The 62,994-nt window shown below is 33.4% G+C and overlaps 5 protein-coding genes, 1 long non-coding RNA gene and 1 pseudogene across 7 annotated transcripts; 6 read left to right on the plus strand and 1 right to left on the minus strand.

The window, feature by feature from the left end:
• Positions 1–12,414: 12,414 nt before the first annotated feature.
• LOC117908260 lies at positions 12,415–14,840 on the plus strand. Its single transcript, XM_034821880.1, has 4 exons — positions 12,415–12,620; positions 13,871–14,476; positions 14,575–14,701; positions 14,815–14,840. Exons 2-4 carry the CDS (start codon positions 14,051–14,053, stop codon positions 14,838–14,840), a joined length of 579 nt encoding a protein of 192 aa, XP_034677771.1. The 5' UTR covers positions 12,415–12,620; positions 13,871–14,050.
• On the plus strand, positions 12,858–13,559 carry LOC117909480. The gene is made up of 3 exons (XR_004650380.1): positions 12,858–12,995; positions 13,358–13,426; positions 13,518–13,559. It is a non-coding gene; the product is annotated as an uncharacterized LOC117909480 (long non-coding RNA).
• Positions 14,841–15,421: 581 nt separating the features above from the next.
• On the plus strand, positions 15,422–16,143 carry LOC117909602. Its single transcript, XM_034823670.1, has 4 exons — positions 15,422–15,451; positions 15,546–15,683; positions 15,770–15,873; positions 15,973–16,143. The coding sequence occupies exons 2-4, from the start codon at positions 15,585–15,587 to the stop codon at positions 16,097–16,099; spliced, it is 330 nt and encodes a 109-aa protein (XP_034679561.1). The 5' UTR covers positions 15,422–15,451; positions 15,546–15,584; the 3' UTR covers positions 16,100–16,143.
• A 15,962-nt stretch (positions 16,144–32,105) lies between these two features.
• Positions 32,106–39,166, plus strand: LOC117908374 (annotated as a pseudogene).
• Positions 34,554–36,922, plus strand: LOC117908261 (disease resistance protein RPV1-like). Its single transcript, XM_034821881.1, has 2 exons — positions 34,554–35,682; positions 36,507–36,922. Exons 1-2 carry the CDS (start codon positions 34,554–34,556, stop codon positions 36,920–36,922), a joined length of 1,545 nt encoding a protein of 514 aa, XP_034677772.1.
• LOC117908375 (protein PARTING DANCERS homolog) lies at positions 36,208–49,105 on the plus strand. 2 transcript variants are annotated; one of them, XM_034821956.1, is made up of 10 exons: positions 36,208–36,301; positions 36,386–37,010; positions 38,331–38,386; positions 47,063–47,187; positions 47,265–47,353; positions 47,804–47,899; positions 47,975–48,069; positions 48,147–48,187; positions 48,290–48,373; positions 48,823–49,105. In XM_034821956.1, the coding sequence occupies exons 4-10, from the start codon at positions 47,080–47,082 to the stop codon at positions 48,970–48,972; spliced, it is 663 nt and encodes a 220-aa protein (XP_034677847.1). In that variant the 5' UTR covers positions 36,208–36,301; positions 36,386–37,010; positions 38,331–38,386; positions 47,063–47,079; the 3' UTR covers positions 48,973–49,105. The 2 variants fall into 2 exon arrangements, with proteins under 2 accessions (XP_034677847.1, XP_034677846.1); XM_034821955.1 differs by lacking the exons at positions 36,208–36,301; positions 36,386–37,010; positions 38,331–38,386 and adding an exon at positions 45,460–45,642.
• Positions 40,717–45,329, minus strand: LOC117908378. Its single transcript, XM_034821957.1, has 4 exons — positions 45,204–45,329; positions 45,061–45,114; positions 44,765–44,816; positions 40,717–41,273 (listed from the first exon to the last, which is right to left on the minus strand). The coding sequence occupies exons 1-4, from the start codon at positions 45,302–45,304 to the stop codon at positions 41,043–41,045; spliced, it is 438 nt and encodes a 145-aa protein (XP_034677848.1). The 5' UTR covers positions 45,305–45,329; the 3' UTR covers positions 40,717–41,042.
• Positions 49,106–62,994: the final 13,889 nt, after the last annotated feature.

Here is a 62,994-nt window from a genome sequence, read left to right on the forward strand (position 1 = left end):
TTAAGTTTTTACTACTTTATTTATTTATTTAGTTTGATTTGTTTTTTTATTGGCAACTAGAAATCCTAATACCAAAAGGATTTGAAATAAAAAATTTAGTTTGACCCAAAAAAAATTTAAGCCAATGAGCAAATTTTTGAAAAAAAAATTAATAATTAGAAATCCTAATGCCAAAAGGATTTGATGTGTGAAATTTTATTGAAACCAATAAATTTAATTAGACATAAATCTTAAATTTCTCAAGTCTCTAAAAGCAATCAATTTGATTGGTGTTATTTATTTTTTATTTTCACCTTATATATTTTAAGATATTTTCTAATTTTTTTTCCTCGTCCAAGTTAAAATTTTTGTATATTTGGAAATATGAATAAAAAAATTAGATGTTATTTGAAATATACTATGAGAAAGCTTAGTTTAAAGCTTCTGTTGTTGTGAGGTATTTGTTTCTTCCTTTCCCCCCCTTTTTTTGTTTTTTGTAACATATACCTTCTTCATTAATGGTGTTTTTTTTTTTTTCATAGTCATTCTTATGCAAGGAAATTATATTCCTTCTTGTTCAAGATCGTTAAAGGGGAAGTGAAAATATAAATTTTTTATTTCTTTAATTTTGTTCTTTTTTCATTAGTGAAATTTAAGGATTTATTTCTTCTTTTTGTGATTAAGGAAGAAGAATTACAGAAAAGCAAGTGAGCATGAAATTGATTCCTTTTGATTTCATAGTGATATTATCAAATAAAGGGAGACCGAACAACTAAGATATCTTCTCATAAATTTTTCTAAGAAATAAATACTTTCTAATAATGTACAAAAAATTTGAAATAAGTTGCTCTCTCTTCTCTTATCCTAATTAGGAAAAAAAATGGTTTAATAATTAAGGTAAACTCTATCTAGTGATCATTTGAAAAATGTAAATTTGTGTTTTAGCATGATTAATTCAAATACTATTTTCCTAATTGGATTAATTCAAAATTACTCTTAAGCTTCAAATACCATTTCAATAAAAACATTATAGAAAATTTAAAACTCAGATGAACAATATCTACAATATCAAAAACTATTATCATAATATATATATTAAAAATTCTTTTAAATTACAAGAGATGGTAAAAAGTATCAAAATTAAAAATTTGCAATGAAGAATTTGTTTTCGGAATTACAACAATATAAAAAGTGCAATTTTTATTCAAAAATAATAATGAAAGGCTGTTATTATTATTGAGAGGTTATTATTGCGAAGAAATTTTTATACCTGAACAAGATAATTCTCTAGATTTGCCTTTAACTTTCCAACAATACAAATGGGAGTAGACTATGAACTCAAAAGCAACATGACCAAGAACACACCACCTAGTGGTTTGGGTGCACCACCACCTAGTCATCCTAATGCACCACCACCTAGTCATATGTCTAGACCTCCACCTAGACCATAAACTAGGGGAAAGTCTATGCCACCACCATATCATCCATTGATGAATCCTAGACCACTTTCTTTCTTATTTTCCATATAACTTTAAGTTATATTTGGCTCCCAAAAATTAAGAAATAAGAAAAGAAATATTTTTTGAGGTTTGATTTTACTATAAAAAAAAAGTAAAAAAATAAAAATAATTAAAATTAGTAAAAAAAATTATATAATTTTAAATTATTTAGTGTTTATGTAGAAGACTTAAAAAAGTGAAATAAGTTTGATGTAGAATATAAAAATATATTTTCCCTCAAGCTTTATGTGAACCGGATAAGCCTAAACGAAATGAGGAATTGTTTTCCTACACAGAAAAGGAGGATAATATGGTGGTGGCTTTCCCCCAGTGTATGGTGTTGCTGCAGGTTTAGACATACCAATAATAGGATAAGGAGGATGAACAGATGGAGGTGCTGGTGGAAGACCTGGTACAGTGGTGTTGCTCCAGGACTTGTACTACCGGATTGGCTATGTTTGGATATGTTGTTTTTGAACTCATGGCCACCTCCCCTTCGTACTTTGCCGCTAGCTCCTTCATGCATTGAAGTCGACCCTCTTGCGATGTCCATTTGGTTGCTGAGAAACGAAAATAAATAAAAGAAAATTACAGGGTATATTTTCTTGGTTTGCAATCAAGCTGTCAACGAACATTGCAACACGGTTTCAGATGAATATATGGCCATTGAAAACCGGGTGAATCGCAAATTTCCAACTTGATGATCTTCACGTTCATTAACCTATAAGAAGAACAATCTTTACTCTTCTCGTTTTTTCTTTTCTTTTTTAATAATCTTTTTAATTCTGATCACATGCATTTACGTCTCAAACCATCTAGCTTTCCCTGTACAAAGAAGTGGAAGAACATCAAAAATCAAACAAGAACATTACTAAGAACAGCAATTTTCTCACTCCTCTATTTGGTTCCATACAAAACCAAGAAAAAACAGAACCAGACAAGTTATCTTATTCTTGAAGAACCCCAAAATTTGAGACCATGCAGTGTTCAAAGATTTTGGTTCCTTCCATTTCCCTACACTTTCTCCCCAACCAAACAAGATCCTTTAGCCTTGTAACATACTGGGTGGAGTGTCAACCGTCCACATGAAGCTATCATAGTTATTCATGGCAAGATACCGCACAAATGGGCTGTTTTTCTCGTAATTTGAGGGTTGGATGAATAAAGCAGTATGCAAAGAAACCAAGAAACCAAAAGATGCATGTCAGAATCTTTGTGATTATTAAGAACGAAAAGAAAAAACCTTTATGATTGCATGGACGTGAAGGGAATCAAGCTGGAAATTCCGATTCTCCCAGTGGTTTTCAATCGCCATGCATTCATCTGGCACCAGGTTGAAGCACTCGTCGAGAGCTTGATCTTTTTGTGGCAGTGACTGGTGCAAGTCCAGTTGGGTATGCGGAAGCATTCGTGGTCAACATGTAATTCCAGTAGGAGGACGACCTAAACCTTGAGGTCCTGCTCTATCGCTGAATATATGCAATAAAGAAGAAAATTAGGTTATAGTTAGTTGAAGATAAGATAGGATAAAGAAGAAAATTAGGTTATAGTTAGTTGAAGATAAAGATAGGATAGGATATATATCCATACCTATCCTATTAATATAATATTTTAAAGTAGCATAGATAATGAGATATTTTAAGTTATATTGTACTTATATGTAATTTATAAAATAAACAAAAAATAATATGAAATATATATTATTTTAAATGTTTAAATTAAAATTTTCTATCACATTATGATATTTTCTATTTTTAAAAACTACAAATTTTGTTGTATTTAATAATATTCATGATTAAAACATTTAAATTTTATAAATAACTTTTTTATATTATGCTATTCAATATGTAAAAATAATTTATATATCATATATTAATATCATTTTATAAATATTTTTTTTAGCTTTTTTGTTTTACATAAATTAATATCATTTTACATAAAGAGTTAATTGCATAATGCCTACTCTTTATGAATTGTGACTAGGCAAATTATTTGATAGCTCCTATTGAAGTTTGAGTTTTATTTCTTTAATGTTCCATGTGAGAGTTAGATCAGTCATGCCACTTAAACATTTTTTGAAGTGATCAGCATGATGTTGTAATTATGGTACTTTTATTTTATTTTTCTCTCCTTCATTGCTAAGGGACTAGCAATATGTTGGTTGGGGGGAGTGATTACTACTCAAAAAGTGCTATTTTATAGCTTGTAATTAACTCTTTTAAACACTCTTGAGTAGTAATTATTATCTCTTAACTCAATTGGCATGTTAAGGAACCTTGCAATCAATTCTAATCAAATTGTGTAAGTTTTGGTGTTTTTGTTAGTAATTTGACCACCAAAGCAATCCAAGATTGAGGAGAGTTATTTGGAATCCATGGCAAAGCAATGAAGAGGTCAAATTCATTAAGAAACCAAGCTTTGGAGCTCCAGCCCTTTGCCAAAGTCGTTAAAAGTATGCAAGGAGAGAAGCAAAGAGGAGAAAAGCAAAGAAGAAAACAGAGGACAGCAGCTTCAGTCTTCGTTTGCACTTTTGGAGCACTTCCCGAAGTCCATTTTCTACATGCTATATACCATTTCAAAGCTCAGGAAGTCAACAATCCAATGCTTCAAACGGTATGCAATTCGGAGTTGAAATGAAGGAGTTACAGCCGTTGGAAGCCGATCACTCCAAGCTGAAGGAAGAATTTTGCACAGCGCTGCGAAATCACCCTTTTGTTGCGAAATGATTTTGCAGCCTTTTTGCACAGTGCTATGGAATTCCTCCTAAAGTTTCACGACACGATGGAAGGCGACCACCGCAAGCTGAAAGACCATTTCACAGCGATGCGAAATCAGCTGGTTGCTGCGAAGAAATTTCGCAACCCTTTTTGTACATCTGCGAAATCTCGCAGACCTCATTTTCACCTGCGAAATGGTCCTTAGTGCTTCCCGATATTTGTGACCGACACTTGGAGATATTTTTCTTCAAATTTTTGATGTCTAAATCCCCATTTTCTCCTTGTAACCCACCTATCATAGGATTCCTTAGTTATTAAGTTTGGAAAAGGGGTGAATAACCTTAGATATTTTGTAATTTTCTTTATATATATCTCTCGAGAGCTTGTTCTTGAGGACGGAGGTAGTTAGGACGAGCATCCTTTGTACAAATTTGCAAGGAAGTAAAATACAGAGCACTTGCTCTGCTTTTCATATATATTTTTGTTTTCTCATTCTTTTTCTTTCTAGCCAATCAAACTCTGAGGATTTTTCCTTAGAGGATGAGAGGCTAGGCTCTTTGTCTCTTGGAGTGAAGAAAGCCGGGTAAGTTCCCTCATGCATAAATTGGAAGTTTTGTTGTTTTAGTTTTTAATGAAGAGAAAGTGTGACCCGTTAATGGTTTTTATCTTTTTAGTTAACTTAAAACGCTTTTAAATCACCTGGGCCAACACTTGGTAAGGCAAGTGATCTTCGTCCATGGAGATTCACTAGTTTACCCCTTGCGAGCCTCTGGGAGGTGACTTGAAGGTAGGATTTTCTAGAATTGCCAACACTTGGTAAGCTTTTGGACTCCAAGGAGACATCCATTAGTTATCTCTTGCGAGCTTTTGACGAGTAATCCAAGGTTAAAGATCACCTTGAATGGCAAGTGCTAGGTGAGAGGTATGAGCCATTGCAAGATGCATCAGTGAGAGAGATTTAGTGTTTAAACCCATTAATGGGAAGCATCTGTACAACACCGGTTGGAGAAGGAACTATATGTTAATTCTCTAATGCGAGGAAAAGAAACAAGTGACCGGAACTCCCTTTTTGTACAAGGAATTTGAGCCTAGTGATCTAAACTCCAAGAAACACTTTTAGTTGTAATTAAAATCAGTTACTATTATTTTTGGTTAGCTTAAAACCAATCATTTTTCATTCAAACATCTTTATGTTTTCTTTTAAAGCTAACCTTGAAATGAAAAGGCACCAATTCAGCTTTGAATTAATATTATTTGCAAAGTGAAAACCCATCCCAGTGAACGATCCTAGAGCCACTATGCTATAGTAGCTTTGTCTTTGCTACCCTAGTATATGGTGTAATAGGTTATAAATTTTGTTGATTACTTCCTCAATCAAGGAGCACCAACTGGACACGAATCAGCTGAGACACCAATTAGGCACGAATCAACATTTATCTGAATAAAATCTTATGATTATTATGAACTCAACGGGGACCTTCCCTCTCGAATCAGACAAACTTGGCCAAAGAGGGGGTGGATCAACTGGTAGCAAGAGAAGGGATCACTTGTTCTTTGAACAGTTCTTTCAAAAAATGAATCTATCTGATTGATGAGTCATTAGACAATTCACGGTTTAGGTGCTTATTAAGAATAGGAATAATCCAATTGAGTTCATGGATTTACCTAGACACCAACCAGGACACTGGTTGTCAACATTTATGCAATATTTGGCCCCACTATACAATATACTCTTTCAATTGATAAACCTACAAAAAAATTGGTCAAATCTGGAGTCAGACATAAACAAGTTACAGGTACAAAAATTTTCATGAATAGCATTCCGGCTCTTTTTAAGTTGTTATTCCCACGAGGTAATTAAAAAAGAATTCAGAAATTGTCATAAGCCAAAGAAAAACATGACTGTATATTTCCAGAGCACCGCATTTGGAGAAACTCACAACTACTGCAAAGCAAAGGGGAAAAAGTTTTATCACACCACCCGGCCAGTGCTGTCTTCAGTCATTCTACAAGCAACAACCATCAGCAAGTACCACTGAGATTCCAGAAATTCACAGCATCTTGAAAATGTCGAATATTTCATGTCATTCAACTGTTGAGTCTCTCAAAGAAATGTAAATATCCCATATCCTTGGGGCTTAATAGAAGACCCAACCTTGTCAAGGAAATCCGAATAGATAGAAGCTACATGCAGCTGCATTATCGTGTAGTGGTAATCATCAAAAGAATGTAAATGTATAAAACAAAACAATAACAGAAGGGTATATAAGAAACTAACTTCCTCAATCAGGCAATCCAGCATCGGCAGTAGGAGTACTACTTGTTGTAGCATCCATATCTGATGAACTAGCAGCAGCGGGATTGCTAAATATCCAATCAGTTGCTTTCTCAATATCGCCACCCTGCCAATCCCAATAAGTAAGAGAAATCCCATGACCATATCTGTATATGTTTTGCACTGTCTAGGCCTTTGCCTAGTTTGTACTTTGGGCTCAAGTCCATGGACCTGTCTCTCAAGTAGGGATGGCAACGGGGTGGGTTCAAGACGGGTCGCCTCCATCCCAACCCCGCCCCATTTATTCAAAACAAATTCCATCCCCGTTCCATTTAAAAAATTAAACGGGGTGGGGGCGGTATGATAAATTCCCGTACTCGCCCCGCTTCGCCCCACCCCGTTTAACTTTTTTTAATTTTTTTTTTAAATTACTTTAAAAAATTTTAATTACATTAAAATAAATATATTTTATAAATAATTAAATTATTATATTTTTATAACTTATTTTATTAAAAATATTTATTATTTTTCTATATATTAAAAATAGTAAAATAAAAATTAAATTAAATTAATTTTATATATAATCGGGACGGGGCCTGTCTCGGGTTTTAAAAAAATTTTCTAAACTTGTCCCTAACCCGTTTATTAAAATTGAACCCCTTCCCATTAGGGGAAGGTACCCGAAAGCATTTGACAATAATTTTTAAAAGTGTTCCTAATCTTTAAAAAAAACTTAAAAACGTTTTTAAAATGAAAAATAGCTATTTGATAATATTTTGAAAGAGATATTTCTTTAAAAAAACTCATATATTCCTAAAATATCATTTCCCGTTATTCTCCATTTTTCTTTCACTTTCCACTTTCTTCTCACTCTTCTCTTCCTCTTTCACTTCCCTTTCATAAAAAAAAAAAAAATTAAGTTTTTTTTAACAATATATATATATATATATTTTTTTTAATAAAAGTTTTTGGTTTATTATAATATTACTACTATCTATAAAAAATTAAAAAAATTATGTTGAATGCCGACTTTTTTTTTGCATCTAAATATCATTTTAAATACTCAAAAAGAAACTAATTATTTTGATTAGTGAATAATAAGAAGATTTGTATAAGAAACTATAACGTTTAAATGTTTTAATGACAATGTTCTTACTAAAGTGTTTTTGAGAGAATCAAATAGTTTTTTATAAAGCATTATAACTAGTTTTTCAACTTTTTAAAAACATTTTTAAAATTTTATCAAATGTGAAATTTTCACAAAAAATATTGAAACATCCTATCTTGAGGTATGGGCTAAATACAAAGTAGCAAATAGTTATCTACCTATATAAAATAGGAAAAAGAACCATATTAATAGTGCATTTGGTACTAATATTAAAAAATATTTATAATATTTTTAACACTTGAATGATAAAATTTTTTAACTGTTAAAAATATTAGAAAAGTATCATAAAATCACTATGAAACAGACTTGCTTTAAAGTATTAGAAATACTATAAATGCTTTCAAAAATCACTGTCAAACACACTAAAATTAAGTAAAACACCACTTATAGCATTTTATAACATTTTTAATTTACATTTTTGATAACATGTTATGTTATTAACATTAACGAAACTAAACCACTAAATCACTTCACATATGAGAAACCACTAAACCAATTGATAAATTACTCGATCACCTTTTACTCCGTATGAATGTAATTTCTTTTTTTCCCCTAAGAAGCATATTATATATTTTTAACACACTTTGTCATGTACAATTTTGATTTAAAAAATTTGTACACGTGGCAATATTTGTTGGTCACTTCAATCTTCGACAAAAGACTCACGACAGAGAAGCCAAACTCAGGGTCTGAATTTCCTACCGACTATGCCCATATATATATAACCGCCAAACCCCCAACAACCATATTATAACTAGTTAGAGAGAGAGAGATGGTGTTGTAATCACTAATCAAAAGTGATTTTGTGCTGTAATTTTTCTCGAGAACCAAACACACCAAGTTCACCAAGAAGACGGATTTCCATCCTGTGCACCCATCACCACTGCCACGGGAAGAGCAAGATGAAGATCTCCACGAACACTTCGACGTGGTAGCAGATGAATGCATGGCCAATGAAAACCAATTGGAGTTTTTCAATTTCCGACTTCAACCTCTTCACGTCCATGCAATCGTAAAGCGTACGCCAATAAGAAGAACAATTCAATTCCTTGTTTTTTCTTTTCTTTTCTTTTCTTTTTTTTCATAATCTTCCTTACGCTGAATGCATGCATTTCTTGCATTCTTGGTATGAATTACAATGATAGCTTCATGTCAATGCTTAAACCCGGCTGGTCATTATGTTTGTTTGGTGAAGAAATGTAGGAAAGGGAGGGAACCAAAATCATTGAATACTGTATGGTCTCAATTTTGGGGTTCTTCAAGAATAAGATGATTTGTTTAAAGACAATTTCTATACCCGGTAACATTCTTATTTGTTTTTTGATGTTCGTTCATGTCTTTGTACAGAGAAAGGTTGAAGATGTGGAAGAAAATCTCAAACCTCTTTCCATCTACTGTCTAAGAATTGCTTCAAGGATGAGGGCGACACCTTCTTGGTTCATATATAGATTTTTGGTAGGAGTAACTCTAGAGATTCTGAGAAGTCAATCGGAAATCAAACATATCATTTTTCACATACTTAATCGTGTTGTGGTCTGATCGAGCAGATGATAATTATTATTTATTTTAATTATCATAATTAATTATCTACCATAATTATCACAATTAAATTTTCTAGAGATAAATCTTATTTATTATGATAATTATCATAATTAATTAATCATGATAATTATAATATTTATTTGATTTTTTATTAGATTACCTTATATGACATGTTAATATATTATTAGCCAATTATTATGCGGCAATTAATGAGTCAACATAAAATTTGTCCCTCTACAAATCCCTTAAAAAATTTGAAATAATAAATTTTATTTGGCTAGAATTTTAAGCCAAGGAACAAGTTTTCCAAACTTTTATTTTTTTTCACTATTTTTATTTTTCTTATTTTGAATTTTGATTCAAATTTCTTATATATATTTTTTTAAGCTTTGCTTTTACTACTTTATTTATTTATTTAGCTTGATTTGTTTTTTTATTGGCAACTAGAAATCCTAATACCAAAAGGATTTGAAATAAAAAATTTAATTTGACCCAAAAAAATTTTAAGCCAATGAGCAAATTTTTGAAAAAAAAAATTAATAATTAGAAATCCTAATGCCAAAAGGATTTGATGTTTGAAATTTTATTGAAACCAATAAATTTAATTAGACATAAATCTTAAATTTCTCAAGTCTCTAAAAGCAATCAATTTGATTGGTGTTATTTATTTTTTATTTTTTTATTTGCACCTTATATATTTTAAGATATTTTCTAATTTTTTTACTCGTCCAAGTTAAAAATTTTGTATATTTGGCAATATGAATAAAAAAATTAGATGCTATTCGAAATATACTATGAGAAAGCTTAGTTGAAAGCTTATGTTGTTGTGAGGTATTTGTTTCTTCCTTTCTCTTTTTTTTTTTTTTTTGTAACATATACCTTCTTCATTAATGGTGTTTTTTTTTCATAGTCATTCTTATGCAAGGAAATTATATTCCTTCTTGTTCAAGATCATTAAAGGGGAAGTGAAAATATAAATTTTTTATTTCTTTAATTTTGTTCTTTTTTCATTAGTGAAATTTAAGGATTTATTTCTTCTTTTTGTAATTATGGAAGAAGAATTACAGAAAAGCAAGTGAGCATGAAATTGATTCCTTTTGATTTCATAGTGATATTATCAAATAAAGGGAGACCGAACAACTAAGATATCTTCTCATAAATTTTTCTAAGAAATAAATACTTTCTAATAATGTACAAAAAAATTGAAATAAGTTGCTCTCTCTTCTCTTATCCTAATTAGGAAAAAAATGGTTTAATAATTAAGGTAAACTCTATCTAATGATCATTTGAAAAATGTAAATTTGTGTTTTAGCATGATTAATTCAAATACTATTTTCCTAATTGGATTAATTCAAAATTACTCTTAAGCTTCAAATACCATTTCAATAAAAACATTATAGAAAATTTAAAACTTAGATGAACAATATCTACAATATCAAAAACTATTATCATAATATATATATAGATATATATATATCAAAATTAAAAATTCTTTTAAATTACAAGAGATGGTACAAAGTATCAGCTCAAATGCCTAAAAGGTACACCTTGAGCCACTTAGATGACCAAACAAAACTGAATTTGTTTCATATAAGCACCCAAAGGTGAATGCACTTTAGGCAACTAAGCACAAGTTTATTATTTATAATTAAATAGTAAAATTTTGAGAACCTATTATTTTATATTAAATTGAATCATTATTTCTATCAATCTTGAATTTTATCTTGAAAATTAATTTATATTAAATAATTTTAAAATAAGAAATTAAGTTATTTATTTTTATATTTTTGTTCTTTTTACTAAGACATGGTTTTAAATTTTTGAAAGAAACCTTATATTTTAAGATAAAAAATAAACAATTCTTAATTTTAAGTTTATAAATTAATTAAGAACTCCAAACAAAATAAACTTTTTTCATTTTAAAATTTATTTTAAAAGTGATTTAATATATTCAAATAAAATAAAATCCATAATGGTTTTATTTCTAAAAAAATTGAATAAAATTTATACTGGATTTAATATTTTTAGAGTTTTTGAAAATTTTCTAAGTTCATATAGTGTAATTTAATTTTTAATGGAAATTTCAAACTAAAAATGCTAAGAAGTATTTTAAGATGGGAATTTCAGTTTAATGTTACCATTTCCAAATACCTAAATATGCGGTGTAGTTGTATAAAAACTATAAAATGTATTTAGAATGTCACAAGAAGCTTCAACTTCCTACTTTATATATTTAAAAAAAAAAAAAGCGGTTGTACAATAAACCATTTAGTTTTCAATTTTTTTAAAAAAATAATTACTTTCGTATTATTAAGAGAAATACTATTTAAAATACTTTTCTTCATCTCTTATCCGACATTTCGCGTTTCATTATAATATCTAAATACCATACAAAAAACATAAAAAGATTATTTTTTAAAATATCATGATTTATACATTTTTACAATAAGTTAAATGAAATTTAATAATAAGACAATTAAAATAAATTAATTTATTAAAATTTTATGTTTCTAATCATCGTGTTTAAAAAGAAACAATAATATATACATATATTTTTATGTTTAAAAATATTAATAATTTTATGTCCAAGTTAATTGATAAGATTATTATGATATTTTTAAGAATATATTAAATAGAATGAAAAAACTAAAATAATAAAATTAATTTAATATATGTTAAAATATAGAAGGGAGGAATAGACTATGTATTAAGGGAAATTCTACAATACCTCTTACGGTACCATGCCTCCATTTTTTTTCATCCATTGGATGAAAATGATTAAATCTTAGCCATCCAAATGAAAAAGAAAAAAAAAATTTAAATTTCAACTGGGTACCTCCCCCTCCCGTTCTCTCCCCCATCTCTCCTCCTTTTCCCCTTTTCCCCCCCTAATTTGCTCTCTATCTCACGCATCCTCCATAGCCGACTTCCTCAGCTCACCCAAATTTGCTCTCTTCCCCTCCATAGCTGGCTGTCTCACGCATCCTCCATAGCCGACTTCCTCAGCTCACCCATTTCCCGCTCTCATCTTTGTTTGCCGACTTCCTCATCTTTGTTTGCCGACTTCCTCCATAGCTCACCCATTTCCCGCTCTCATCTTCGTTTTCTCTCCCTTTTCCCGTTTTTCTCTCGACTGATTCTCCACAGCTGGGTGAAGACCACGGTCGGCTTCAACCGGGCCAACCTCTTCGAGGCCGACGTCGCAGACCTTATCAAAGACGTCTCCATAGCTAGGTGGAGACCACCTTCGCCGTCAACCGGGATCAAAGACGTCTTCACAGGTGGGTGGAGACCACCATCGCCGTGAACCGGGCCAACCTCCTCCAAGCCGACGTCTTGACCTCATCAAAGAAGTCTCCCTCAAGGACCGCGAGCTCAGGATTGTGGGCGAGGTCGGTGCCAAGATCCGAGTCTTAGACTTCATTTCTCCCGATGTCCAGGTCAGCTATTTTTTCTACTAGATTCATCTTCTCGAAGATTTTATGTAAATTTTCTGAATTTTTGCTTTCTCTCTCTCCTACCCCTGCATTTTGTCACACGGAGAATTTCGGTTCTTTCACACGGAGAATTTTAGTGGAATCTTCATAACCCTTGTGTTTTCTTCATATTTTATATTTTGGTTAAGAGGTGTAAGAGGGTGTTTTCAGGTTATAAATTTAATGGTTTAAAAACCCGAATTGAAGACGTAGCTGGAAGAAGAAGAAGAGGACGTGTAGTACTAAGGAAAAGAAAGCTGAGAAGGACACAATTGTTTGTTACTCAAAAGGCGCTTGTATCCTAATTATTTGGCGAGTTCTATATAAAGGGAAAAAAATGTGAGTAGTAATTATGTGTTTTACAATATTGTGTCCATTATATTTCATGTTTTTTGTTAGATTTATGGATTGATTACATTATAGAAAAAGAGTACGGTTAGATTATCGAACATTGAAAAAAATTTATATGTTAATTTTGTCATCATTTTAAATGTAAAGATATTTAGGGAGGATGTTGTAGTTGTAATGGTATTTGTATTTTAATTGGCATTTGATTGATTGTAGTAAGATATAAAAATAAAATTTATTGAAATGTGAAAAAAACTTATGTTGAGATAATGTGGTGGTGAAAGTATGTTTGATTTATTATATCCGAAATCATATTATAAAAATTGACTTAAATGATTTGATTTAATTTTTAGGAGCGAACGCGATGGTCTTGAAGTTGTTAGAAATCCAAAGAGGCCTATCGGCGCTTGGATACATTACTAGTAAGGGAAAATAGAAATATGTAAAATAATATGTTTTTTAATGTATTTTTTGTGGTTGTTATTGTTAAATTTGTTTGAAATTGTTTTGTAGTAACGATCAATTAGCCATGATGAAAGAGAAGGATAAAGGAGTGAAGATAAATGATGATGTAAGGAGTAATATTGCTATGTCTAATATAATTACATTTTAAAATGAGAATTTAAATTATGTGACCAATTAATGTAGTTGAGGAAAAAATTGGGCAAGAAGTGGAATGCACTTTCAAAAGTAGAAAAAGAAAATTTCATAGCAAAGTCCAAAGAAAGTTCAAAACAATATTCACTTCAAAAGGGTGTGGTTCCAAAGGTAATTTTTTTTTGTAATGAATATTTAATTTCTTTACTTATGTATTTGTTGGAAATTATATTAATGTAAACATGTTTGATGTTTGTGTATCTTTTCAGTTATATCTTCAGACTCGATGCTCCCCCGAGCGAGTGATTAGAGTGATTGAAAAATTAGAACCAAAGCAAAAGGCAGCCATAGAAGAAATAGGATTTGGTAGCCTCTTGCAACTTCGATGTAGGAAAATTGATCATGGGTTATGTCTTTGGTTGATAAATAGTTTTAATCCGAACACTTATATGTTACAGTTGTATAATACTTGTATCAAATTATCCCCCATTGATGTTGAATTTATTATGGGATTGAGGGCAAGAGGGCTCAAGATTGGCATGAACAAAGATGTTGGCCATAAGAATGATTTATGTAAAAAATATTGTGATAAAAAAGGGCGATTGCCATTAGTGATGTTAGAAAATCAAATTAGGGAGGATAAAGAGGGTGGAAACGATTTTAAAGTTCGTTTTGTATTATTTGTGTTGGGTGCATTATTGTGCCCAACAATGAAGCTTTTTGTGAATCGTTCTTTCTTATATCTTGTGGAAGACATCGATTCAATAAAGAAGATGAATTGGGCAGAATTTGTGTTGTCCTATCTTGTGCACGAGATTGAAGAGTTTAAGAAGAAACAACAAAGTGGGGTTTGTGGTTGCTTATTGTTTTTAATGGTAATGTCCTTGTAATTAATTTACATCATAGTGAAATACGATTTTGTTTTAATATAATTTATGAATTAACTATATATCTATGTCAAATATACTCGTAGTTATTCTACCACGAGCATATATCGTTTGAAGAGAAATTTCTACCGCTATATACTCGACCTTCTCCTCGGATTACTGCTTGGGGAGATGATGAAGTATTGGACAGGAATCGAAGATTGAAAAAACTTGGTGGATATGCAAATGAGAATGTAAGTTATAGTTTTGAAAGTCATTTACTATTTATTTAAGTTTTTAGTGATTTAAAATCTGATATGTATTATATTTTGATGAATATATTGTAGCTCAAAATATAGGTGATAGAAAATAAGATAAGGGATTGCGTTGATGGAAATGCAACGACAATGGCGAGTGAGAATGAGGACGATGAGAAATTTGTAATCAATCTAAACAAAGATGTTATTAAACGAGTAAGTGTTTTACAATATTCATCGTGACTATCTATATTAGCATTGAGCCTTTGTATTATGATGTTATTAATCACGTTGTATATATCACTAGGTTGATGGTGGGAACTTAATGGAGATGGATAAAACCTTTCAACAATTAAAGACACGTCTAATTGATATGGCTTATGGTGCAAGTAGTAGTAGTTGTGATCAAATTTTTGCTAAATTTGAGGAGAATTATACTACAGTGAAAGGTCTCTTCCTTAGGTCAAGCGGAAAACCTTTGAGAATGCATGAGGAAGGAACGAAGAATGACATGCTCTCATGCGAGAGAAGTTTGGAAGATACGAACAATATGAATGTGAATGAACATTATCTTCACACTTTGTCAAATGAGAAGTTATGCACCGAGGACTTGAATGAAAAGAATGAAGATGCATGTGCTACATCAATTGAAGTGCATATCATTCCAGACGAAAATCAAAATATTTTACCACTTCCAATCAAAAGGAGTAGAAGAGATTATGGAAAGGTATGTATCATATAAAAGAAAAAATTATTTTCTTTACAACTACTTAACCATTACATAGTAAATAGATGTATATTAATGGCATTTTCCATATTAGGAACCATTACGAGCACTATGTGGTTATCCTAATCATGTCATGAAAACACGTTCATCAAGGGAGAGGAAACCAAGTAAATTCAAGGTCTCCCCGTTTGTACACAAATTAAGGAAGATGGTAAAACGTGAAGCATCAGAGGTATAATACAAATAGTTTAAAATCATTGTTCTTATTTTTTATACTTAACATATATAGTTAATAATTATGTCTTGTTTTCGATTTAGTTAATCCCCATGTCCATTCGTGAAGACGTGGTGGATACTCAATCATTCAATGTACTTCAATCTCTTGTCGCTGATTATGTTTTCAATAGAGCATTGTCAAAAAGGTTTGTCGTGTCTAGAACATTCATAGATGTGTTGTTACAATTTTAGCCTTCATATGCTTCCAATTTATTCAAGTTTGTTTGAACATATTATTATTTTAGTGAGCTTCTTGTTGACTTTGGTCATGAACATGGAGTTCGTGGAGATTTTCAGTGCTTACGTCCTAGACAAAATTTGATGGATGTTGTAAGTACCTACTTCATTTATATCAAATGCGTGCTATATTAGTTAAATAAATTTATTGAAGTTATTGTTCAACAACAGGTAATAAATCTAGAAGCCTCAAAGCTAAATTATTTTGAAAGACAATTCATAGGCATACGAAGTATAAGATGCTATCTTCCCACGACATTTTCAGTAAGCTCATATTTCTCTTGTTGTTTACTTACATATTAAGTACAATATACTAATGTTCGTATTATGTTTTCTTATTAGCAAATGATTTTGTACGGGAGTCCTCATCCTTTTTTGATAGAAAAACATCCATCGTGAGTAAGTACATTAGCGAATTGGATGATTGCGAGAAGGTTAGTAATTATTTGTAATGTTTAATTGCATATATGAAATTTAGAGTAGATATCGTTTTCACCTATAATATACTATATTTTTTGTGGCCCAACTCATATATATTGTTTTCCTACCTTTACAGCTATTTATTCCAATGCATGACGATTGCCCTGGTCATTGGTATCTGTGCGTCATTGACTTCAAAGACTTTGATATCCAAATTTTGGATTCATTACGATCGAAGAGTCAGGACGAGTTCCGGTTTAAGAGTGTGAAAAAGTGGTATGCTTTCTCCTTTTTGTTTTCCTTTTATTTGGTTTTTTTTCTCTTCTATATTTATTAACCACTTTCAAATAAATTAGGTTGAATTTTGTCAAACGTTCTTCAAACTGTATGACATAGGGAAAGATGTCTTCCAATTCTCCATTGATTGGGCTCCTTCGATTCCGACCCAAGATAATGGGTTAGTATGAATACATAACTCACATTAATATTCTTTTTCTAATGTATAATTAGACAACCATTCAATAAGTTGTTTTGCTTTTCTTTTCTCTTTCTTAGGTGGGACTGTGGAGTGCATGTCATTAGACATATGCAGAGATTCAAAAATGGTGATTCGATGACGAGATCCACTTTTGTAATTCTGTTAAAATACGTCAGAAATAGCATGTGATTTAGTTTTACACGAGGGAAATAGAGAAAAACAAACCATTGTGGCTATTGTTTGTACAAAGACGTCGACACGATCAATGAAAAAATTATTATTATGATATTTGTCATTTTTCTTATATTTATCATTTCCATCTCCACATATGGTCATGTTTATTGGGAAGTTGTGAGATTCGATGACCATACATTATTAATGATTAAGTCCATTTTATTTGAATATCCAAATACTCTTCTTTCAATATGGTAGGCAAAATGAAATTGTAATATGTTGGTATCATTCATGTTCGACATGTGTGATTTTGTACGATCTTTAACCTAATCAATTTGTAAATATTCATTTATCTATGCTAAAAATATATAGTTAGTACATTAGTAGACCGGTTGATGAATGACGTTCAGCAGGTAAGAACCAGTCCAACGATTTAGCTAAGTCCACTATTCATAGGCATACGCATTATGCCTACCGGTTGAGAACATTCCTCATATTGATAATGACCGTATGGATGCAGTGTGAACTCGTTCAGGATTTGTCCCAACCACCTCAAACAATTTTGGATGCAGAATGACTCGGTGTCGGCGTTCAATTGAGTGATTGAAGATTTTTCTAAAGGGAGTGAGCAATTTTTTGAGTTGTGGAAAGCGGTTGATCAATGAAGAAATTGTCTCAACCAGTTGACGAATGATTTGACCAGTGGGAACCGGTTGACAAATATAGCAAACTGGTTGACGGATTTTCTCAATCGATTGATGGTTTTTTAACTAGTGGCAACCGGGTGAAGATGGGTATCAACCGGTTGACGTATTTGCTCAACCGGTTGAGGGTATTTTTACCTAGAGGCAACCGATCGACACAACCGGTCGACCGCTTGAAACAAACGGTTGAGGCAATTTTCACCAGTGTCTACCGGTTGAGGAATTGTCTCAACCGGTTGAGACAATTCCTCAATCGGTAGACACTGGTGAAAATTGTCTCAACCGTTTGGTTCAAGCGGTCCACCGGTTGTGTCGACCGATTGCCTCCTGCAATGCTATTGTGCAATTTAGGAGTACGACTACCGTCCACAAAAAGGGTATGAGTTGTACCAATATCTTTTCGCTATGTAAACATTCGACAAGGTACCATTAAGTTCAATTAAAAGGGTTGAAATTGATGGAAACTGGCATTACAAAGTTCCATTTTGAGTAAAATCACTAACTTTACCTATTTCATATGAATTACACATCATATTGATTACTTTCCTATAGTTAACTCATAACCACCTAATTGTCAAACTTTAACCACAATTGAATTTAATTAAATCCGCATAATTAACCGTTTTATTCGACATGATATAAATGAATCGGTTTCTCCATTTACCAATCATTTTATCACTTGTTATCAATTAAATTATAAATGTAGAGGATATTGCATTCTATCAATCAACTTGACTCTTGATCAAAATTCAAACTCAATCAACTTGACTCTTGATCAAAATTCAAACTTTTCATTAAATAGTTAAGTTAAAAGTACACATTACTGGAAGTGATAACGTCAACTAATAAAAATACTGATTTAATACCTACCATCCCTTACTCCGTTAAGGAATAAAAAAAAGGTTGCATATCCTTTTCATTTGGATATTTGTTTAGATCCCCACCTTGACATGGTGTTGTCATATTTTGTTCATGTTGCTGAAATCCTGCTATCTACACATGCACATTCCATTGTTTTTTTCAGCTGTCCAATTCCATTCCAATTAATTAAACCTAATCATTAAATAATGCATAGCTCAAATTCATGTCAAAAGTGTTTCTTTATTCCCGATCTTACATTATTAAGTTCACCACAATCTATGTACATGTCAGATCGGTCATTCAACAACTGCTCCCCTAACATTCCCTGCATTTTTCAAAAATTAAGTGTTGTCAATTATTATTGAATTAGATGTTATCAATGTTTGGAAATTATATAACAAGCCTATTGTACATACATGTATGGTTGCAAAAATGTCAACTGATGAATTTGTTGAAGGCATCATTTCCATTTGAATGTCACATTGGGAAGACAAATTAGTTTCCTCCTACGTACTCATAATGCCATGAAAACAATTATGTTAGTCATTTATGTAAGTACAACTACCAAAATTAATCTTAGGGGCAATTTTTTATTGAATATGACATACCATATAACCCGGCTGAGCATTTTGAGGGATTGTAGCTTCTGGACACTTTCGAATTGTGTGACCCACTCTTTTACAACGACTGCATCGTCTTCCCTTTTGAACATTCATTGCCACTTTGCCTGGATTCCCTTTAGTCTTCACAATATTTGGATCACGAACTTGGTTAGTGCCTGTCGCTCCATCTGCTGCTATTTTCTTCCCTTTCAAATTATAGTTATAGAGTTCCTCCATTCTCGCCGTCAAATTTTGTATTTCATTTTTGGCCTCTATAAATGAAGATGACGTATCTGACGCAAAGTAGGAGAGCTTGTTGCACATCGAACTCAATGAACCATATCGTACAAACCGATCCATGTCGTTATCCGTCTCATTCACTGGTACTGATCTTGTATACACCTTTGCTAACTTTGTCCACCTCTTCATAATACATGACTGAGGAATCTCTTCCAAATGCTCCACCTTCATAACCACCACCATGTGGCAACATGGGATGCCAATTGACTCAAACATCATGCATGAGCATTTTAATGTTACAATATCCGGGCAAAATTGTACTTCCCAATTTAAGTTCGGGTGTCTAAACTTAGATAATGTGTATGCCCGCATTGAATGATCACTTACAAGACCTACCACAAAGAATAACTCTGCATTTTTCATCTCCTCACGAAATTTAAGGAAAGATTCTTTCGTGTATACCGTCGCAGCATGATTTTCAATTATGGATAGTTTGGTTGAAAGCACTGGTGAAGAATTGTTCGACTCGAACTCTGCTTTTGCCTCGTTTTGCCGTATTCTCATTATGGCTCTATCAAATTGTTGTACAAACTCATACAGTCGCAAGCGAATTTTTAAGAATCTATTTAGATATGCATTCATACTCTCACACCTTTGTGTGGTTCTCATCCCTCCAAAGAAATTTCCATGTAAATACGCCTCTGCCCATCTTTTACGTTTCCCATATATCTCGGTCACCCAACGATTCTCATTAAGTCCCAAATTTGCAACCATTTCATGCTAAACCTTTTCAAATTTTGCTTCATTCCCACGCATGAACATGCACCTTGCAAATATGCTTGAGAAGTCCTTAATATGCACATTCGTGAATGCATTTCGTTGCAAATGCCATGAACACAATCGATGACACGTATCATGTAATACTTTTTTAATTGCCTTACGCATAGCTTTATCCCCATCGTTACAACAATATGGGTTTCTTATTCATCATTGCCTCAAGAAATGTCTCCAACACCCATTCATATGTCCCAACACTTTCATCTATCAATAACGCACAACCAAATACAACAGTTTGGTGGTGATGATTAACACCAACCAACACTACTAGAGGCTTTTTATAGGCATTTGTCCTATAAGTTGTGTCAAATGCTAGGACATCTCCAAAACACGCATAATCCATTCAAGCAGTTGAATCAGCCCAAAACAAATTTGCTAGTCGACTTTCTTCATCAATGTTGAATTTATATAAAAATGAAGAATCCATTTCTGCTTTTCCACACAAATAAGCCAATACCGCTTCTGCATCACCGTCTTTAATTTCACTTCTACGCATTGCATCAACGTGATTGTATATATCTTTTTGTGTGAAACCGACGTGCTCATGTCCCCCTGATTGTTTGACCATATAGTCCATAATTTGTGTGGTTTTAACACCTACTTTACGCAAAACATCAACTTGTGCCTTATCTGGATTACTTATTGTTCGATGAGACCGAAGGAATTGTGTGTTGATAGCATCGACCAAATTATGATTATGATCTCCTATAAATTCCTTTACAATCCACTTTCCATCTTTCCTATTCAAGCCTACACGAAATGCAGCTTCACATCCAACTCTACTCAATGATCGTGGCTCACGCTGTCGCTTGTCATTTTCAATAAACTTTGTCGCTCGTGTCCTTCTCTATAACACACCCACTTTCGAGATATTATATCTCCATTCTTGTCTCGCTTCAAATCATCTTTTCGAATACTAAATCCGGTACTTTTGCTAACATGTTGTAAAATGTTCCACCTCATCTATGCAATCGAATTGCAATTTGTAGACTTCTTCATCTGAAATACCCTTCAACACCTTCTCTTTCAACCGTTTCCACCCAGGTGGTAAGTGCCACCGATAAATGCATCGTCATTGACGACGTCCTCCTCCTTCACTTCAAACTCCCGCTTGATTGTTTTCTCCTTCACCGATTGCATCATCTACATTACATAAATAACGTAAAAAAGTGCCCCAATAATACTTTAACAAATTATCATATCACTTTTGTATCCATTGAATGCATACTTGAAGATAAACCGAATTCGACAACGTCATCTATTCTCATTTTTTGATAAAAATTGAGAATTTGAGAAATTATAGAACCGGTGTAGACTGCAGACGTGATAATTTCCCCATGATTTTCAATTTAAAAGGTCATATGTTGCAAAATTGATACTTGTCTGCTATACACAATCATAAGCAATACTTTTTAAAATCATTAAATATCACTTAAATCATTATGTTGAGGAAATAACTTGTAAAAATGCAAATGCGACGCCAATACCCTAAAAATATGGCGTTAGACAATGATCGACGTCTGACATCTATACAGAAACGCACCATAATTTATATTGACCTTAGACAACCAAGTGAAGTAATAGTTAAATTCAACTTCCTACACATGGTTCTGCTGTTGAGGCTAAGGTTGTAGTGCTTTTGGAGGTCCTTGTGCAAGAACAATATTTCAGATTGTCCAACTTTTTTGTGGTAGGGGATGGTGTTGTTGGTCTTGATGAGCATAAAAAAACAATCGGTACAATTGTTTGGTTCCTCGTAAACCGAATCTATTCTCTTTCCTTGCTCTAAGCTATTATAATGTGGAAGAAAGTGGTTGACCTACAAATTCACCGGATGCATTTTGCTGCTGCTTACAAAATTTGGCAGTGTCTACTGGTTGAGAAAATCTCTCAACCGGTCTTATATAACCGGTCGACCGGTACATCTTTCACTGTTATAATATGTTAACAGCGTAGCTAATTGTTTCTTTTCATTGTTCATTTCATTAAGGCCTTCATTCCTTGTCAAAACGTTAGAATGTTGCCCTATTTAGGCATACTATGTTAACAAAAATTCCATCATTAATCTTAGTTGCCATCTTCAAGGAGTTTGTCAGTCACAATAATTACTACCTCTCATGCACGTTCTTTAAAAACATGGAAAATCACTTTTAGATAATTCTATGTAAAAGCATGGAAGCTTTTGGGTACGCCGCCAAACTTATTCCAAACTTACCCCATATTGGGAGTCAATAATACACATTTCTTAAGGTTGATTCTCTCCTTTTAAGTCAGTTGAATATGTATTACCCTATAATTTTGATGATTGTGTGATTTTTACAGCCAACACGAATCACTTATATTAAATAAATTAATGTCAACTGTTCAACAGATCACTGATGCATATTACTAACAATGTGCTATAGACAATCAAAATCCAAACTCTTTAACATCATTACATACCATTTAAAAATCAGTACTAGGTTTTGGGAAAATTTCCCCATCCATTTGAAAGATGAGGGCATTCAGCTTAAAAAATGTATTATGGATTTGTTTACCTATTCTTTATTGAGTTAAAGATCATACCGTTAAAATGGAAAGTCCAAGTGTGATGCAGCTTGACCTGAAGATTTGTCTTCTGGATGTTTTTTGTAACCTGTTCTCCAACATATACCAGTCCTCGTTCAGTCTCCAAGCTCCTTCCAATATGTTCCCTTCCAAATATATACTAACATATGTATGTGGTTGGTTGATGGAGTTATTACATTTTTTAATAGGCTGCCACATGTTGAAAACCTACCACCACAATGGTACACTTAGTGGTTGATAGTTTGGATATTTGCATCAGTTTTTTAGGTGCCATTAAATATAGCATTTATATCATGTGGGAAAATCAGCCTAATGTTGATATTTTTTTCACCCATTTCAAATGGATATATGTATAACTTAACAAAATATAAAGGGGAGATATGGACTTAATTGATAATATTGACATTTCTTACTGTTGTTTAGCCCATTTATTGTAACTATGTCTTCATACCGTTTCCTACTTACTATATTTTTTCATCAATTAACGTGATTTATTTTTAATTAATGCTTCCTAATATATCCTAGATATGAGAAAGGTTAGTTAATTAGACTTAGTTACGTAAAATGAAATATGTTATGATATTCTACTAATGGAAATTTTAAATAAATTCAGATTCATTAATTTATTTCACTCACCATGGTATATCGTACTTATTCAAACAATTTGTCATACAACCATAATTAATTTTAATGGCCCTATGGTAGTATATGTTAGTTAATTACAATTTTAATCTAATAGGTGTGACTATATCTTAGTGAGTTCATTATACTATAATTTTTCATGAATTAACGTGATTTATTTTTAATTAATGCTTCCTAATATATCCTAGACATGAGAAAGGTTAGTTAATTAGACTTAGTTACATCAAATGAGATATGTTATGATATTCTACTAATGGAAATTTTAAATAAATTCAGATTCATTAATTTATTTCACTCACCATGGTATATCGTACTCATTCGAACAATTTGTCATACAACCATAATTAATTTTAATGGCCCTATGGTAGTATATGTTAGTTAATTACAATTTTAATCTAATAGGTGTGACTATATCTTAGTGAGTTCATTATACTATAATTTTTCATGAATTAACGTAATTTATATTTAATTAATGCTTCATAATATATCCTAGATACGAGAAAGGTTAGTTAATTAGGACTGTAAGCTTAATTTCTCAGGGGTCCTGGATAGTTAAGCAGAGCGTGGGCATTGCTAGTGAGTCAAGCGCTTGAAATTAATTATTTCCATGGGAAGAACTACTAGGAGGTAAAGTACAGGAGTAATCATATTTATAGTTCATGAGGGTGGGCATTGCTAGTGGATTTGTCTCCAAATCTGTTGGGAATCCACTCAATGGTGCTTTTACAGCGATTTCTGCTCACTATTAAGTAAGTAGCCAACCGGTAGAAGATAACCGGTCGACCGGTTTACCTAGGAGTGAAATTTCATATTCCCACTCTCTGTAGGGTGCAGGCATTAGTCACCAATCTAATAACTCCAACTAGACTATGCATTACACAAGAAAATCAATAAAGCGATGTTAAAATTAGAGTTGCACTAGTAGCTACTTTATGTGGTGGTGCATATGCATAAATTACAATAGTAAAGGTGATGTAAAGGATATCACAACATGCACTCACAACCTAAATATTATTCAGCTTGATGCCAATATAAGGATAAAGAACAATTTCTATGAAATTTCAACACATATCCTTGTTCTGGATAGAAAAAGTTGATACATGCTAGACAGGGAAAACAACCCTATAACCAATAACATCAGAAATAAAGGTTGTCCTTTCAGAAGCCTCATAGCAAGACTACCTCAACACATATCTGCCATATGTCTCCTGTTCTGTTCACATCACCATCTAGTTTCAGCTCCACCATCTAGTCATCCATCCTGTCTTTCTTTCCCCTAAAAAAATACATCATTACATCAAACAAATGAAAGGAACGCAAAAGAGGAGGGATTGCTCAAGGCATTCCAAATTCTGATCTTAAATTATTATACATTGTACCATGCACTTGACTTTCCAGATCGTTGGATCCTTAATAGAAGGGATAAGCGAGTTTCTTTGAACTGATCTTTTCGTCTCATAATCATCTTCAGCATAGGTAATAAATTTAGAACCATCCTTGTAACGTTCGTCTACCATCTTTTCAAGTTCTTCCTCACTCAGCTCGTCTTATTTGGGGAAAAATGGAAGGTTATGGGCTTTTCCAGGTTCGTTCTTAACTTTTAGCCCTGTATTGAATTCATCCTCCAAAAAATATGTTCCCAAAGACGAAAAAACAGAATTATCAATATATAAAACACATTGATAGGATGAAGTAATGCAAGATAAATTATCAATCTTAACTTGTAGCCCTGTATTGAATTCATCCTCCAAAAAATCTGTTCCCAAAGACGAAAAACAGAATTATCAATCTATATAACACATTGATAGATGAAGTAATGCAAGATAAACCAAAATTATCCCCTACCGTAACAAGGAAACATGATGCCTAAACATCAGCACATCCACTAATTATTATTTTTTATATATAAGTAAGAAATTGTATTAAAAAGGCGCGAAAAGAGAGCAAGAGTATGAGCACATCCGTTAATATAATCCATGGACTCTATAACTTTTTTTTTTTTTTTTGATAGGTAAAATTGAGATACTATTGACTTCTAAAAAGGCTTCCAATACCCATCAGGGATTGGTCAAGTATCTTAATCTCCTTCCATAGACAAGATCCAAGGTTTAGTAGTCATCTTCTTACCAAAACACCCCAAAAGCTACCAAGCTTCAATATGAAAACTTCATAAAATCCAAAAAGAAATTCAAAATGCAATTCTCCACAGTCAAATTAAACCCCCAACCTTGGACAAAATGTAAATTATCTATTGACACTTGGAATATGGAAGGGTTCACCAATGAAGTGTATAAAACTTTAATCATGAAAGGTTATTCGTCAAAACCCAAAACATGATATAGATCATAAGCCAACCGTTCAGTGAACTTTGCACTGCAAATGCTGCCATATCCCGTCTTATAAATATGGTTTTGTCTAAAAATTCAGACTAGCCAGCTAGAATTTACATCTTCCATGGGTAGAGGTTCACAAGAAATTCATTATGCAGTGAAGTAGTAGTATTCCTGCACCATAAAAATCTAACTCAACATAGTTTGTAGAGAAAAACATTTGTTTCCACTAGTAGACAACAACTAAAGAGGGAAGGACAAGAAATGATTTGTGAAAGATAGGAACTTTATGAAAAGTGTGACTAGGCCAGTATGACATTTTAGGCTTTCGAAGATTCTTGAGAACTACTTACTTTCAGATTCTTGTTTAGATATATATGAAACCATGGCATTTTAATGAATCCAATTGATCCACCATGGTGTGTTGGATATAAAATTGTACAAAATCAGTTAGATATCCACATTTTCTTTATTTGCTTATGCTTCATAGATTGGTCCTTTGATGAATTTCGGAGTTAATATTTGAGATTCTTAAACATTAAACCAATTAGTTACTTAACCATGGTTTGTTATCATCAAAACCCGATTAGGAGAACCCTTGGGCTAACAATCTCCCCCTTTTTGATGATAACAAACCTTGGTTATCTAGGAGAGAAAGAAATATCCCCCTCAAACCAATCATGGATCAATCAAATGATAAGCAATGTAAAACACGAAGAATCAATTGATAAAAATATCATATCATATATATATGGAAATCTCACATGTACAATAAGATAGATATGAAATTGATAACAATGACATGCATGAGAGACTCCTAGATCCTATAGATCTTATATCCAATAAATATCTCCCCCTTTGGCAACATAAAAAAGAAACGAAGGGGGATCCCAAACACACTCAAGACTGAGGAGGTGGAGGTGGTGGTGGAAACACAGAACGTAGGTAAGCCATCATCTCCTCGTGCTGACTCTCTTGGCGGCTCTCAAGCCGCTCAATCCTCTCCACGAGATGCTCAAACTGAGAGGTGAAGTCGGCCTCATACTGATCGATGTGATCCTCCATGGAAGAAAAACGAGTATCATGCACTACTGCTAACTCCTCCATACGTGTCCCGAGAGAGCTGATCTGTGCTGACAAATCCATCCAAGGTGGATAATCAGGAGCATGAGGAGCCTGAGATGGTAGCTCGATAAATGATGGCTGAGATGAAGGGCCTGCTGTGAAGGATGGCTCAGTCATCATAGGCTCGGAGAAGGTAGCCTCAAAATGAATGCCTTCTGACCGATGTGGAGGCGGAATGTCAACCTCGGGCCCTCTCTGCTCAAAGTCCCTTTGAGGGTCCAACCCATCCTCCATCTCTCTAATCTCGGCCTCCTCCTCTGATACAGGGTGTATCTGATCATGTCCCCGAGCCTGTCGCTCGACTTTCCTAACCCAGGAGCCATCGGGTGCCTTCTCGAACTTCATGCGGCCTAGAGACTGCTCATCATACGTGTCATAAGTGGTGGGGGCCTCAAGATCTGTCTCTCTACTCAAGTTGATCCCGGCATCCTTGAAAGCACGGGTAAGGAAGCGGCCGTAGGGGAGTACACGTGTCGAGCTCTCAACACAGGAGATCATGTGCATCATCATAAGGTAGCCAACATGAATCTGTCTCCCGGTGAGGATCGAGTCAACAATGAAAGCCTCGAGGTAGGAGACCTCATCTCGATGTCCTCCACGTGGCAAGAGAATCGAAGAAATCATATGGTGAAGGACTCGGCTAGTCACTGTCAAGCTGTGAGCCGATGGTTTGCCCATCCCCTGAGGTTCGGCATGTCCACACAACCTCTGAACAGCCTCTATAGCATCAAATCCCTGCACAGTGGGCCACGCCTTGGCCTCATAAACATGGAGTCCAACCGAAGGGATGTCGAGAATGCGGCAGATGCTCTCAGGACTCAAACGGATCTCAACGCCTCTCATAGTGGATAATACGGGTCCTCCAACCCCATAGGTCGCCCGAGAATAGAAAGCCCGCACCAGAGTCGGGAAGACGGGCTCAGAGATCGTCACAACGGGCAGCCATCCCATCCGTCCGAACAACCCCTCAAAGCCAAAGTGCCGAAGTTGGGAGAAATTGACATTTCTCCTTGGGATGACTTTCCTCTTAGCAAATTTTTGCTTGTAGCGCTGATGGTCCTCATTCGAACTGAAGAGTGACGTGTCAAACCTCGCCTTTCGGCGAGCCTCCGTCTGCTCGGGCTGAGATGCCTCAACAGGGCGCTTGCTCTAAGCCCTGGAAGTGCTCGTCTCTCTCCGTGGTGCCATCAATGTAGTGAAAGAGGTGAAGAAGGAGTCCAAACAAGGAATGAAAGCAAAAAGGAAGATGCAACCACAAACCCGAAACCCTATACGCCTGGAGATGAAGCTGAATAGCCCTCACATGCGTGGTGAAGAGAGGAGACGCCCTAAAGAGGTGAAACCCTGGGTTTAAAACCAAAACCCTTGCCCAAATCCGTCCCAAAATGAAGTCCTCGGCCTGCAAACGGTCCGAAATCTGGCAAAAAACTCTTCGGGAAGCAAGGATATGAAGGGGCGGGAAGCTCTGGAGGCGAAAATGGGATAAATGAAGCTCACGGGGGCCTTTTTAAAATCTCTGTCCCGACAAACCGGTCGACCGGTTACACAACCGGTCGACCGTCTGGTCATCGCTATTATCTTTGTAAAAAAGGGGAAAAAAAATTATAAATTGATATTATTATTGTAACATCATCTACAAAATTAAATAAAATAAAGTTATTAAATAAAATAATTTAAACTATAAATATTATAAAAATATTAAATTGGATTTAGATTAGGTTTGGGTTGTTCGAATTTTTATTTGTATTTCAGCTTAATTAAGTTTGGAAAAAAAAAATTGTACCCTAAGATTATAAATAATTGTCGAACCTTATCCAAATTAAGGTTGGCTTAAGTCATGACAACTTGCCTAAATTGCACCTCCTAATTCCGATTATCCAAAAAATACTTGATGGCCTATTGAAGAAAAAGGATCAAATCTCAATAACCCCTTAAATGAGGATTCAACATAAGATCAACATTTTTTAAACAAGTCAATTTTGGAACGACTTTGTGGGATTGAAAGAAACTAACAAAAACCAACAAAGGTACAAAAACTAATGCATATGGTGGTAGCATAAAGTTATATAATTCATTAGTTACTTCCAATGCAATTATTATGATTTGTGCGAACGGTCATTTATTCGTACCCTCCCAAATCTCCACTTCTTTGGAGTTTTTAAAATTTTTTGGGGCATCATATGGCTTGGATGTTGTTTAAATAGGTTCGTTACACTTAGAAGGTGGTCAAATGATATCCGAAAAAATCGAAATCCAAAAATACAAAAAAAATCACAAGGGTACGAAGAATGTGAGGAATCCTCACATTGTTCGTACCCTCCCAAATCTCCACTTCTTTGGAGTTTTTAAAATTTTTTGGGGCATCATATGGCTTGGATGTTGTTTAAATAGGTTCGTTACACTTAGAAGGTGGTCAAATGATATCTGGAAAAATCGAAAGGCAAAAATACTAAAAAGTTCTCAAGGGTACGAAGAATGTGAGGAATCCTCACATTGTTCGTATCCTCCCAAATCTCCACTTCTTTGGAGTTTTTAAAAATTTTTGGGGCATCATATGGCTTGGATGTTGTTTAAATAGGTTCGTTACACTTAGAAGGTGGTCAAATGATATCCGGAAAAATCGAAAGGCAAAAATACTAAAAAATTCACAAGGGTACGAAGAATGTGAGGAATCCTCACATTGTTCATACCCTCCCAAATCTCCACTTCTTTGGACTTTTTAAAATTTTTTGGGGCATCATATGGCTTGGATGTTGTTTAAATAGGTTCGTTACACTTAAAAGGTGGTCAAATGATATCCGGAAAAATCAAAATGCAAAAATACTAAAAAATTCACAAGGGTACGAAGAATGTGAGGAATCCTCACATTGTTCGTACCCTCCCAAATCTCCAATTCTTTGGAGTTTTTAAAATTTTTTAGAGCATCATATGGCTTGGATTTTGTTTAAATATGTTCGTTACACTTAGAAGGTGGTCAAATAATATCCGAAAAAATCGAAATCCAAAAATACTAAAAAATTCACAAGGGTACGAACAATGTGAGGATTCCTCACATTCTTCGTACCCTCCCAAATCTCCACTTCTTTGGAGTTTTTAAAATTTTTTGGGGCATCATATGGCTTGGATGTTGTTTAAATAGGTTCGTTACACTTAAAAGGTGGTCAAATGATATCCGGAAAAATTGAAATGCAAAAATACTAAAAAATTCACAAGGGTACGAAGAATGTGAGGAATCCTCACATTGTTCGTACCCTCCCAATTCTCCACTTCTTTGGACTTTTTAAAATTTTTTGGGGCATCATATGGCTTGGATGTTGTTTAAATAGGTTTGTTACACTTAGAAGGTGGTCAAATGATATCCGGAAAAATCGAAATCCAAAAATACTAAAAAATTCACAAGGGTACGAAGAATGTGAGGAATCCTCACATTGTTCGTACCCTCCCAAATCTCCACTTCTTTGGAGTTTTTAAAATTTTTTGGGGCATCATATGACTTGGATGTTGTTTAAATAGGTTCGTTACACTTAGAAGGTGGTCAAATGATATCCGGAAAAATCGAAATCCAAAAATACAAAAAAATTCACAAGGGTACGAAGAATGTGAGGAATCCTCATATGCTTCGTACCCTCCAGATTCTCCACTTGTTTCAGATTCTCCACTTGTTTGAAGTTTTTAAACTTTTTTGGAACTTAATATGGCTTGGATATTGTTTAAATAAGTTCATTACACTTAGGAGGTGGTCAAATGATTTCCGGAAAAATCCAAATCCAAAAAATACTCAAAAATTCAGTACATTTTGAGGGTGTGAAATGGATCGAAAAATTCAAAATGGAAATTTACCGAAAAAATATGTGAGGGGTTTGGATTTCCATATTGTTAGTAATTATACCTTTTTCGTATTTTCAATATTTCAACCAATTTTTTTTGAAAAGCTAAGAAATAATTTAATCATATATTCTCAATTAATAATTAGTACACAACTAATTTAATTTTAATTTAATATATATTTTATAAAATTTAGCTCTAGTTTTCCTATTTTTTTAACTTCATAAACCAATTATATTGCTTTTCACACTTCAAATATTCGTCAAATTTTTGTCAACAAATTATTTGATGTTAAAATAAATTAAATTTACTTTTCCTTAATTTCTAAATTATATCACTAAATTCTTTATAATTTTTTATTTATTTTAAATTTAATTTTTATGTGGGGTTTAATCACTTTATAGTACAAAAATAAAAATAAAAACTGTAATTTATTTTTTCAAAAATTTCTTTATTTTTCTGTTTCATAAAAAAAATTTCCTAAACAAAATAATTACATTAAACAAATTTATAATTGGTTAATGTAATAAATGTAACAATGTGTGTTGCATGGGATTATTTCCCATGGCAACCGGTTGGTTGACTTGAAGAAGAGGTTTTGCTTTTTTTTTTATTTTATTTAAAATGCCATGTGTCTCTACCCTATTAGCCCAAAAAAGTGGGTATGGTACCGAAAAGTGCTTTTCGGTACCGTAGCAAGACCCATTACCATGCCTCCATTTTTTACCCAATTGGTTCGGAGGTTTGCTTTCATACGGGATATTAGGTTGGATCCTAATAGGGGAAAGGACTCATACCAGTAATATCGAAAGGCTTCGACTGGTCAAAGGAATACAAAAGTTCGAAATTTCAAGGAAAGGACTTATGGCAATTGTATTGAAAGGCTTTGACTAGGTCAAAGGGAAAGGGCCAATGGGCATAGTGGGTTTGTGGTGGGTGGGTCTTTCTCTATAGTTTTTTTAAAAGCCACCGACCTCCCCACTCATTACTCCTTCACATGCTTATGCATTGGGACCCCAAAAAATGGGAAAAGGATCACCTGCTTGCATGTGTTGGGACAATCGATGTTTCGTTTTTGCGTGAGGACCCAAAGATGCCGTAGGGATATCAAGTATTGACTGACCACAAGTTAATCCTCAACTCTCTTTAAGCTTTCATCCACAAACTCTCCAACAATGGCTTCCTCTACCCAAAAACCCTCTTCTTCTTCTTCTTCTTCTACCTCAATCCGTCAATATAACTTCGATGTGTTCTTGAGTTTTAGAGGTGAAGACACCCGCTACAATTTTACGGATCATTTATTCGTAAATTTGGATCGGATGGGGACTAACACTTTCAGAACTTTTAAAAACTATTGAAGAATCAAGAATTTCCATAGTTGTGTTCTCAAAAGACTATGCTCGGTCCAAGTGGTGTTTGGATGAGTTAGCGAAGATCATGGAGTGTAGGGAAAAAATGGAACAAATAGTCTTGCCGATGTTCTACCACGTGGATCCTTCCGAAGTGCGAAAGCAAACAGGGAGCTTCAGAGAGGCATTTTCCATTCATGTGAGAAATGTAGATGCGGAAAAGCTGCAAAGGTGGAGGGATTCCGTGACTGACGCAAGCAATCTAAGTGGTTTCCATGTGAAGGATGATGGGTAACTTCAACTTCCTTAACTTGTGCTTTCGATTTAATTAAGTTATAAGGATTTAGTTGTCTTAAATCAAGTTAATAATTTTGTATAGTAAAGCTTGCTTTGTGATGTTATTAATAGTAGGCTCAAAACTTGTTGCCTTCTCATTATGTGTAAAATGTTCAATATATTGGGTTCTTTTAATACTTTTTACATCTTTTATGCCCTTACTTCTGTTATATTGACAAAATCAAGTGAATATCACTAAATTTGCTTCATATTTGTTATCTTTTGCAATTCATTATAACTCATGAAGTGTCACATTGTACTTTATAATGGGCAGGTATGAGTCAAAGCATATTGAGGAAATTACTAACGGGATTTGTAAAAGATTGAATCCCAAGCTTTTGCATATTGACGATGATATAGTTGGGATATATTCTCACCTAGAAGACTTTAAATTATTGTTAGATAATCACTCGAATGACGTTCTTGTGGTTGGGATCTATGGAATTGGCGGAATTGGTAAAACTACCATTGCCAAGATTGTTTATAATGAAATCCAATGTCAATTCAATGGTGCTTGCTTCCTCCAAGATGTCAGAGAGAGATCCAAAAATGGTTGTCAACTTCAACTACAAAAACAACTTCTTCGTGGTATAGTGGGCCAAGAAGTAGAGTTTAGTGATATCAATGAAGGGATCAATATAATAAAGAGCAGACTCGGCTAAAAAAAAGTTCTTATTGTTATTGATGATGTGGATCATTTGGAGCAATTAAAGTTATTAGCTGAAAGTCCTAAATGGTTTGGTCCAGGAAGTAGAATTGTCATTACAACCAGAAACCAACATCTGTTGGTTGAGTATGAAGTGACTATATCATATGAGGCTACAAAATTACATTATGAGGAAGCTCTTCAACTCTTCAGACAACATGCCTTTAAACAAAATGATCCTAAAGAAGATTATGTAGACCTCTCAAATCGCATGGTACAATATGCTCAAGGTCTCCCTTTGGCCCTTAAGGTTCTAGGTTCTTTTCTTAAAGGCTTGACAATAGATGAATGGAAAAGCACATTGGATAAAATTAAAAAAAAAAAACCCATGAAGGAAATTAATGATGTGCTTAGAATAAGCTTTGATTGGCTTGATCCTTCTCAAAAGGAGGTTTTCTTGGACATTGCGTGTTTCTTCAAAGGTGAATGCAAAGATGTTGTGTTAAGAATATTAGATGGTTGCAAGTTAAATTCAATGAGCAACATAAGAGTTCTATGTGATAGATGTTTGGTAACTATCTTTAGCAACGTCGTACACATGACTTGATACAACAGATGGGTTGGGCAATTGTTCGTGAAGAATGTCCCAGGGACCCAAACAAATGGAGTAGATTGTGGGATGTTGATGATATTTATGATGCATTTTCTAGACATGAGGTATGAATTAAATGCCTAAATATAGTTATTTAAATATTTATAATCAATTTTTTTAGTGGTTAATTGTCTATATAATTGTAGTTAGGATTTTTATCTTGTGTTGTTCCCTTATTTTTCATTATTGTTTTTCCAGGGGATGAAAAATATTCAAACCATATCTTTAGACTTGTCTAGATCAAAAGAAATACAGTTCAGTACAAAAGTGTTTGCTAAGATGAAGAAACTTAGGTTGCTTAAAATCTATTGCAATGATCATGATGGTTTGACAAGAGAGGAGTATAAAGTGCATCTTCCTAAAGACTTTGAATTTCCTCATAATTTGAGATATCTTCATTGGCAAAGATGCACTTTGAGGTCTTTACCTTCAAGGTTTTATGGAGAGGAGCTTATTGAAATCAACTTGAAGTCTAGCAACATAAAAAAGCTTTGGAAAGGGAATAAGGTATGACCATTATTTAATGTTCTTTTCTTTTTAATAATTTTCAAGTAGAAGAATTTTTTTTATTAAAAGAATGTCTTTTGTTACAGTGTCTTGGAAAACTAAAGGGCATTGATTTAAGTAACTCAAAACAACTTGTCAAAATGCCAAAATTCTCAAGCATGCCGAATTTGGAGAGACTAAATCTTGAAGGTTGTACAAGTTTGTGTGAACTTCATTCATCTATTGGCGATCTCAAACGATTGACTTACTTGAATTTAGGAGGATGTGAGTAGCTCCAAAGCTTTCCAACTAACATGAAGTTTGAATCTCTTGAAGTCCTTTATCTCAGTCAATGTCGAAAGTTGAAGAAGATTCCTAAGTTCCATGGGAATATGAAACATTTGAAGGAACTTCATTTAAACAAGAGTGGGATTAAAGAGCTACCAAGTAGCATTGTGTATTTATCATCTCTTGAAGTCCTTGATCTCTCGGATTGTTCAAACTTTGAGAAATTTCCTGAGATCCATGAGAATATGAAATTTTTATGGCAGCTTGATCTATGTTTCAGTGGTATTAAAGCACTCCCAAACAGCATTGGGTATTTGGAATCTCTTGAAATTCTTGACCTCTCATATTGCTCAAAATTTGAGAAATTCCCAGAGATAAGAGGGAATATGAAATGTTTGAAGGGGCTTTATTTAGATAAGACTGCTATTAAGGAACTCCCAAATAGCATTGGGTCCTTGACCTCTCTCGAAATTCTTTCTCTTAGAAAATGTTCAAAGTTTGAGAAATTTTCGGATGTATTTACCAATATGGGACTTTTATGTGAGCTAGATTTATATAAGAGTGGTATTAAGGAACTCCCAAATAGCATTGGGTCCTTGACCTCTCTCGAAATTCTTTCTCTTAGAAAATGTTCAAAGTTTGAGAAATTTTCGGATGTATTTACCAATATGGGACTTTTATGTGAGCTAGATTTATATAAGAGTGGTATTAAGGAACTCCCAGGCAGCATTGGATGTTTGGAATCTCTTGAACATCTTGACCTATCATATTGCTCAAACTTTGAGAAATATCCAGAGATCCAAGGGAATATGAAAATCTTAAAGGAGCTTTCTTTAAAGCACACCGCTATTAAGGAACTCCCAGGCAGCATTGGACGTTTGGAATCTCTTGAAATCCTTGACCTCTCATATTGCTCAAACTTTGAGAAATTTCCAGAGATCCAAGGGAATATGAAATTCTTGAAGGCGCTTTCTTTAAAGCACACCGCTATTAAGGAACTCCCAAATAGCTTTGGGTGCTTGCAGGACCTTGAAATTCTTGACCTCGGTGGTTGCTCAAATCTTGAGAGGTTTCCTGAGATCCAAAAAAATATGGGAAACCTACGGGATCTTTCTCTACAGGAAACTGCTATTAAAGGATTACCCTGCTCAATAGGTTATCTCACTGGACTTCATCACTTACATTTGGAAAATTGTAGAAACTTGAGAAGTCTTCCAGACATATGTGGGTTGAAATCCATATGGAACAATTAGAATGCCTTTTGTTACGTGAAACGGGCATAACAGAGCTGCCATCATCAATTGAACACCTGAGAGGTCTTGAATCCTTGGAATTGATCAATTGTGAGAACCTTGTGGCTCTTCCCAATAGCATTGGTAGTTTGACATGTCTTACTAGTTTTCGTGTTCGTAACTGTACAAAGCTCCATAACTTACCTGACAATTTGAGAGGCCTACGGCATTGCCTAATGAACTTAGATCTAGGTGGTTGCAATCTAATGGAGGGAGAAATCCCCAGTGATTTATGGTGCTTATCCTCACTGGAATATTTAGATGTAAGTGAAAACCGTATTCGTTGCATACCCGCTTGCATCGATCGACTTTTTAGGCTCCAAACCCTTTACATGAATCACTGCCCGATGCTCGAAGAAATTGTACGGCTTCCATTAGGTTTAAAAGATATGGAGGCACATGGTTGTCCATGCCTAGAAACTGAAACTTTCTCAAGTCCACTTTGGTCTTCTCTGCTCAAACTCTTCAAATTTGCAATTCAGGTATCAGTTTCATGGCAGAATTATTTATTTAGTTTTTATAATTAAAAAAAAAAAAAGAGATTTACATGACATTTTTTTCTACAGTGGACATTTGTTCAGCGGGGGAGATTCGTCATTCCAGGAAGTAGTGGAATACCAGAGTGGGTAAGCCATCAGAGAATGGGGTGTGAAGTAAGAATAGAGCTCCCAATGAATTGATATGAAGATAACAACTTCTTGGGATTTGTTCTATTCTTCCATCATGTTCCCCTTGATGATGATGAATGTGAGACAACAGAAGGTGATCCACATTGTGAATTGACGATATCCCATGGTGATCAATCTAAACGACTGGTGAAGATACCGTTTTATTCTGATTGTAAAACCTACGTATCATATAGCAGCGACCCCCACCTCTGCTGCTACAGAGGTAGCCCATCAGATCCAGCAATTTGGGTGACGTGTTTCTCTCAGACTGAGATTCCCCGTGAGTATCGATCCAGTTGGTGGAACAACTTTAAGGCTCTCGTCCACACTCGAATCGGTTATGGCTCTTTTACGTGTGGCGATAACGCATGCTTTCAAGTGAAAAGCTGTGGGATACATCTCTTGTACGCCCAAGATGAGATGCATTGCCCTTAGCCGTCAAGAGGAAGCCTTGGTGACAGAGAAGATCACCCAGCCTTCTCTAGTTTCCAAAAGATCAAAGCTTTATTTAAACCCTAGCAAGGTATGTCTTCTCTCTTTTTTATTTATTAGATGGAATTAGTGAAAAGAGAAATATCTAGATAACTTTTAAAATCATATCCTAGTGACTGATTTTTTATTTTTTTATTTTTATTTTTTTGTTTTTTTTCTTTCCTAAAAAAATATTTTAGAACTTATTATTTGGAGTAGATTATTGAATTTAAAAGGAAGTCATGCAATTTAGAGGGTAAAATTATATGTGTAGAGCTTAACAATTATGATACGTTTCTTAAATTGATTGATTATGGGATCCATCTATAAACAACCTAAAAGGTGAGAGCATGACTTAGGGCCTGTGGGCTTGGCGCAAAATATCTTTTTATTTATTTAGGAATTTTAAAAAATAAAAATTAAAAGTACAAGCTTTGTTTAGCTCCTAAGAAAATGATTTTTGTATGAGAAAAAAGAAAAAAAAAAATCATTTTGTATGAGAGGAAAAAAAATATATACTAGATAGATTATTTAGATTATATTCTACTTAATTATTGATAAATTTTAATTTTATTTAAATAATTTATGTTTTATTAAACAATTTTCTTAGTGGTAGGTTGTTTTGGTTGACTCTAAGATTTTTAAAATACCTAAGTTTTTAGGATTATTCATGTGGCAACTAATTTACTATTGATAATGATGGTGCTACATTTATATTATATTGTTAGAAACAAGTTTTGAATAAAATTTTATCATTTTAATTATTTAAAAGATTCTTAAAATTTATTTCTAAAATTATTGAATTTTTAAAGTTTTGCTAAAAAAATGTAAAAATTTTAAAAATTTATGATCACATTTCTTGCTTTCTTTAAAAAAAATAAAAATAAAAATAAAAAAATCCTATGAAAATATTGCTTGAATTTTTATTAATTTTTAACTAAAATTTAAAAATTATCAACTTTTTTTTTTTTAATCATTTCATGCTTCATAGTTTTATTCTTTCACAATCAATGTCAATAATTAAAACGTTTGTTTTTTTTTTTTTTGTTCCATTTTTTATTTTTTATTTTTTGTTTCATAACTAATATAAGTAATCATATATTTTGTTAAATGATCATGAAATATAAAAAATTTTGTATGTTTATTACAATTCATGTTTCTTTTTAATTTTTGCTTGTTTTTTTTTAACTTAATTTGCCCCTACCCATCTACTTCACCATTGCTTTGAGGCCATATCGAAATAGTTTGAAACATATAACTTATATGCTTCTCATTTTATATTTATATTTTTTATTTTATTTAGTCATTACAATATATTAAAAATTATGAGATTCTATTTGTGTTATTAAGTCATTACAATAAAATAAAAAAGAGAAATCAAATCAGAAAAAATGAAGATGTCTCTAGTTTCAAACTCTACTTAGTAAGGTATGTCTTCTCAATCTTTGGTTTTATTGAATATTAAAATATTTACGACAATTTTTAATATGATTACATGCTTGGAAGAATATGAAGTTTGATATGGGATTAGATGGTCAAGTCATTCAAATAGGTTCTATTTTTTCTTCTCTTTTTTTTTTTTTTTTTTTTTTTTTTTTTTTTTTTTTTGCTTTATTTTAATTTATTTGTTTTTAATTATCCCAAAATTTTACAAAATTTGGAGATCCCATATTCTTAGGTCTAAGTTTAAAACTCCTTTATTTTTTCTAATAAATATCTGAGGACCCTATCAAAGCTTTATCTTTGGAATGAATTATTGAATTTAAAAAGAAAGATCATATTACAATAGCTATTTTGGTAGGCCAAAATTTTTGTTTGAATTATGAATTGGTAGGCCAAACGATTATCATATGTTTTTCAAATTGCACAATTATCTTATAAGCATGGGTTGATATTTATTTTGATCTTACTTTTCTTTATTTTTAAAGATGACATTATGATATACTCGTGGAACCATGACTAATCGTTGTCGTTGGTCAGGATGCTGAGGAAACATGACTAACTATTGGTCCTAGAATTGGAAGTGGTGGCAGAGATGCAGTATTGAACCAGAATGAGAATACCATAAAAGAGACTTTTTGTTTGGATTGTGGATTTTAATTTGTATGTTTTTAAGCATGGATAATTTGAATTGTGGATTTGAATTTGTATGTTTTTAGGTATGAATAATTTTATTTATTTGAAGTTATTCACAAGTGCTTTTAAGAATGACTTTGACACATCGATAAATTATCCTCTTATATCTATTAAGATCATATGCATAGTAAACAAACTAGCTTAAATTCTTTTACTGTGTTTTAATTATGGTGCAAATTATTTTGTAGTGTCGTATGAAAAGAGATATTCAATATTTAACTACAAATGTAGTCAATCATAATCCAAATACTATAAAAAAAATGTTATCATAATCTCAACTAGTATCGTTAAATCCTATCTTTGATAGCTCTAGTTTAAAATCTCTTAAACCTAAACTGCAAAAATCATTTTGTTAAATCCAAACATTATTTTGTTTGATGACCATTTTTATACACCTATTTTAAATTATTTATAGGGTCATTTTTATCTTGTTCTTATTTTTTTTGTCTCATGAAACATTTAATGCACCTACTTCATATCACTAAAAGAAGGGAAAATATGTCGAATAATAAAAGGAATTTAAATAAAATATGCCAATATGACTACATTTTAATACTTGAATTGTGAGGAATGTTTATAGGGCTTAGTCATGTCCAAGGTTCATTACTCAATTTGTTTAACCCATTTTTTTTTATATATATATATTTCTTTTCTTATAATAAGTGTAAATACATCATAATTTTATTTATTCAATTCAACTTAATACAAGTGTTTGATAAAATTGAAAATTAAGTACTAAAAAAACCATTATTCTAAATTATAAGTAATGAAATTGTAAATGTTGAATTAGTATAAAGTAGAGTAAGAATTTTTATTTTTATTTTTATTTTTATTTTTTTGCATTTCTATAACAAGAAGTACAGATATTTTGTAACATATATTTTCTACATTTGAAATTTTGTAGTGTCTTTTGAGAGAGAGATGACCTCTTGCTAAGAGACACAATTATGCCCCCAGCCTCATGTGCTAAATGAGTTACCTGGATCACATTTCTTTTCTTTTTTATAAGCACACTTCCTAACTCTTATATATATATATATATTGAAGAATAAAAATACACAAAATGAACTACTAAAGAGGTGCACTAAATTACGCAGAAAGTATACAAAGGGTGCCAAGCAAAAGGGAAAAAAAAAGAGAGGCGCAAGTCCTTGCAACTCTTTCCTAACTTCAACACACCCTGCAGGACCCAAAGTTGTCAGAAACTCTCTACAAGTTCTGATCCAAATCCTTGGTAATTCAATGGTAGTAGACACATAGCCGGCTACTTCAACCACCAAATGACATAAACTCTCTACAAGGTCCCCAGGCACCCTTCTGATACCTGTGGACTCTAACTCGGTACCCAGCTGTATGTTTGTGGCAGCAGTTATCCCTTGATGAACTTCTACTGGAAAATTAGATCACATCAGAAGAAAGGCACCATTCCAACTTACAAGCTATTCAAACTTAGGATCCCATCTACTTTAGGAAAAAAGATAATAACACTAAAATAAAGTTTCTCCAAGAGAGCAAGAGGAAACTTGACAGTCTCATTTCCCATAAAGCAAATTAAGAAACACATAAATCAAACACCAATGAGCCATTTCTTTCTAAGAAAAACTAAGTGCTTCAATGGTTTCTCTAACTTGTACATTCTTAATAACTGAGATTCATTGCCAAGTCAAATAACCAATTCTGGAATACCTCATACAAGTAGAAGAATTGATATCGAATGTATGGTGATACTTTAAGTTAATGCCATTGGGATCTACAAATTTAACTAATAAAGAATCCGATCCAATAAATACAGACCCTTCAACCATCTCTTGAGATAGAAGACACTATCAAAATTAGATTCACCATCCCCATCATTATAATAACCAATGCCACCTAATCAAAACCGTATACATGCCCAATATTAATCCAATACAAGACAACTGATATTGTGTTACACAAATTTGCAAACTTATGTTGTACTAGCCATTTGTGACTCACTGCTACCTCTATGTGGATGTGAGGAGGAATCAGTAGCATGCAATGTCGAATTTCCTTTGATGGCAAACAAGTTGAATTCTGGTTTTTGTATAGAAGACATAAATTTGTGAAATCGATCATCAAAACTAGCTTTTAGTTCCTGTGGTGATAGAAGGTTTGGCCTTTCAAGAACTTTAACCGCAGTGTTTGCTGCAAGGTTAATCTGTGATACGGCAATGGCAAAACAAATTAGTGAAAAGCTCTTTCTGGTGAGGTCTATAAATGTTTACTTCCAAAACCAAAGTTCAAAATAGAAAAGCATTCAAAATTCTTACGCATTCTATCCTGAAGAAAGTAAGACATAGCAAGAAAATAAGAGTGCACAAGGTATAACTCAATTAGACAAAACAAAAAGAAGACAACATAAAAAATAAAAATAAATAAATAAATAAAAATAAAAGAACAGTAATAGAAAAGCAGGCATACAGACCATTCCTAAACCTGTTACATGCTTACCTGGCATAATCAACCTTTACTTTGGATGGGGGTTGTGGTAGTTTTGCAAAAGCCAACACAAAAACTAAAGGAAATGTATTGAGATCCTTATTTGTTTGGTTAGAAGAAAGGTTGCCCAGTTAGATGATTGTTTTGGGTTCATCAACAATACGAGTGTAGTGTAGTGCAAGTTCTATTGTTGCTTCTCTGCTTTTCTCTCTTCCCATTTCTTGATAGTCATATGACATGTACCATACATGTGTACCCCAATTGAGCACTCTTACTGTGATAGAATATATATTATATTATTTTACCTATTTAGATATAAAAATTAATATATATATATATATATATACTACTAACCAAAATCTAAATATTAGTAAAACCAAAATCTCAATCAATACGATAAAGGAAAAGATAACCCACCAAATCAACCTTCACATTCATCATTGGCTTTTAAGAAGCTTTATAGTAAAACAAACAAAAAAAACAAAGAAGTGCAGTGAGTCCCTTGATAATAAACACTAAACCAAATTATGGCATTTTATACCAATCATGCATCATTAACATTTAGCCAGTTTCTAAATTACACTTTAAATTAAAACCCTGATAAGTCAGCACTTCAAAACCCTTCACTTACACAGCACCCTAAAACCAACAAAACAGTAGGCAATCACTGGATCAAGCTTTAAAATTTTAATATAACAGCTCATCAATCACTCCTCGAGGAAAGGAAAAAATAAAAATAAAAAGACTAAACATCTTAACAAGGACGAAACTATTGGAAACAGATGGAATATCGGGGACTGGATTTCATAAAAATTTTGGAAATTTCAGACATAAATTTAAAAAAAAAAGTGCATATCAATGGAACAAAACTTAATTAAAACTCATAGAAATATGAGAAAAAATTCCAAGATAACAATATATATATTAAATTTGTTTAAGAAAAACAATATTTGTATGATAAAATTTGTGACTTGAACAATAACATGCAGTACTTGAAAATGCATTTACTACTAAAATGATTATCTATCTAGTTTTGATGTATTTAAGAATATATATATATATATAATTATTTTTTATTTTAAAATGTTTATAATCTTATTTAGAAGTTCATGTTTCTCTTGTATTTAACTACAAATACAAAAGATTTTAAAATAAAAGTTAAGAACTTAAAAAAAGTTTAAAATTAAAAAAAAAAAAATCATTATAGATGATTGTCATCAAACTCTAGTTAGTTTTTTTTTATTAGTTGGGCTCTTGTTGTGACTGTTGGAGCCCTTCCTATTTTGTATCTTTCTCCTGTTTTGGGCTTTTTTGGTGGTGGGTGTATAGGTTATGTATACCTATACATAACTTATTAAAAAATAGGTTATGTATATCATTTTCTTTTTAATATACAGTCACTTTTTTTACGCTTTTTTTAAATATATCATTTTCTTTATCTATTAAAAAAAAATATATTTCATTTTTTGCATGAATATAAAATTATTTGGTTTAGGATTCAAACAAAGCATATATATATATATATATATAACAACAAAGTTGGCCCCATAGAATTAGCCAAGACTTTCCTTTTCTTTATCTATTAAAAAAAAATATATTTCATTTTTTGCATGAATATAAAATTATTTGGTTTAGGATTCAAACAAAGCATATATATATATATATATATATATATATATATATATAACAACAAAGTTGGCCCCATAGAATTAGCCAAGACTTTCCTTGTTGAAGGGTAGGGATTCGAGGCCCTCAATCCTCACTTTAATTTTAAGCAATTTGAGATGCATTGTGCTCATGTGGCTATACATATTGATAAAATCGCCAAAATATTGGAAAAAAACTGGTCAAATCAGTCAAATATCAAAACAATTGTGATAAATTTACAAAAAAACCATCGGTTATCAACCAAACAAAATTCTTTCCATTACTTTGTTTTCACAACTGAAAATTCCATTACTTCGATGTCTCAACAACCAAAAATTCACATTTCAGTGATATTTTCACAATATTTTTTCATACCTACATCTTAACTGTATGATCCTAGGTAAAAAACAAAATCATACTTGGTCTTTGAAATTTTAGATCTAAGGATCTAAGCCTTGTGAAAAAAGAAATGGTAGAAAACTGAGAAGGGTTACAAGCCACCAGAGTCGGCATTAGTGGTCCTAATCTGAGATAAGCAAGGTGCCAATGACAAAATCTTATTAGCTCATGTTGGCCAGTGTTATTGAAAGCACCCTAGCCACAACAAGGCACAGATAAAGTGCCTTCCTTAACTGAGGCACCTTTCTTGGAAGCGAAATGCATTATGGATTACTTTATTCTCAGGAGACTCAGAGAATGAATATTTCTTTGGTTAATATACTCAAGAAAAACCAAGAGAAAAGGAATCCAAAAATGTTAACCAGTCCAATCTCACAAATACAAGTTAATTAGGCATTGAATCCTTATAAGAAGACCATCTACTAGCATGTCCTTTTTGTTCTCTGAGCCAACAGAAGCTGAGGACATCATTGAGAACGAACCACTAATCCTACACTGCTTGCCCTTTTCTCGAAGCCTTAAGTTTAAATCCTCTATTTAATATCTTCACAAGGAAGGGGATCTTTACTCTTAAATGGGTCTTATGTCTACAGTAACAACATGCTTTTTTCCCTAGCTGACAACATTACCAAATTCTTCTTTTTCATAAAATCTCCTTCTCTTGTGTTCTTCCTTTTCTTCTCAACAATAAACTTTCCACCAAAGTAGTATACTTGAAGGAAATTTAAGATATGTGAATGCAGGTTATTCAAGAGAACTATGGAAATGCCATCCTTAATTGCTAGTAAATAATGTAGATGAAAGAAAACTTTTCTATTTGCCACTATCTTCTCTCTGTTTTTGGGTGTTGAGAAACCATGGGACAATTACATCCTAATAATTTCATGGTCTTCTGATTCACAACAAAACGAAGAATTAAAGTGAATTCAACAAAATATCTGAGTGAAATTGACTTCTATAGCTTTCTTCAAGCCAAACACAGAGAGGGGAAATTTTGTTAAGGCCACAAATTTTCTTTCCACAATTTTCTTAGCGAACAAGCATCCAACTAAAACAAATAAAAAAATTAAAAAAAATTAAAAATTAAAAAAAAAAAAGAAAAAAAAAAGAAGAAGAAGAAAGAACTAGTAAATAAAAACAAACAAACCAAAACCATCACCGTACCGATTGCGAAGCCGTCTTCAGTAAAGCTGTCGCCAATGGCAATATACAAAACCTAATATTTCCAAGGAAACAAAAATTAATATACTAGGCAAAATGATATGGTAATAAAAATAAACTCATTCCTTCATACGACAACTCCGTTTGGTTGCTATGAAAATGCATGAAAAAATAAAAATAAAATAAAATAAAATAAAAAGTGAATAACTTAATCCCTAAAGCACCGTTCGAGAACATGTACGAAAAAAGATTAAATGAGTAATTAATGTTTGGTAGGTCAGAAAGTGGGGGAAACTCACATGCCTCGGCCGCCGGAAAGTGCTTCTTGGGATGGATCTTTCCATTCGTCGAATCTGAGAAAGAAAATGAAATCAAAACGAAATGAAAATCGAAAGCTTTAAATGGTAAAATCACTTTGAGAAAAGAGAAATGAGAGCATTACACCCAACCGTAACGGCGATCGAAGAGTAGACGTTTGGAAGAAGGCTTGGAAGGAGGTTTGGAGTTGGAGGTGGAAATTGAGATTTCGGGCTCCATAGTCATCCCTTTGCTAGTACCAACGATAAAGCCACTTCAAAGGAGAAGAGTGTTTTTTTTTTTTTTTCCTTCAATCCTTTTCAATGTGGAAATTTGTTTTTTTACGTGGCAAAATTAAGTGTCCAACATGGCAGTAAGGGTATGGATGAAAACAAAAAACAGAAGAAGTGGGTCATTTGGGAAATGAACAGAAATTTGGATCCCCATTTATTGCGATTATTCGAAATTTTGAATTCCATTTCATTTTCATTTCTCGTCTCATAATCTCATTGCGAAAATGGCGAATTTCAAAGCAAGTTGCAGAGATCCAACGGCTCAGAATCCTCCAAATGTCTCGAGCTCAGGTATCTTCCGTATTCTCTTTTCTGTTTGGTTACCGAGAAGATGAAGGAAATTGAGCTACGAAAAGAATGGCTTCCAAGAGAAATAAGAAAACAAAAAAATCGCTCAAAAACTGAACCAAATAGTTGAAGTTCATTTTTCAGCAACCAATTGAAGGTTCCGGAGACATTCCTTTCGAAGGAAAACTGTGTTTGTTGATATGAAAGTTTAAAGATATTGAATTTCGACATTCTCTTTTCTCTTTGGTTGCCGAGGAAGTGAAGGAAATTGAAAGATGAAAAAGGAAATTCTGATTTATATATATATATATCCTCTTAGAAACTGAATGGAATAGTTGAAGTTTATTTTCTCAGCAACCAAACGAAGGTTCCGTAAACATTCTTTTAGTGTAAAAAGTGTTTGTTCATATGAGAGTACAAAGCTATTGAAACAAGGTTGAATTCACATAACTCTCCGACTTGATTTTCACTTTTTCCTGTTACATATGAAATTGCTGCATTATTACTGATCGGAAAGTGTTGTTGATTTATTTAATTTCTCATCAGAAGTTTGCTTTCGATCATCTTTTTCCTACACATGATGTGATTGCTGATACAGAATGTTTTAGCATGCATTTACTTCTTCAATACATTCAACAGCATTTCATGTAATTTTATATAAAACCGAAAATTAGTCCCGGAATATATTTGGAGAACCAAAACTGAGGATCCCCATGGGGTAAATAGGACCATCAATTTGATATAGGCCCTGTTTGGATTGACTTTGAGAAGCCAAAAATTCTTTTTTAAGCTCAATAAGAACTTCCGTATCCGTTAATTTTGTGTAAAGAACTTATGCCTTAAAAAGGAGCTTAATATGGTAGCGAAGAAAATGTTACTTTTATGCCGGTTTGGTTCATTTGTTCCAAGAGTTTATAGCTTAAGAAAGAGCTTAATATGGAAGCCAACAAAATGTTGCTTCTTGTAGAAGCTCGATCTTGGCTTATGCAAAAAGTTATTTCATGTTTAATCAAATTTTAACAATAATGATATTAACTTTTAAAAATTGTGACTTTGGTTTCGACTTTAGCTTTGGCTTCCAACTAAACCCAAAAACAAAAGGCTAACCAAATAAGACCACCAACTATATGTATCTATATGCTATGAGCAAGTGTGTTCCTTAGGATCAAAAGCAATTGCATGGACAGGAAGTTATTCATAGGACCTGCTTACTTGTAAGTTACTGTTTTCTTTTTCATTATAAGATTAATCATTACAATGAAAAAGGATTGTTTAAGTAACAGGGACAGATATTGAGGGGTACAAATTTGCCTTTCAAATTGAAAGTTGAGCAGTTTGAGCTGACAATTGACAAAGCCTATTGGGTGACTCTGTGATTTGTTATAATGGTTGAATGGGGCTAACATTGTTTGGTGTAATGCAGGAAGTGGTGGGGTTTGTATGATGAGGAACACATGGAGAGATGAACAGCACCCATCATTCATCAACTTCATCTCCTCCTTCCTCAAAGCAAATTCTTTCCGTCTTAACTTCGTCCCGATTGCCCCTGTAATTCTCTTCCTTTGCCTGTCTTCTATGTATTTAGTGGTTCTCTCACTGATTTTTTTGAGATTTTTCATTTGTAGGATTTCATTTTCAACTGTGGTGGTTTATCAGTGGCCTTTGTTTTTGTTACAAACTGGGATGGTAACAACTACTTGCCAACCTTTAGCAGGTGGCCTTGCTTTTCTCATTATTTGGGTGTCTTGTTTTCTCTGTTTGAAGTAATGAGCCTTATAATTTGATAACAGTACACTAAGTAACTCTTAGGCTATATTTGATTCTTGGAAAGTTTAAGGGGAAAGAAAACTGAGAGGAAAAATATCAAGAAAGAAAAAGGTGAAGAAAATTTGGAAAAAAAAAAATTAAATTGTTGGCAAATACACCTTCTCCATACTTTCATCACCTTTATTTAAGGAAAATGGGGAGGGAAGTCTTTCAACATTTCCCTTTGTATTTTTTTCCTCATATTTTTCCATCACATCCAAATATAAAAAAAACCATTTTTATTAGCATTTATTTCGTTTTCTTTATATTCTTCAGAAACCAAATATAACCTTATATTTAATTTTTGGCAATCCATTTTTTTTAATATTGTGTATAACTATGAGCAATATTCATACAGGGTAAAGAAACTAAAGGAGCAATTTGCACATCTCTACATTGTCGTCACGCTTCCAACCAGGGAGCAAAATGATTCTTTTGTGCACTCTTACTTCAAGTGAGTCATCCAAAACTAGAATATGCATTTTCGCCCAGTCTCTGATTACTGTTTCGCTGTTGGTGATTGGTGAAGGCTTGGAATGGAGCTTGGAAGGCCTACATTTGTGCCAGTTCAAGACATAGAGATGGGCTTTGAGAAGATTGTGAAGATAGCTCATGCCCGTGGGGGTATAAGCCTCTTCTCTAAAGCTCATATCTCTTAACTCCTTTCAAGTAGTTCTTTAATTCAGTGCTGTATATTGCAGTATGTAAGAGGCAGGATGTGATATCCAAATTGAGGGCTGAGGTCAGTTGATTGAAGTTATTCTCTTGTTTTAATTGTGTGTCTCTGCTGTTGTCATTGTTATCCTTTATTCTTACTTCAATCTACCCTTTCTTGTCTCTAAAGAGGAAGCGATCAGTGCAAGGAATGGACGTATTCCTAAGAGTAATCACTTCCATACCTGGAATTGACAACCATGATGCAAATTCGGTAATATTATTTAACACTACTGCAGACCTCTGTTTTTTTCTTCTTTTCTTTTTATCTTGATTGCATTCAATATGCAGCAGGTCAAGTTGTTTTTCCCTTACTGCAGGGGCTTGTCATGAATCATTCAATAAATATGAAAATGCATAATGTTTGTATCATTCATTAATTTCCATAACCATTGGCTTCCCAACTACCATTGCAGCCACATAATCTCTGAATCTTGAAATTCATGAAAATAGAAAACCCAGAATTATTTTGTGGTTCTCAGAAGTAACTTAGAGGTGATATTAAGAAAGCCGAAGCTCCCATGTTTTTGTATTTATATATATGATATCAATTTTCGCATTTTCAAGTTCGAAACTTAAGATTCACCAAAGTGTACAGTCTTATATAGTATTTTCTAAGAACAAAACATGAGGTAAGAATTTTCAACTGTCTTCTCTGTTCAGCTTAATCAAGCCATTGGTTCGATCGAAGCAATTGCCAAAGCATCAAAGGATTATATTTTGGAGAACACGGACCTTTCATCTGACAAGGCGGAGACGATTACAAGGTTTTTCAGAGATCCAAAGTTTTATCTCAGTCCAAAAATCAGTTGACAGGAGAAAGAACAAGGCAGATGAGAATTCAAATGAGTGATGACAGTCTTGAGAAGGTCTCTTCAGCTCAAATTGTAAGTTTGTTGAATCCCTCTCCCTTGAATACACCTACATTTTTCTTAGTAGTGATATGATACCAGTTACCTGATTCTATATGATGATTTCTCCAATAATTTCTTTCAATGGAAGCAGGCATAACACAGCTAGGTTCATAAATCAAGTATTAGGGTTAAGAACACCAAAAAGAAAGAAGATTTTCAATTCTCAAAATCTGCGTATTTTACTATGAACAAACACGCCTTCTGAGACGTCTTTGAATTTTTTCGGAAGATATTTTCGAAGTAGTTTTTAAAATTAATTATTCAACGTTCTCCAGGATGCTCTTAGTAATTTATTAGTGTCAGCAGGCTTAGGTGTTGAGAGAAAATGGCTCCAACTTGTCATCAAGAATTTGTTTAACCGAAATAATAAAATCCATCCACCAAGAATTTCTTTGAAATTAAAAACAAAAAAACAAAAACAAAAGAATACTACAATGAAACTAAAGGCGTGGAGATGATTCCCGTGAAAAACGTGTTTAACTTCCAACGCTTTTATTAATAATACTTCTAATAACGTTTTTAACTTGTTCTGTTTTTATTAATAATGCTTCTGTCACAACACTTTTATTCATATTAAAAATGCATTTTTTTTAAAATGCGAAATAATTACATCATCTAAAAATTATTCTTGTAAAAATGATTTTTAGAGTTTGTTTGATAATGATTTTAGAAAATATTTTCGATTTTTTAACATTTGAAAATTTTTGTATTTCATTAAAAATGTTACACTCTTTGAATTCATTGTCAAATGCGCTTTTATTATCAATATTTTATATTATAAAAAATTATTTATGACTTTTTTATCATTGTTTTTTAGAATAATTTTCTTTTCTTCAAAATAAATAAGAAAAATGTTTTTAATTTTCTATTCTTAAAAAACATAAAATAGGAGGTGTTTGACAACTGCTTTAAAAAATAATTCTATTTTTCAAAAAAAAAAAAACTAAAAAAATATATTTAACAACCAGAAAACTGTTTTTTGTTTTCTATTCTCTAGAATAGAAAACATTGTAATTTTAGAAAATATCTTTTAGTTATTTTCTTGTGTTTTCTTTAGAGTTGTTTTAAAAAATAATTATACAAAAATATATGATGATTAAAAATAAAGTTTTATACATAAAAATTATTTATAAAACATATCTAAAAATATTAAAAACAAATTAAAAATATTTTAGGTTTCAAACAGACTTTTACTTGACAAAACACCATAAAATATTTTTAAAAAATTATTATTAAAAACTATTTTTCAAAATTATTTTAAAAAATAATTATACAAACATGCAAAATGATTAAAAATAAAGTATTAAATATAAGTAGACTTTTTTGGTTCGTAAGTAAACTTTTGTTTCTCAAAACATCATAAAACAATTTTTAGAAATTGTTTAATTATTCTCAAAAACTATTTTCTAGAATTGTTTTAAAAAGCGGTTTTACATTAATCTTTGGATATAAATTAAAAAGATTTTTTATAACTTTAAAACCAGGCCTTGCACACCAGTTCTTTGAATAAGCATCTGGCTCAACGTTCTTCAATTCTTTAGGAACTGCTGGCCGATCTTATAACAAAAAATTATTATACAACACAAAATGACTTTATAAGGAAAAAACTAACAATGCTAATCGAAGAACTGCTTCATTTGACTAACTAATTTCAAAAAGAAAAACGTTTCGTAGGATCAAATATGGCTATAGAAGCAAGATATACACAGCCCTAGAGAAACACTTACCATTTGTTCATCAGTAGAGAAAAAATTAGAATCTATTTATAGTCAAAGAACCAATTGAAAAAAGAAAGAGTTTCGTCGAAACTCAATAACATATTTCTCGAAACAAACGAAAAGGAAATAGAAAGATGAACAAGTTGCCACATTATTAGGTTCAATAATCCCTGAGATGAGTCTCTACACTACTTGTTATACGGTTTAAAGGCACAAACTGCAATATACGACAGCTCAAATGCCTTGATTTGATATATATATATATATATATATATATATATATATATAGAGTAATGAAGAATTTGCAATGAAGAATTTGTTTTCGGAATTACAACAATATAAAAAGTGCAATTTTTATTCAAAAATAATAATGAAAGGTTGTTATTATTATTGAGAGGTTATTATTGTGAAGAAATTTTTATACCTGAACAAGATAATTCTCTAGATTTGCCTTTAACTTTCCAACAATACAAATGGGAGTAGACTATGAACTCAAAAGCAACATGACCAAGAACACACCACCTAGTGGTTTGGGTGCACCACCACCTAGTCATCCTGGTGCACCACCACCTAGTCATATGTCTAGACCTCCACCTAAACCATAAACTAGGGGAAAGTCTATGCCACCACCGTATCATCCATTGATGAATCCTAGAGCACTTTCTTTCTTAGTTTCCATATAACTTTAAGTTATATTTGGCTCCCGAAAATTAAGAAATAAGAAAAAAAATACTTTTTAAGGTTTGATTTTACTATAAAAAAAGTAAAAAAATAAATAAATATAATTAAAATTAGTAAAAAAATTATATAATTTTAAATTATTTAGTGTTTATGTAGAAGACTTAAAAAAGCGAAATAAGTTTGATGTGGAATATAAAAATATATTTTCCCTCAAGCTTTATGTGAACCGGATAAGCTTGTTTTCCTACACAGAAAAGGAGGATAATATGGTGGTGGCTTTCCCCAGTGTATGGTGTTGCTGCAGGTTTAGACATACCAATAATAAGATAAGGAGGATGAATAGATGGAGGTGCTGGTGGAAGACCTGGTACAGTGGCGTTGCTCCAGGACTTGTACTACCGGATTGGCTATGTTTAGCTATGTTGTTTTTGAGCTCATGGCCACCTCCCCTTCGTACTTTGCCGCTAGCTCCTTCATGCATTGAAGTCGACCCTCCTGTGATGTCCATTTGGTTGCTGAGAAACGAAAAATAAATAAAAGAAAATTACAGGGTATATTTTCTTGGTTTGCAATCGTCACTGACACAGAAAGATTGCAACACGGTTTCAGATGAATATGTGGCCATTGAAAACCGGGTGAATCGCAAATTTCCAACTTGATGATCTTCACGTCCATTAACCTATAAGAAGAACAATCTTTACTCTTCTTGTTTTTTCTTTTCTTTTTTAATAATCTTTTTAATTCTGATCACATGCATTTACGTTTCAAACCATCTAGCTTTCCCTGTACAAAGAAGTGGAAGAACATAAAAAATCAAACAAGAACATTAATGAGAACAGCAATTTTCTCACTCCTCTATTTGGTTCCATACAAAACCAAGAAAAAACAGAACCAGACAAGTTATCGTATTCTTGAAGAACCCCAAAATTTGAGACCATGCAGTGTTCAAAGATTTTGGTTCCCTCCATTTCCCTACACTTTCTCCCCAACCAAACAAGATCCTTTAGCCTTGTAACATACTGGGTGGAGTGTCAACCGTCCACATGAAGCTATCATAGTTATTCATGGCAAGATACCGCACAAATGGGCTGTTTTTCTCGTAATTTGAGGGTTGGATGAATAAAGCAGTATGCAAAGAAACCAAGAAACCAAAAGATGCATGTCAGAATCTTTGTGATTATTAAGAACGAAAAGAAAAAACCTTTATGATTGCATGGACGTGAAGGGAATCAAGCTGGAAATTCCGATTCTCCAATCGCCATGCATTCATCTGGCACCAGGTTGAAGCACTCGTCGAGAGCTTGATCTTTTTGTGGCAGTGACTGGTGCAAGTCCAGTTGGGTATGCGGAAGCATTCGTGGTCAACATGTATTTCCAATAGGAGGACGACCTAAACCTTGAGGTCCTGCTCTATCGCTGAATATATGCAATAAAGAAGAAAATTAGGTTATAGTTAGTTGAAGATAAGATAGGATAAAGAAGAATATTAGTTTATAGTTAGTTGAAGATAAGATAGGATATGATATATATCTATACATATCCTATTAATATAATATTTTAAAGTAGCATAGATAATGAGATATTTTATGTTATATTATACTTATATGTAATTTATAAAATAAACAAAAACTAATATGAAATATATATTATTTTAAATGTTTAAAATAAAATTTTCTATCACATTATGATATTTTCTATTTTTAAAAACTACAAATTTTGTTATATTTAATAATATTCATGATTAAAATATTTAAATTTTATAAATAAATTTTTTATATTATGCTATTCAATATGTAAAAATAATTTATATATCATATATTAATATCATTTTATAATTTTTTTTTTAGTTTTTTTGTTTTAACCATAAATTTAATTTATAATAAAAAAATTATTTTACAGAATGAGTATATAAAAAAATAAATTTATTCTACAAGGATATGCATTTACTATATCTTAGTATAAGATTAAAATATCCCATGTAGAACAGTAGAATGGATAAAAAAATGAGTGGAAAATTATAAATGTTTTCTAATATTTAAATACAAGGTTTTACCAAATTCTAGAATGTCAATCATCTATCGAATCGTTTGTCTAGTACCTTTTGAACTTTAGTTTTACATGATCATTGTCATATTCATCCACATTTGGAAGAGAATGACTTAAATATTAACATAAACCATATGTGATGATCATTTAATAATGTTTTTAAAATTTTATCAAGTGTGAAATTTTCACAAAAAATATTGAAACATCCTATCTTGAGGTATGGGTTAAATATATATAAAGTATCAAATAGTTATCTTCCTATATAAAATAGGAAAAAAAAAACCATATTAATGATGCATTTGATAGTAATATTAGAAAACATTTATAACCTTTCAAAATGCTCATTATTAGTTGTTTAATTTAGAGATTGAATCTTCACTCTTCAATAAAAAAAAAAAAAAAACCATTTTTACTTTTTTGGTATAATAAGTAATAAGGAATAAGGAAAAAAAACTTATATTTACAATGAAAAATAGTTTTAAAAGAAAAAAAAATCATAAACCAATAAATTACTATATGGAGATTAATATAAATATAAATTATCATAAGAAGAATGTTACCACAATACAAATCTTCTAAAATTCTCAAATTAAAAGCTTAATCATGTTACCATGATACAAAATTTTGGTATCACATTCGATACTATAAAATTTTTCTCAACTAAAAACCATTAACTTCTACTCCTACTAAAAGCATGAAAAAAACAAACAAACACACAAATGGATTGAAGAGAGTCATCTTTTTTCACCAATCATTATCAACTAATAATCTAACCACAATATAATCGAAACAAGTAAGAATATCAAATAATCGAATCTTCAAAACTGTTGCAAAAACAATGTCTTAAAATCTGCTTGCGAAAACCCAAAGAAAAAAAACACTACTTCAAAGTTGCCGAAAATCCTTTTCAAAACAAATTCAAATTGATAGAAGCTCTTCGTGAAAAACCCCTAATTTTTTTTCAAAGAACATGGATGGGATGCATAGTTCTTCCATGAAATCTTCTATCAAAGGCCCTATGTTGATCATTGATACAATGTAAGATTTGCAAAGCCAAAGAAGAAGGAAAAGAGAAAACAGAAAATTAAGATTTCATTAGCGAAAGACTTGAAAAAGAGAATACATAAAAAGCTTTATATAAGCTAACAAGAAAAACTACAAGATTGTTATACCCTTATTGATAATATGTAATAATTAAGCTAAAATACTATCCAACAACGATGAGCGGAGAGACACCAGAGCCAAACGCACCACCACCTATCATTGTTAGAAACACATGCATTCAACATAAGAAAGATTATGAAAAAAAGAAAGGAAAAAAAAAAGGAATTGAAATGATTGAATAGCTTGGTGGGACTTGCTTAGGAAAACAATTCCTTCTTATTTCTTTTGAATAACTATGGAGAACCATGTATAGAAAAATAAGGGTTATGTACTTCTTTCACACCTTAAGATTTAATGGAAATACACTAAGCCTCGACCTCTATAGATGTATTTTATATATAAAAATCAGTTTTTAGAAAATTATTAGATACACTTACCCATAATCATTTTACATAAAAAATTTCACAGGGTAAGTTTTAATATAGAATTACATAATATACATAAACCAGATACATGGGATATTTGTCAATTAACTTTCCCATTATGACGAATCAACCCATGATTTGGGATGTTTGCCAACTTTTCCATTAAGAAAGATTCAGCTAACATCTTCAACACTTTCCCTCAAGTTGATGTAATATCTCCAATACTTTCCCTCAAGTTGATGCAAATATATTTGTCAATGGTCTAATAATGTTTAGATGATGATACATAAGGAGTGTAAACTTGCCCTATGCCCACTTTCTTTTTTATGAAATGCCTATCAACTGCTATATGTTTGGTTTGGGCAAGATGTATTAGATTATGTCTTATATTTATAGCCTCTTTGTTATCCTAGTATATATATAGTGGAAAACTGTTTGGTTATCCCTATATATATATACTGAAAAATCAAAAAACAAGGTTCATGAGAAGAGCAATTTTCACCCTCCCCAATTTGGTTGTCGAGAAACAAAGAAACAGAACCAAACAAGATATCTTTTTCTTAAACCCCAAAATTTGAGACTATGCATTATTCAAACATTTGGTTCCCTCCAATTGCCTACACTTTCTCACTAACCAAACACGACCCTATAGCCTTGTAACATACTAACTGGGATTTCAACCATCGACATGAAGCTATCATTGTTATTCATGGCGAGATACCCTACAAATGGATGGATTTTCTCCCAACTTGAAGAAAAAAAATAAAATAAAAAGCAAGAAAAAAACAAGAAAGAATTAAAGATTGTTCTTCTTATTGGCGTAACCCTTACGATTGCATGGGCGAGAAGAGGTTGAAGTTGGAAATTGCGACAGTCCAAGTTACCTTTAATGGCCATGCATTCAACTGCTAACACGTTGAAGCGTTCGTGGAGAGCTTCATCTTCCTGTTGCATTGGTGATGGGTGCATAGGACGGAAATCCATTTTCTCAGTGAACTTGGTGTGTTTGGTTCTCGAGAAGAATTACAGTAGAAAATTGATTACTACTCAAAAAGTGCTATTTCATAGCTTGTAATTAACTCTTATAAACACTTTTGAGTAGTAGTTATCACCTTTTAACCCAATTAACATATTAAGGACCTTTGCAATCAATTCTAATCAAATTGTGTTAAGTTTTGGTGTTTTGATAGCTTTTTGATCACCAAAGCAATTAGAGATTGAGAAGAGTTCTTTGGAATCCATGACAAAGCAATGGAAAGCTCAGAAATATGAAGAACCGAAGCTTTGAAGTCCTTTGCCATAAGCAAATCCGGAATGCAAGGAGTAAAAGATGTCCGGACAGGGCATCCGGACAGGATGACGGCGGAACATGGTCTATGGCAGGCTGTCCGAATGACGTAGCAAGGCTTGCTCACTTTAGTCAATGATTCGGACAACATATCTGGATAGGATATGCTATCATCTGGGTGTGATGTTCACGAGTGCCGTGTGCTTCTCCTTGAGGGAGTCCGGATAGGGGAGCGCGCCACATGTCCTCTTGGGGAATCTGGATGGAGTTGATCCGGATAGCCTTGCGCGCTCCGTGTCATCTGGGAGAGGGGTCCCTACACCTTGCACACACAGACGGTCCCCCTTGCGACAAAGCTCCTTCCACCCGGGGAATCCGGATGGAGTTGATCCGGATAGCCTTGCGGCGCTGGATATCTCACATCCGGATGGGAGAGGAGGACGTTTCAACTACCCCGGTTAGACATGTCCGGATCCTCTGATCGGATATTTCACATCCGGATATCTCACAGCCGGATGGGAGATGAGGACATTTCAACTTCTTCGGTCAGACATGTCCGGATCCTCTGATAACGCTTACCTGGAGAGTTTTTCTCTCAGTATACAGTACCGCGGTGTTCTCCTGAAGCTTCCTGATATTTCCGACCGACTTTTTGAGATATTTTGTTTTAGATATTTGTTGTCTAAATCCCCAAACTCTCCTTGTAACCCACCTATCATAGGATTCCTTAGTCTTTAAGCAAGAACAAAGGGTGAAATAACCTCTTATATATAGTTTGTAATTTTCTTTAAGAAAGATATATGGAATCGACGAACAGAGCACTTGCTCTGTTTCTTCTTCATATTTTTGTTTTCTCGTTAGTTTTCTTACTAGTCAATCAAACTCTAAGGATTTTTCCTCAGAGGATGAGAGGCTAGGCTTTCGTCTATTGGAGTGAAGAAAGCCGGGTAAGTTTCTTCATGCATAAATTGGAAGTTTTGTTGTTTAGTTTTTAATGAAGAGAAAGTGTGACCCGTTAATGGTTTTTATCTTTTTAGTTAACTTAAAAAGCCTTTAAATCACCTGGGCCAAAACTTGGTAAGGCAAGTGATCTCCATCCATTGAGATGCACTTATTTATCTCTTGCGAGCCTTTGGGAGGTGGTCTAAAGGTAGGATTTTCTAGAATAGCCAACACTTGGTAAGCTTTTGGACTCCAAGGAGACATCCATTAGTTATCTCTTACAAGCTTTTGATGGGTAATCCAAGGTTAAAGATCACCTTGAATGGCAAATGCTAGGTGAGAGGCATGAGCCATTGCAAGGTGCATCAGTGAGAGGGATTTAGTGTTTGAACCCATTAAGGGGAAGCATCTGTACCACACCGGTTAGAGAATTAACTATATGTTAATTCTCTAATGCGAGGAAAAGAAACAAGTGACCGGAACTCTCCTTTTTGTATGAGGAACCTGAACTTAGTGATCTAAACTCCAAGAAACACTTTTCTTTGTAAGTAAAATCAGTTTCTATTTTGGTTAGTTTAAAACCAAACCTTTTTCATTTAAACATCTTTATGTTTTCTTTTAAAGCTAACCTTGAAATGAAAAGGCACCAATTCAACTTTGAATTAATATCAATTGTGAAGTGAAAACCCATCCCAATGAACGACCCTAGAGCCACTATGCTATGCTAGCTAAGGCTATCCTAGTACATGGTGTAATAGGTTATAAATTTTGTTTATTGCTCCCGTCTGAGGACTGAAATCAAGACACCAGCTGGACACGAATCAAATGGCACCACTGTTAGGGACCATTGAGAGGACACGAATCAGCTGAGACACCAATTGGGAACGAATCAAAAATCACTTTTGATTAGTGATTATATGTAACTTAGAGTGTGTTTGGTAGTGATTTTAGAAAGTATTTTTAGCATTTTTAATACTTAAATGATAAAAAATTTCAAGTATTAAAAATATTAAAAGTACTTCGTATAATCATTACCCAACGAGCTCTTAGAGTCTATTTGGCAGTGATTTTAGGAAGTGTTTCTAAAATTTTTAACTCTTAAAAATTTATATTATTTAAGTGTTAGAAATACTAGAAACGTTTTCTAAAAACACTACCAAACACATTCTTAGTATATTTCTTTTTTCTATTTTATATTGGAAGATGACTATTTGCTATTTTATATAAGCCCAGAGCTCAAGATAGGATGTTTCAATATTTGTGAAAACAATTTTGCTAGGCTATCTTGAGTTCAAAAAAAATGTGAGAGAAAGCACAGTAAAAGAAGAAAAAAGAAAACAAAAAAATAAAAATGACAAAAAAGTAAAGAAAAATTAAAGATTGATTTTTTAAATTATTTTTATATACCACTTTAAACTCATTTAACTTATTTTAATATTTTTATATAAAGATTTGACAGAGATGCAGATATGAATAATATTGCATACTTTGTTATTGATATTATCGAATATTTATAGAGTACATAATATCAGTTTGAAACAAAAGAAACAAACTATTCCTAAAATACAGTAACAGAAATTCAAACTTATTCAAATACAAATCCAATCAAAGTAGTTACAACAATATTGACCATATCTGCTGTTACGCCCCCTCAAGTTGGAGTTCGGGAGAGAAGTCCAATCTTGGCCTTTAGAAGAAGAAACCGAGGTCGGGGAAGTGGTTTGGTAAGAGCATCAGCGAGTTGATCAGCAGAGGCAACATGAGCAACTCGAAGAGAACCACGTTGAACTTGATCACGAATGAAATGAAAATCAATGGCTACATGTTTCATTCTGGAATGGAAGAGTGGATTGGAACAAAGCTGAGTAGCGCCGACATTATCACAATAAACAACAGGACTTGTAGAGAGAGAGATACCAAGATCATGTAATAAGAGGCAAATCCAGTTAAGTTCTGCTGTGGTGGCAGCAACAGAGCGATACTCTGCCTCAGTAGAGGAACGAGCAATCGTGCGCTGCTTCTTTGAACTCCAAGAAATGACATTTCGACCAAGATAAACAATGTGAGCACTTGTGGAGGAAAAATCATCTTGATTACCAGCCCAATCAGCATCAGAAAATGCATGTAAAGTTAAAGGAGAATTTTTAAATAGCTGAAGACCATCATCTATAGTGCCGCAAGATAACGAAGAAGTCGCTTAACAAGAGCCCAGTGTTCAGATGTAGGCCTATGCATAAATTGAGACAACTTATTGACCGCAAATGCAATATCAGGACGAGTAAGGAGGAGATATTGAAGACTCCCAAGTACTGCCCGAAATTCAGTAGGATTGGAAAGAGCAGTGCCAGAATGCAGTGTTAGACTGGAGGAACCTGTCGGGAGAGGAGTGGCCACTGGTTTAGCTTGAGTCATATTAGTTCGAGCAAGGATATCCAGCAGATAACGGCGTTGAGAGAGGAAGAGACCGTTGGTGTTGGGAACAACTTCCACACCAAGAAAATAGGATAGCAAACCAAGATCTTTGAGAGAAAATCTGTTAGCTAAAAGGTTAACAAACCAGTCCACCAAAGAAGTACTATCTCCAGTAATAATCAAGTCATCCACATACACAAGTAGATAGAGTAGATGCCCATTAGAGTGAAGAACAAATAATGAAGTATCAGCATGAGAGTTCCGAAAGCCAGAGTGGAGTAAAAAAGTACGAAGTTCTTGATACCAGGCGCGAGGAGCTTGTTTTAAGCCATAAATTGCTTTGGTGAGTTTGCACACATGGGATGGATGATCTTTATCAAGAAAACCTTGTGGTTGAGCCATGTAGACGGTTTCAAAGAGGTGACCTTGTAGGAATGCATTATTAACATCAAGTTGGCGAAGCTTCCATCCTTGACTCACAGCTAGGCTTAGAACAAGACGAATAGTTGTGGGTTTAACAACAGGACTAAAAGTATCATGATAATCGACTCCCGGACGTTGATGAAAGCCTTTGGCAACCAAGCGAGCTTTAAACCTGTCAACAGAACCATCAGAGTGTCGTTTAATACGAAAAATCCATTTACAACCAACAACATTGTGACTAGGATCAGCAGGTACGAGCTCCCAAGTCCCATTCCGAACAAGAGCATCATATTCTTCAGACATGGCCCGAGCCATTGTGGATCTTTGAGAGCTTGGGTCACTGTGGTTGGTTCAAGGGCAATTGGTGTTGAGAGTTGTGTATGGAGGGTTAACTTTTGGATTGGTTTGGATATTATTCTTAGCTCGGGTGGTCATAGGGTGAGAAGGAGGTGGGGGGTTCAATGGAGGAGGATGGGAATTTTGGTGTGAATGAGGAGAGGTTAAAGTGGGTGTGGGTAAGGGTGGGTTAGGAGTGGGAGATGGAACAGGTGAGGGCATGGATATGGTGGAGGGTGATAGAACTTCACATGGGGACTGCTGAGGAGCCTCTACTTCAGTTGACGTATTGAGTGGTGATACTGAGGGATTAGTGGTGACACAAAGTTGCGGTGGAATCCAAGAGTTAATGGTGTTGGGTTGGGAACAATCAGACTTCTGAGTAAGAGAAGTGAAGGGAAACAAGGATTCAACAAACTTGACATGCCTAGATACATATATTTTTGACGTGGAAGGATCAAGACAATAGTAGGCACTTTGAGTTAAAGAGTATCCAAGAAAGATACAAGGTTTGGAGCGTGATTCAAGTTTGTGAGAGGTGTATGGTCTAAGCCAAGGGTAACAAAGACAACCAAAGACTCGTAGTTTGGAGTAATTGGGAGCAAAACCAAAAATTTTTTCATAAGGAGAGGAGAGACTGAGGGACGGAGTTGGCATGCGATTGATTAAATATACAGCAGTGGCAAAAGCATGAGGCCAATAAACTGTAGGAAGTGATGCATGAGTGAGTAATGCTAAACCTGTTTCGACTATGTGAAGGTGACGGCGTTCAGAAAACCCATTGTGTTCAGGGGTGTGAGGTGGTGTAGTCTTATGAGATATACCATTTGTGGCCAGAAATGTAGCAAGAGATATGTATTCACCACCATTATCAGAGTAAAGAGTTTTGATGTTTGTATCAAAATATTTTCAACAATGGCTTTGAATCTAATGAAAACATCTTTAACTTCTGATTTTTGTTTGAGAGGGTAAAACCACATATATTTTGTGAAGTGATCGATGAAGATGACATAGTAGTGAAAGCCATCAGGAGAGGAGGACGAATTATTGGGGAAGTCCAAACATCAGAAAATACTATTTCAAGCGGTTGAAAGGAGACAATGGTCGAAGTGGAAAAAGACAATTTGTGGCTTTTATTGGAAAGACAGGCATTACATGAATACTCAGACGACAAAGTTGAGGATAAACCTAATTTATTATTGGAAATAATGTGTTTTAGAATTGGAAATGCTGGATGTCCCAACCGATGATGCCACTCAAATGACGAAGCTTTGAGACTCGAGAAAGCGAGCAATGGAGAAGATATAGGCCACTCATATACTCCATCTTTAGTGGAGCCCCTCAGAAGTGTTGTCCCTGTGTGAAGGTCCTTCACAAGAAAAGAAGATGGTAAGAATTCGATGGAAACATTATTTGATATACAGAATTGAGAAATGGAAATTAAATTCTTTTTCATGCTGGGAACACAAAGAACATTGTTTAAGTGAAAAGTTGTTTGAGGAGTTTTGAGTGAAGTGGAACCAGTATGAGTAATGGGAAGACCCGAGCCATCGCCGATCATAATGTCGTCGGTGCCAATGTATGGAGCATGAAGTGACAGGTTACTCAAGTCGGAAGTAACGTGGTGAGAAGCACCACTATCCAAGAGCCACGAAGTATTGGAAGCAGTGTTTGCAGCAAAATGAGCCCGGGGCTGCCATGAAGTGGCGGTGTTAGGCTGTGGGACATTCGGAAGAAGCGGAGGTTGATTTGGAACAAGACGAAATGATGGACACCGCTTCGCTGTGTGACCTTGAATGCCACAGATTTGACAGTAACCAAGATAAGGTCGTGGAGGAGGTCGATTTCCCGAGGAGTGGATCCAACGGTGGTTGGTGTAGGAGAAGAATCCATTGATTGTTGTGATTGGCGCCAACCTGTATTGCTGTTGTGATTGTTTGATGAGGGACGCCGACCTGGTGCATTCCTATTGCCACTGTGTCGATGTGCTATATTAGCTGAGGCAGGAAAGTAAACTGGATCTGGTTTTCCAGCTTGAAGAGAAGCTTCAAAGTTCAACAACTTCTCGTGAAGTTCATCGAATGAGATGGAAAAATCACGAGCCTGAACAGCCCGTACCAATTCCTTGTAATCATCTCCGAGGTTGTCTAGAATTTTATCAGTCAGATCATCTTCATCCAGCGGTGCTCCAAGAATGGCGAGTTCATCAGCACGGGATTTGATTGCTTGTAAATACTCAGAGATGCTTTGTGACCCTTTGGTGATGTGTTTGAGATGTGTCTTTATTTGCTTGATGTGTCCGCGAGACGGTTTGGCATAGGTGTTGGCTAAAATGGTCCAAGCTTCTCGTGAAGTTGTAGCCTGAGCAATGAACGGAATAATGGTGGGAGATAGGGAGCCAATAAGTGCATTGAGAATTAATTGATCCTGTCGGATCCAAACGATATGGGCTGGATTCGGTATTGTGGCGCCGTTATGAGAGATGGTGCGTGATGGACATGGCGTTGATCCATCAATGTAGCCAAGGAGGTCATAACCTATGAACA

Source organism: Vitis riparia, chromosome 19, assembly GCF_004353265.1.
Source record: "Vitis riparia cultivar Riparia Gloire de Montpellier isolate 1030 chromosome 19, EGFV_Vit.rip_1.0, whole genome shotgun sequence".
Lineage (NCBI taxonomy): Eukaryota > Viridiplantae > Streptophyta > Magnoliopsida > Vitales > Vitaceae > Vitis > Vitis riparia.

Coding starts and splice junctions, on each gene's coding strand:
- LOC117908375 (XM_034821955.1), top strand. CDS start 45,576: ATGGCGAATTTCAAAGCAAGTTGCAGAGATCCAACGGCTCAGAATCCT. Junction 45,643..47,062: donor TCCAAATGTCTCGAGCTCAG/GTATCTTCCGTA, acceptor GGTGTAATGCAG/GAAGTGGTGGGGTTTGTATG. Junction 48,188..48,289: donor TATCCAAATTGAGGGCTGAG/GTCAGTTGATTG, acceptor TTGTCTCTAAAG/AGGAAGCGATCAGTGCAAGG.
- LOC117908261 (XM_034821881.1), top strand. CDS start 34,554: ATGAAGTTTGAATCTCTTGAAGTCCTTTATCTCAGTCAATGTCGAAAG. Junction 35,683..36,506: donor AGGATTACCCTGCTCAATAG/GTTATCTCACTG, acceptor ATTGATATGAAG/ATAACAACTTCTTGGGATTT.
- LOC117908378 (XM_034821957.1), bottom strand. CDS start 45,304: ATGACTATGGAGCCCGAAATCTCAATTTCCACCTCCAACTCCAAACCT. Junction 45,115..45,203: donor GATCGCCGTTACGGTTGGGT/GTAATGCTCTCA, acceptor TTTCTTTCTCAG/ATTCGACGAATGGAAAGATC. Junction 44,817..45,060: donor CTTTCCGGCGGCCGAGGCAT/GTGAGTTTCCCC, acceptor TGGAAATATTAG/GTTTTGTATATTGCCATTGG.
- LOC117908260 (XM_034821880.1), top strand. CDS start 14,051: ATGTTACAGTTGTATAATACTTGTATCAAATTATCCCCCATTGATGTT. Junction 14,477..14,574: donor GTTGCTTATTGTTTTTAATG/GTAATGTCCTTG, acceptor ATATACTCGTAG/TTATTCTACCACGAGCATAT. Junction 14,702..14,814: donor TCGAAGATTGAAAAAACTTG/GTGGATATGCAA, acceptor AATATATTGTAG/CTCAAAATATAGGTGATAGA.
- LOC117909602 (XM_034823670.1), top strand. CDS start 15,585: ATGAAAACACGTTCATCAAGGGAGAGGAAACCAAGTAAATTCAAGGTC. Junction 15,684..15,769: donor TAAAACGTGAAGCATCAGAG/GTATAATACAAA, acceptor TTTTCGATTTAG/TTAATCCCCATGTCCATTCG. Junction 15,874..15,972: donor AATAGAGCATTGTCAAAAAG/GTTTGTCGTGTC, acceptor TTATTATTTTAG/TGAGCTTCTTGTTGACTTTG.